This window comes from Sceloporus undulatus, chromosome 8, assembly GCF_019175285.1.
Source record: "Sceloporus undulatus isolate JIND9_A2432 ecotype Alabama chromosome 8, SceUnd_v1.1, whole genome shotgun sequence".
Lineage (NCBI taxonomy): Eukaryota > Metazoa > Chordata > Lepidosauria > Squamata > Phrynosomatidae > Sceloporus > Sceloporus undulatus.
The window spans coordinates 5,190,639-5,261,822 of record NC_056529.1 but is presented as its reverse complement, the minus strand read 5'-3'; the positions used below and the strand labels follow the sequence as shown (position 1 = coordinate 5,261,822).

Sequence of the window (71,184 nt, the reverse complement as noted above, 5' to 3'; positions counted from 1 at the left end):
AGAATTATTATTATTATTATTATTATTATTATTATTATTATTATTATTATTATTATTATATCCCATCTTTTCCCAAGTGAATCAAGGCAGGTTACAGAATAAAATACAATAAACATACAATATAAAATAAGATTCTCATTTTAAAGAGGAATCCCCTCCCACTCCATTCCCACAATCATAAAATAGCAAATAAAAGATACAATGGCCATATAAAATTAAAGTTTACATTAAAATAAGAAGAACATTACAATTAAAGGTGGTTTGAAAGGGAACCTCTATCTTTTAGGGGGATTAATAGCATCAATGACAGCAGCGAGAGGCTACTCTGGGAAGGCCTGTCGGAAGAAATAGTGGCACGTGCTTCGACTCTATATAAAACCCTGCCTTTATTAGTTTGTTTTCATCAGATATTTTCAGTTTGGTGGGTTTATAGGGAAACAAGTGCTCAATAACCTAGGAATAACCTAGTAAGCGACTGGAAAGATGCTTTGAAGAACGATAGATCACCTTGAACAACAGAAGTTATATTTAGGCTGGACTACCTTTGAAGGCTACCTGCTTCCTAAGCCGGTTCCCACATGAAGCTATGAGAGCATCAGTTTTATGGAAGTTTGGTCAATGTGGCTTAAGTCCCTGTCTAATTATGGCAAGCAAGATCACAGCCTGGATTAGCCACCCTCCTCCTTCCGTCTTCTTTGAATCGAGCAAGAAGAGCTGACTGTTCAGGTTTTAGGGCTTTGGAGTAGAAGTCCAGTGGGTCTGAAATGCTCCCATCCCATTCAAGATGAGGATTGAAAAGGCACGGCTTTGGATACATAGTGATGCAAAGAGTGGCAAGGCAAGGCAGCTGCAGATCTGGAGTGCCAGCAAAAGGCAATGAATTGTTAGCCTTTATCATTATATTACCAAAAACGGAGGGAGATCCTGATGGAATAATCTGCTTTCATGTCCCAAAATAATTCAGATCCAAACAAACTCAAATCACACCCTCTCAGCCTCAGAGGAAGAAACCTGCCTATGATAGGTTTGCCTTGGGGCAGTCGCAATACAGTAATAATAATAATAATAATAATAGTAATAAATTTATTTATACCCCGCCTCTCCAATGAGAGAACATTACAATACAATGCCCCATAAACAATTAGTATGCAGAGGGATCTTTGAAACCAATCCAAAGAGACCAGTTGGAAGCATCCTCCGAACATCTTTGCATCCTAACTTTCCAGACTAACACGGTTGTGCCTTTGAATACATTACAATAATAACTGTAGCACAGACAGTAACTAATTCCTAAAATCAATTATGTTATCAATTAGCTCAGAAATTTTCTTCCAGAAGGAGACAACGTAATTAAATTTAAACTTTTTTTTTAAACTAAAACCATCTACATAGTTGGAAATAAGTTGTTCATTATTTACTTGTTGTTGCTATGTTATTAATTAAATGCAAGACAATGATAAAGAGACAACAAATTTATTTATTTATTATGATCAACTGATCAAACATGATGACAAATATTAATTTTCCCAGCTGTTCTCTTTTAATTCTGTTGTTACTTGCCATCAAGTCAGGTTCAGTTTACGGTGATCATCTAAATAAGAGATCTCTAAGAGATCACTATCTTATATCTATAATCCAGACCTTTCTGACAGTCTGAATACCTCTCCAGTCTACAAATTCCAGGATTCCACAGGATGGAGTCATGACTGTTAAACTGGTATCAAACTGCTTTATTTCTGCATTGCGGAAGAGCTGCAAGTCATCAACAGCCCTGCTTAGGTCTTGCAAGCTCAGAGTTGTGGCTTCCTTCATTGAATCCTGGAGAAGAAAAGATTAAGAGGCAATATTTAAAGAACAGGTATGCTGTAATCCAGTATTAGTATTTTATAGATTTCTCTTTGTATTGGTATTATATTATTTTAATGATGTGATCCCGCTTCGATCCTTAGGAGAGGCGGGAAATATAAATTATTATTATTATTATTATTATTTATATGATAGCCCTGTTTAAATATTTGAAGGGGTGTCATATTGGTGATGGAGCAAGCTTATTTTCTGCTGCTCCAGAGACAAGGACATGAAGCAATGGATTCAAACTACAGGTAAAGAGATTGCAGCCCAACATTAAGAAGACCTTCCCAATGGTAAGAGTAAAGTACACTCCCTTGGAGTGTGATGGGATCTCCTTCTTTGGAGGTTTTTAAACAGAGGCTGGATAGATGCACCCCATTTTGTTGGAGAATCCAAAAGATAAGCTTCCTTCGAGTCATACAAGCAACAAAGTCACAAATTGATCCTATCTCTCTCTTAACCTAAAAGGTTCATACAGTGCATTAAGGATGCTCCATTAGCCATCAAATGATTTTTTGTTGTTGCAATGCATGCACCTAAAATACACTTTATTTATGAGGATCAAAAAAACATGAGACGCAAACCTTAAACAGCTAACAAATTGCTGTCTTTCTCCCTCCGGTGTGTGCAGCTCCTGCGGGAGTTTCTGATTCATTTGTAATGGAGGCCTGGGAATATGACAAACACAGGAAACCTGAGTCAAAATAAAAGCAGAGAGATGAGAAAGCAATAGTGACACACACACAGAGGCACAGATATATCTTTATCGGGATTTCACTGCAAAAAGTCAACTGTTGATCATTGATTTAATCGATAACAAGGAATTTATGTATATAATGTTATGAAACTATAAAAAAAATTCCTCTTCTACCTTTATCTTAATCTTATCCCATGTGTATTACTTTAAAGTAGATTTTTATTTAAGTAATCTCCAAAAAAATTATTTTATAGACTTAGTTTAAATTCCAACCTCTTTTCTCTCCAAATACTCTCAGACATTTTCAATCATCTTGGTTGTTATTTACTGATTTATCTCTTACAATTGCTGTAAGAATATCCATATTCATTTTGCCATCTTGACCACACTCTGAAGTTGCTTGGCCACACATATATATGGCCAAGCACATGCATCCATTTGCATGCGCAAATCAATCAGTTACATCTTGACTGCACTTTGCAAGCATTTTGCAAGATATACCTTGGTGCACTAGACAAGAAAGCAGTTTCTTGGCTGTCAAGTCATTCTCTTTATTTAGCTCCTTCTTGCACTGCATTTTCTGACAAATCAGCACAGATGGATGGAGACTTTCCATTGCTGTTGCCTCTATAAATTCCCCTCTGAAATCTAGTTCAGGTACTTCAGTTATTAATTTGTTTCTATCCTCCGTCCTAAGTATTATTGTTGATCTTTAAAGCCCTAAATGACCTAGGAACAGGTCATCCAAAGCAGTAATTCTCTATCTCTGGTCTTCAAGCTGTTGCTGGATTTCAGGTTCCCGAAGCGTGTCCAAGTGCATTATTCCTGCGGCGCAGATGCAACCGACATTTTGAGTACCTTGCGGGTTGATTCTTGCTAAACCCCATAAAAGCGTCCTAACAACACCTGATGGATCATTGCACCTAACTTCTCATTTTAAAAATTGCACTTTCCCATTTCTAATCCATAAACCATAAATATTTGTAGCTCCCCGTTACAATACTTGGCAGGATTTCTTATGACATTCCTCCTGAGGATGCATGAAATGCTGAAATGAAAGCCACATGAATGGTGCACTTTCAGAATGAGAGTTGACTGCGAGGAGTGGATTACTCATCGAAAATTACCTTAAAATATAGGCAAGCCAATGTTTTCTTAGAGCCGTGAACTATAAACTTTTGTTGTTTATGGGAGGGCTGGGGAAAAGGAGGTTGTCTTGCATTGCTGGAACGTAAGATGGATGGATTATGCACAGCAAAACATAGCTGTTTGTTTTGCAAATGCTACAAAGCATTATTATTCGGGTCAAGTATTTGACTAGCATTCAGTAACCCAAGGGTGAGCTACCATAGCAAATGCCAAGGGGCAATTTTCTGGCTTTGGGAAACCTTACTTTCTAAATGTCTAAATGTTGATCCTCTGTCACCCCATTTCTTAAGATGCTTTTAAAATGTCACAGTTGGCCAGCATCCATAGTTATTTTGTGGGTTTTTTGGGCTATGTGTCCATGTTCTAGAAGAGTTTATCCCTGATGTTTTGCTGGCAGGTATGGCTGGCATCTTCAGAGAAGGTTCTCCGAAGATGCCAGTGAAATGTCAGGAATAAACTCTTCTAGAACATGGCCACATAGTCTGAAAAAAACCCACAAAAAATATTGTCAAAACCATATTTGGTTGCCCTTGACTGTGCATCAGTTTCAATATTCAGTACTAGTCTTAGCTTCCTTTCCCATTGTTGTCAAATTTCACCGCATATGCCGCAACTCAAGCCATTCGTTTCATGGCGGAAGGACGTGACTGACGTTTTGCCAGCTAGTTTCACTAGGGCTGCGCTTTTCATAAGGGTTCGTTTTCTCACTACCCAAATTAATAGATGACATTAATGTTAGAGGAGCTGTTAAGCCAAAGGAGATGCAAGCACATCTCACCCAGAAAATGCAATGTAGTCATTATGTGACTTCCTGCGCTGCTATTGAGAATGCTCAGAAACCACAAGAGAAGTCAAAGACCTCCATGTTGACTAAACCAAAGTTGTTTCTGTTTCATCTGTGTATATGTACGTGGCACTGAACATTTTAAAACTGTATATACTTTTAAATGATAAACCATCCCCCATTTGCAACTCTGTTAATATAATATTCCTTTCTGCTTTGTTACTAATCTGCCATCAACACACCACTCTATTATTCCTGTAAGAAAGAAGGAAGGGAGGGAGGGAGGGAGGGAGGGAGGGAGGGAGGGAAGGAAGGAAGGAAGGAAGGACACTTGCGTACCCAGCACTGTATTTTGGGGTCCTCGTATTTTATATCTCATATCTGGAGATACCATGTTTTGGGGATATCAATGACCTTTTAGAAAGACTAGGTCACATTGCTAGAAAAAAAAGGATTGTTCCCATAGTCTTTTCATCAAACCCTACTGCAACTCCTAAAACAGTGATGGCGAACCTATGGCACGCGTGCCAGAGGTGGCACTCAGAACCTTCTCTGTGGGCACATGTGCCATCACCCCAGTACAGAGTTTTTTACTAGAAAGCCAGAGGGACATGGCACTTTGCAATGAATAAGTGGGTTTTGGGTTGCAGTTTGGGCACTCGGCCTCTAAAAGGTTCACCGTCACTGTCCTAAAATGTCACTATCCCCTTTCCATATTTCCATTTTGGTTAGCTCTGTGAATTGTTATCTTGTGTGTGGGATATTGCACCTTGCATATTTTTCCTAAATAAATACAATATTCTTAATTTACTCAAAACTTGGAGTCCTCCCAGTTAGTACTGGTATATATTGGTGCCCATGGTCCAAAGGTTACCCACGCTTCTCACAAAGCTTATTCCCCCAACATTTGATGTATCCCTGTTCTTTGGGTAACAAGAAGGAGGGAAGCCAATATACCAACCAAATGAGAAGAAAGCTTGAGAACATGCAGACCAGAAAGGATGTTTGATTATGCAAGCAATGTTCAACATGGACCAGCACTTTTTGGATAATACTGATACCTGTCTACACTGTGGAAATGTGGTGCCGGAGAAGCATTCTGCAGATACTTGGATCCACTAAAAAGACTAATAAATGGGTCCTAGAGCAAATTAAGCCTGAACTGGAAGCCAAGGTGACTAAACTAAGACTGTCGTAGGTTTGCCATATTATGAGAAGACAGGACTCGCTGGAAAAAACAATAATGCTTGGTAAAGTGATAAAGTGAAGGGCAATGGGAAAATAGGAAGATGGATAGATTCAATCAAGAAAGACATGGCCCTTAGTCTGCAAGACCTGAGCAGGTTTGTTGATCAAAGAGTGACTTGGATGTCTCTTATCCATGGGGTCACCATAAGTCAAGGACCTCTTGACTGCAGTTAACAACAAATAAATATTTTAATAAATAAATAAATAATAAAGGTAGGGGAAGAACTGAGCTATGGGTTCTTACTGCAACCATCCGGAGCATATCGGACTATAGGTCTGATCCTGAATCTGTGTGGAAAGTTAAATACCTTTGGCCAAAGTGATCCCCTCCAGAATAGCCCAGCAGTCTGTACTAGGAGCAAAGAAGGACCCATTTATTGACATGATTCCAGAATTTATAAGCTTGCACAGTGACGTTACAGATGATTAAAGATTCACATGTGCATTACAAGGCTTCTCGTGACTTCATCCAGCATATGGGTCTCCTAAGTGTTAATTTTTAACAATCAACAATCGAGCATTCAATTCACTTCCCCTTAGTCAGCCCATGTTACTCAAATGTTGCAAAAAGAGATATGTTTTATACTGAGAACTGCAGACTTCAGCAGTCTTGAGGCTGCAACTGAATCCTTGCCAACAACACTGTTCAAGGTTGTTTACCATAGGGCTCTGCAAGATGGCTTCTCTTGGGTTCATTAGTGGTTTCAGGTTTGGAAGCAACAAAAAGCAATGTGAAGTCGGAGGCTTTCATGGCCGGCATCCATAGTTTTTTGTGGGTTTTGCGGGCTATGTGGGGCCATAATAATAATAATAATTATTATTATTATTATTATTATTATTATTATTTGTATCCCGCCCCTCTGAGAACAATCGGGGCAACTAACAAAGTTAAAAATACATGTTCTAGAAGAGAATGCCAGCCACAGAAGATGCCAAAGCCACAGATGTTGGCGAAACGTCAGGAATAAACTCTTCTAGAACATGGCCACATAGCCTGCAAAACCCACAAAAAACTAAAGAAAAGCAATTTTGGGATTCTGGAGGAACTGTTCTACCTTCTGCCAAACTCAGAGGTACCAGATCTACCAGGTGCCTGTCTACCTCTTGTCTAATTTCGGGGTACCCAATGTACCCCCCTCGATCTCCACAATGTCCAAGGTGCTGAAGCTAGTTATTCTAGTAGAGAAATGTTTTAATGTTTTCCATTGCTGGTTAGTTTTTATCAATGAAGCCTTCTGGTTTCTGGTTTCAGTTTCATACCATTTTAACTGTCATGGCTATGTCTTGTAGAATGCTAGGTTTGGTAGTTTTTGTTGTTGATAATGTGGAGGAAGAGGCCAAGATTTTTGCCCCCTGGGATTTTGGAAGGCCTTTCCCCTCCATATTTTTGGCTCAGGAGATGCCTTTAAAAAAACAGGAAATGAAGCGGAAACAACTTCTAACTTCCTGTTGCTAAAAAAAAGGCCTCTTCTGAGTCTAAAACAGATGCACATACAACATGTCCAAAACCCCTTTCCTTCGAATGGCCTAAATTCTCTCAATGGAATTTACCTATGTGTTGCTTCAAAAATCAGTTCCATGAGTCTGGTGTCACACTGCAGACATAAAGCCGTTCGTCACCACTTTAACTTCCATGGTTCAATGCTATGGAATCCTGGGATTTGGTATTTGTTGTGGCACCAGAGCTCTCTGGCAGGGGAGGCCAAATATGTCACAAAACTACAAATCCCATAGCGCTGAACCATGGCGCTCTTCTGCGGAAGAATGGAGAGGGTTGTCAGATGAAAACAAAGGAAGAATTAAATCGAAAAGGCATTCCATGTCCCTGGTTTCTGCACCGGCAACTGATGGAAAAACGTAAGAAAGATATCATACTAGAAGGTATAGAGAAGTTAAAACAGAATTAGACTCTTTGCTTCAAGCAGGAAGCATATGGATAATTGGAAAGATTTGCAATAGAATCTAGAAATGGAGTAAGAGACAGTGGAATATAATCTGATCAAGTGAGTGCAAAACTGTAGTTATGCAATATTACTAGAGCAATGGTTCAAAACCTGCAATGAAAACTTAAAATTCACCAAAAGCAAGGGCCCGAAAGAGAATTACTATAAAATGTTCTTTAGATAGTACTTAACACCAGTTAAACTTGCCAAGATCCATGCAAAATGCTCAAAATAAGTGCTGGAAATGCAGTGATGGCAATGGTACCTCTATCCATATGTGATGGCAATGAGCTAAAGTAAAGAAACTTTGGAGAAACGTTCATACAAAAATAACAGAGATGTTGAGGATTAACTTTCCATTAACGCCGGAAATGTACTTATTAAATATGTTAGATGGATTAGGAAGTTGTTATAAATGGCTGAGCAGCTATGCCAGGAATTGGAGGAACAATGATGTGCCGACGTTAATAGTTATAAGATTATTAGATGTATCAGAAATGGATAAGTTCACATCCCTCCTCAGTGATCAAATACTGAAACAACATAGAGATGGATGGGAATGTGTTATGGAAAAGGAAATGGGGGAACCTAGCAGTATCACGTTTTAAAGAATAAAACTGTATAGAGAATATTGTTGCTGTTAGACTTAGCTACAATTAGATTAAGAAGCAAGATGGAAGGAAATAAGGAATACTCAAAAGGGATCCATGGTTATGACAGTTTATCAGACTGAAACAGAAAAGATGGAAAATGGGAATAAGAGGATAGTATAGGAATAGTTTTATAGGGATGAACAGAAGGATGAAGAACATTAAACAACAACATTAAAGGAGAAGGAAGTTACTAATAAATAATAATAAATAATAAAATATTTATTTATATCCCGCCTTTCCGCAGATCAAGGCGGCTTACAGTATTAGGTTAAGTTATTTCTGGTATCTGTATAATGTTATATCTTTTACTGTTTCTTTGTATTGTTTTGATTTCCTTTTTGTGGATTAGTACTGTATTTTAACAACATTCAATTTTTAAAAAACACAAGGCTGACAACTTTAGGTCCCATTTTGGGAAGAAGGTAGGATTGAAATCAATCAATCAATCAATCAAATTAATAAGTGTGCCCCTTGGAATTAGATCACGTGGCCTTCATCCTCATTTTAAAAGCCCTATTTAAACAAAAATGTTCCCACCCGAATCTAAGCCAATGCAGACAACTCTGGTTAGCAACACCTTTCCAAGATGTCAGGTAGAGACACTTTTTGGCTCGGCTTTCTAAGGCTCTGCAAATAGGTATCCAGGGAAGTGAACTTTGAGTCATGCAAGACACATACTTTATCATCGAACTGTCATTCTTTCCTATATTAATTTCACAACTTGGGTTTCTGCTGTTAGCTGTATTGCACATGGTTTTCCATCCCGAAATGACAAAATATGAAATAGGTTCTTCATGACATGCAAAGCCCTGAAATGAATCATGAAAAACTTTTATTTTTTGGCAATGACTATAGATGAAAAATTTGAAGAGAGGCTTCTCGTTGCTGTCTTTACTCATCCTTTGTTCAGAAGAAACAGCCGGGAAGTCACTACTATTGTTGCCCAAGTACACAGTTGCCTCATTCATCCTAATAGTAGGACTATCCTTGTTCTGACAGTATGTTGAAAGGGGCACCAGAAATTTCTACATCTGGATGGATGGATGGATGATATAAGATCACAAGGCAGAAAAGCTGCACATGGGGGACAGAGGTCACATTTTTGCTGTTGACGTGTACATGGTTGAAGAGGAGCTTTGAAACCTTGTGTAGCTGTTAACAAATTTGTGTTCTACCTAAATACCAAATGAAAATATTAGGTTTCCAGAGTCCCATAGCGCTGAGCTGTTATTAAAGTGGTCTCAAACTGGATTATTTCTGCTGTGCAGATGCACCCAGTGTGGCTTCTTCATTAGGCAAAGTTGTGAAAATCATATAGGAGAAAGTAAAAAATAAATGATGATGTTAGAGACAGAGGCCTACATTTTGTCAAGATTTTGTTATTCTTGATCTCTGTTAAGATGATATGGAGAATATCCATGGAGGTAAATGCCACTTCTCTGTTCAAGAAAGTCCAAGTCCAAGAAATAGAACTGAAACTCCATTATTTCGCTCTATGGCCAACACAGCTATCACTGGATGGAGATAGATAGATAGATAGATAGGTAGGTAGGTAGGTAGGTAGGTAGGTAGGTAGGTAGGTAGGTAGGTAGGTAGATAGATAGATGAGAGAGAGAGAGAGAGAGAGAGAGAGATCTCAGCCCCTTGTGTTATGAATTTCAACTGTCCCTTCTTTCTGTGTTGAAAACCTGGCAACACTATTCAGTGGAAAACAGCCTATCAAAATATTAATACAACATATTTACATAGAGAGGGAGAAGCGATCGCTCTGAAGTGGAATCACACAGTCTCCATTTTTGATGAGTTTTATAACAGTCATTGATACAACAGAAGCATGCTCTCCTTTGGGAAGGAAAAGTGGGAATGCCTCTTTTAAGAAAGCACTACCATCTGCTGTTTTATATTAGTATTTTTAGGGCTGGGTGAAAAAATAAATTGGGTTGGTTTATGTATTTATATTTATTCAAACAGTTCAAATGTGCATTTCTTCGTGAATTTGATGAAAGGGGCTTTTCAAAAACCAGATGTAAAAGAAAGCGAAACTGTCAGATTCACCCTTCCAAGCTCAGCTCCTCCTAACAGTGTTGAAAAGTCTTGTGCATTTTTCAGACCTTTTTCTTACACTTTGATATTATTATTATTATTATGCTTTATGTATATAGCGCTGTAGATTTGCACAGCAATGTATATACAAACAATAAAATAGATAAGAATAAACTTGCCCGTGGCGTACGATCTAAGAAATAATAGCATAATACATATAAATAATACATAACAATACAGGAAAGAGTTCAATAAAACAGGCAACAAATTAAAAGAGAAGATTGCTTTGGGACAGGGGAATGCTCAAAGGAAAAGAACATTTTGGAGACATTATTAGGGCTGAAGGATGGGGTATAAATACCATTAATAATAATAATAATAATCATCATCATCATCATCTTGGATTGTAGAGGTGCCCAAGGAATGTATATGAATGAAGATTTTATATGGCCATCTCTCTGACCAAGGACGTAGCCAAGAGGTCCGGACCCCCCCTTCCGATAGAAAAATTAATGGTGCGTGCTGCTGCGCCACCATGCCCAAGCCCCAATATAATGGTGGCACTTAGTCTGGACCCCCCCCCCCCCCCCTTCCTAAAATCCTGGCAACATCCCTGCTCTGACAACCACCAGCTTCCTATACTTCCATTAAAGGCCAAGGAAAGATGTTACTAAGTAAAGTCCCATCAAGTTTTGAGATCAGGAAGCATATGCAACCAAAGAAGTCAAATAGGCCAACAATGATCAGGTCAGAATGCACAGGGATGCCATTGAAATCTATAAACACCTGGACAACTTCAACCGGAAACACAAAACCCTTAAAGTAAACAAAGTTTGGCTACCAGTCCTGAAAAACACCAAAATCAAGACCCAGCAAGTGCAAATGAAAACCAGCCAGGGTCAGTGGATCATGAATTAAATAGATACCCTGAGACCTTGCCATTCAACAACAGAACAACATACAACTTAACATGGAAATCACTTCCATCATTCTATGAGGGAGCATCTTCCACTGTCAAACAGCTCTTACTATCAGGAAGTTCTTCCTATTGCTGAGGCGGAATCTCATTCCCCGCAGTTGGAACCCATTACTCCATGTCTCTGGAGCAGCAGAAAACAAGCTTGCTCCATCCTGTGCTGGGCGCCACGATTCAAAAAGGATGTTGAGAAGCAGAGCATGTCCAGAGGAGGGCGACCAAAATGGTGGAAGGTCTGGAAACCATGAAGCTTTATGAGGAGAGACTTAAGGAGATGGGTATGTTTAGCCTGGAGAAGGGATAGTTAAGAGGTGACATGATAACCCTGTTTAAATCTTTGAACATGTTGAGCTTGTTTTCTGCTGCTCCAGAGAATAGGACCCAGAACAATGGATGCAAGCTACATGAGAAGAGATTCCACCTAAACATTAGGAAGAACTTCATGGCAGTAAGAGCTGTTTGACAGTGGAAGACATTCCCTTTAATGGAGTCTCCTTCTTTGGAGGCCTTGAAACAGAGCCTGGATGGCTATCTGTTGGGGGTGCTTTGATTGTGTATTTCTGCATGGCAGGAGGTTGGACTGGATGGCCCTTGGGGTCTCCGACTCTATCATTCTGTGATTCTGTGAGAGCCCTCTTTAAATATCTGAAGGAATGCCATATCCAATGGAGCAAGCTTGTTTTCTGCTGCTCCAGAGATTAGGCCCCAGAGCAATGGATTCAAGGTGCAGGGAAAGAGATCCCACTACAACCTTAGGAAGAACTTCCTGACACTAAGAGCTGTTTGAGAGTGGAACACATTCTCTTGGAGTCTCCATCTTTGGAGGTCTTTAACCAGAGGCTGGATGGGCATCTGTCAGGGGTGCTTTGATGGTGAGTTCCTGCATGGCAGAATGGGGTTGGCCTGGATGGCCCTTGGGGTCTCTTCCAACTCTATCATTCTATGATTCCATGAGAGCCCTCTTTAAATCTCTGAAGGGACACTATATCAATTGGAGCAAGCTTGTTTTCTGCTGCTCCAGAGAACAGGTCCTGCTGGAGCAATGGATGCAAGGTTCAGGGAAAGAGATTCCACCTCAACTTCAGGAAGAACTTCTTGACATTGAGAGCTTTTCCACAGTGGAACACACTCCCTCATAGTCAGTGAAGTCTCCTTCTTTGGAGGTCTTTAGATGGAGGCTGGGGGGGGGGGTGGGAATCAACCCTGTGCCATGCAGGATGCCCAATGCCGGGGTGTCAGAAGCCTTACACTGGGCATTCTGCATGGCCAGGAATCCTAGAGTTGGAAGAGACCCCAAAAAGGGCCATCCAGTCCAACCCAATCGGCCATACAGGAACTCACCATCAAAGCATCCCTCCAGCCTCTGTTAAAGACTCCAAAGGAGGAGGCCCAATGGGCCTGCATCCATCTTCTGCCATGCAGGAATGCCCAATGGTTGGAGTGCCAAGAGTCCTGGGGTTGGAGTGGGTGGCCCTTGTAGGGGGGGGGGTCCCTCTCTTGCAATCTAGGGTCCTATGGTCCTAGGGATGCCCTCCACCAGTTTGGGTGTCCTTAGTGGACTGGGCTTGCTGGGCTTACTGGGAATGGAGGGGAGGCACCTGCTTTCCTTCCTTCCTCCTTTCCTCCCCCCCCCCCAATATGGTCTGCTTGGGGGCCGGAGGGTGGGAGGGTCCTAAAGCCAGACACACACCCCACAACACACACCCACAAACCAGAGAGAGAGAGAGAGAAGACACACCATCCCTCTGCTCCAGCCCCCTCTCTCTCTCCTCTCTCGGATTCTGCGCACACGCCAGCCCGGAGCCTGCAGATTCTGCCCAGGCACAGCACAGAAGCAGCAGCAGCGCAGCAGCAGAGCAGCCCCTGGGCCCTTCCTCCCTTCCTTCCTTAAGAGAAGAGAGAAGAGGGGAAAGGGGGACCTGGCCCTGAGAGCGGAGGGCGCCCCGAGGGAGCCCCAGCATGCTTCAGGGGACCTCTACGAGGTAAGGAGCCGGGAAGAGAGAGAGAGAGAAGGGCCCCTGGCCGGGCTCCCCGGGTCCTGGGAGAGGAGAGGAAGAAGGGGCTCTCTCATCCCTCCCCTCCGCCTCTCCGTCCTTCCTCTCTTCCACCATCACCACTAATCCTCCTTTCCCCTCCTCTCCTCCTCCCTCCTCCTTCTCCTCCTTTCCCTCCCCTTCCTCCCCTCTTCTTCCTCTTCCTCCTCTTCCTCTTCCACCACCTTCTTTCCTCCCCTTCCCCCTCTTCTTCCCTCCCCACCACCCCCCCCTTTTCCTCTCTCCTTCCTCTTTTCCTCTTGCACTATCCCCTTTCTGCCTCCCTCCTTTTTCCTCCTCCTCCTCCTCTCTCCCCTCCTCCACCTTCCCTTCTCCTCTCTCTTCCCTTCCACTCCCACCTTCCTCTCCTCCTCTCCTTCCCTCCGGGCCTGAGCCCCAGAGGCCTTGGGGGTCAAAAGGGGCAGAAAGAGGAGACTTGGGGGGGTCCCCGGGGCAGAAAAGTCCAGGGAAAGTGGCCTCTGCTTGAGGAGGAGGAGGAGGAGGAGGAGGTGCCTCCAGCCCTCCTCTTCCTTCCCTGCTCCTCTTTTCCTTCTTCTTCCTCCTCCTCCTCTTCCTCTCTCCAGGGCTTTCTAGTCTTCCACCTGAGAAGGGGCTCTTGGGGGGACTTTAGAAGGGAAGGAGGGGTTTTGGGGGGGGGGGTCTACAGGTGCATGCTGGGGGATTTCTGGTGGTGGGAGGAGTTTTGGTGCCCCCAGGTGCATCCTGGGAAATTGGTAGTGGGGGAGTTTTGGTGCCCCCAGGTGCATCCTGGGAAATTTGTGGTGGTGGGAGGAGTTTTGGTGCCCCCAGGTGCATCCTGAGAAATTGGTAGTGGGGGAGTTTTGGTACCCCCCAGGTGCATCCTGGGAAATTTGTGGTGGTGGAAGGAGCTTTGGTGGCCCCAGGTGCATCCTGGGAAACTGGTAGTGGTGGGGGAGCTTTGATACCCTCCCCAAATGCATGCTGGGGAATTTGTGGTGATGGGAAGAGCTTTGGTTGCCCCTGATGCATGCTGGGGGGTTCCTTGTCCTCCTTGGGGGGGTTTCCTCTAATGGAAGGAGCTTAGATGGCAATAGATGAAAGGGGAAATTGTGGTGGCAGGAGGAGCTTTGGTGACCCCCCCAGATGCATCCTGGGGGTTTGTTGTGATGGGAGGAGCTTTGATGGCAGGGGATGCTGGGGGAGAGTTTGTTGTGGGGGGAGCCGTTTTGGTGAGCCCCAGAGTGATGCTCTCATGGGAGAGAAGGGATGGTTGTTCAAGGATGGTTCTCCTGGATTGGACTAGTTCACTGGAGCTCAAAACACTAAAGAGATGTATAGCTTCGTTAAATGTGGAGCTATGCCATTGAAAGCATGGTTGTGCATGGGTTTGTTCACATGTTGCTTGCAGTGGCAGAAAAGTTGACCATCTTGCGCACCACTGAGTTGTTGTTGTTTGTTGTGTGCCTTCAAGTCGTTTCCAAATTATGGTGGCCCTAAAGCGAACCTATCATGGGGTTTTCTTGGCCAGATGACTTCATTTTTTATCTGCAAGGACTGTACTTCCAGTGTTGATCCAATAGTATGAACGCTGCAGAATTAAAGCAGTTTGACACCACTTCAACTGGTGTCTTTGGATTTTTAGTATGGCGGGGCACCAGGCAGACCAGGCGCAATACCTCACCAACCTACAATCCCAGGGTTCCACAGGATGGAGCCGTGGCCGTTAAAGTGGGATCAAACTGCTTTAACTCTTCAGTGCGCATATCCCTTAGGTCTGCTTTTTTACCTGTAACTCACCTCTGAGAGTCAATATAGGAATCAGCATAGGCATTTTGTAAGAGCTGTGTGTTGCCAAATGTACCAGCATTTTATGAGGATGGCAACATTTTGCAACCAAGCCTTGCCTTCTCCACCAATTTAGTTTACTCAGTCCAGAGCCCATTGGGTTTACACATGTCTAAAGCATGGATTGATGAAGAGCACATCAGTGGTATCTTGATAAGATAACTTGAGTCTCTTGTTCTGGGCTTGGTATTACCAATTTCTTGGGGCAAGGAGAAGAGAGCCAATGGACTTTATAACACGGGGAAAATTGGAAGGTTAAGTGAACGTCAATCTGGGGTCATCCATGGCGTTTCATGTAATTTCACAAGAGGATATCAAACAGCATCGCAGGCAATCCAAAGGCAATCCGAATGCAATCACAAGTCATCCCAGGAATAGCTGCATTCGGAAAAACATCGAATTTATGAATCCTTTTCCACTGCAAATTTGCAGTCAATTCGCATTTGTGTTAATATAAAATGCATCTCTGTATGTTAGTATGAAATGCATGTGGTGCTGGAGCGTTGGACTAGAACACTAAGAGACCAGGATTCGAATCCAGCGCTCAGCACGGAAACCTACTAGGTGTAAATTACAACCTCTCAGCCTCAGAAGAAGGCAAAGGCAAATGCCCTCTGAACAAACATGGCCTAGAAATCCCCATGATAGGTTTTGGCCTTGGGTTGCCATAAATCAGAAATGACTTGGGGGGAAATATTGGAATGAAATTCACCTAATAATGAGAAAGGATATTTAAAAATAAGGTTAAACAAAGATGCAAAAAGATATTTATTAAGTATAAATCAAGAGGATTTTATAGAAAACAAGTATGGTAGATTAATATTTTATATGACCATTGCTGCTAGAATGTCATATGCAACCAAATGGAAAGAAAAAGCAATACAGGATATAAATGTTTGGTTATGGAAAGGACATGATTTAATGGGAATTGATAAATTAACTCAAGATCTTAAAGAAAAGACCCCTCGAAAATTTCAGGAAGGTTTGGAAACCTTTGATTGGTTATCTAGAAAACAAACAGGGACAAAGTTGGATTATAGGTCTGGATTGAACCATATTGGATTTTTAGCATGTAGTAAATAGTGCAATAACACCAAAATACTTATTATGGGGAGACTGGTAAATCTTTGTTCAATTGAAATTATGTGGTATAAGATAATAATATCTTACTGCTTTTGGGGAGCTAAGTTTATTTTATTAACAAATATCAGATGGAAATGAAAAGAATGGAAGATCAGTGTGTCATGTTTAATGTATTTTATGTGTTTAATGCGCTTATATTTGTCCATGTATAAGTCTGTTGTCAATGTGTATTTCTTAATTCAATAACAATGAATAGAAATGACTTGTAGGAACCCAACAACAATCTTTAGTAAAGCCTTGGCAATATAAAGCCAATATTTTCTAGTCTTGCAAGAGATGGACTAAGATTCAGAGTGCTCCAGATGTTGGATTCACACATGGAGAGCCACAGGCCTTGCGTTTGAGGGCATTTTCGGAGATTACAAAGAAGTAGCAACAGATGCTCCATAATACAATGCCTTTCTAAATGTTGATTAGCAGAGAATCACCTAGAAAATTTCCTCTCTTCCGCAGTCGTGTTCGCCATCCACATAATGATTTTTTTTCAGTCAGTTTACAGGCTTGTTTGTAGCTAATTAATTGATTAATTAACAGGTTTGAGTTACTATCGAAGCCTTAATGGCATTTAATCCTAGCTGGAAGTTTGGGGCCCATTTTTGTAGAGAATACAAACAGCATTATTCATCTGTTTATGACAATATGCATCAATGTTATAGGAGTGTGCATGATGTTTTCAAGGTATTTCATCATAGGAGCAATACCTACTAAACAAATGATAGTCTCTTGGAATAATAATTACTTACAAAATAGCTAGTAATAGACAAGATGCGACAAATTCCATCTATTTTGATGGGTCTACTCTAGTTGGCAATACAACTGGATGTAGCCCTTTTTGTACATCTTTATAGTGTTAATATTTATTGATGTATCCTTGGAGAGCAAATAATGTTTTGAACACTTCTTGGTGCTATTCTTGGTTTCCCCAGAACCTCTCAAAGTGACATCAGTTGCTTTGATGTTTCTTCTGATCTGTAGCGATGCGCCTTCAGCTTCACTTGAAACTTGTGGTTTTAACTGGCTTGTGTAGGGTTGTGTTTGTAGTTCGTCGCAGAATTCGCTGCGTCAAACTTGTCTCTTCTGCAACAACACTATTGCAACAACTTTCTGCTTAGGAATTGCTTTGGCCTGCAATAGTTCACTAGTTGGTTGGTTAGTTGCTTGCTTGGTTGATTTGTTCATAAAATGTGTCATGTGCAAATATTAATAATGATGTTTATTGACATGCGTTTTTGTGAACTGCATTGAAAGAGTTTTGGGTCTGAAAAGATTGCCTGAATGAATGAATGAATGAATGGATGTTGGGAATGTCCACATTATTTCACTATCTAAAGACATTCCAATTGTGTTTTTAATTGCTTTAACTTTGCCTCTTGTTTAATTGTGTTGGAATATTTGAACTTGTTTTCTTTTAATGGCATTTTTTTGCTCAGTTTTACGGAGAGCCATCTTGGCGATGTTTGGATATAAATTAAGTGATAGTCTGTAATAGAACTAGAAAAGAGTGGCACTGTTACTTCCCTCGATTTGGATACTATTTTCCTATGAATGTAGCCTAGAATCACTTTGGCTTGTTGAGCTGCCACAGCGCACTGTTGGTTCATGTTCAGCTTATGGCCTGCTAAGACTCTTACATTCCTTTCAACTGTCATCCATCCTATCTCTGTGCATTTCAGTTTTTCAGCCTAAATATAGTACCTTACGTTTACCCCTGTTGAAATTTATTTTGTTAGTTTTGGCCCAACTCTTCAATCTGTTCAGGTCATTTTGGATCCTAATCCCGTCCCATGGCTACTTCTCCTAATGTGGTGTCATTGGCAAATTTGATAAGCGTGCCCTTTATTCCATCATCCAAGTCATTGATAAAGATGTTGAATAACACTGAGCCCAGGACAGAACCCCACTGGACACCCCACTGGTCACTTCTCTCCTGGACCAAGAAGAGCCATTGGTTAGCATTCCTTGAGTTCAGTTGGTCAACCAATTACAAATCCATCTAACAGTAGCATTGTCTAGACTGCCTTTTATGGCTTGTTTGCAAGAATATCATGGAGGACCTAGTCAAAGGCCTTACTGAAATCAAGATATGTTACATCCACAGCATTCCCTTCATCCACCAAGCTTGTAACTCTGTCAAAGAGAGAGAGACAGATAAGATTAGTCTGGCATGACTTGCTTTTTGCATCATTGTGTATCATTGCACAAAGCAGGTATTCTCAGGATGTCTTGCTAATAGAAGTTTTTGCCAACAGCCACATTTTGGCAAAATGCAGGCTTGTGACACATCATAATTATTTTTCTCCTGTATGATTTTTTGACATCTTTACCTGGTGAAGAAGCCAGTGGAGCTTCGAAAACATGCAACATGTATTCTTGGCATTTTGATTGGCCCAATAAAGGTAGCGCTTATTTGTGGATTTTGGATGTTACTATCCTTTGCCATTGTAAAGTTACACCTCATAGCCTCTGATACTGGCCGGTGTCTAGAGTAAAGCATCCATCCTTCATGGAGCTTTCTAACATTAACAATCCAAAGTTATTAGGCTTTGATATGATTTACATCTTTCAATAAAATACCAATATTTTTACTGTCTATTATTCCTATTAAATTAAATTAAATCTGAAGATATGTAGACTATATATAATCAAATATTACCTACAGTATATTACATCCATGAACCTATATTAATTGGGGGTTGAACCTATATTAATTGTTTCTGGATGGTATTTCTTACACTGTGCAATAAAGTGATTAAAAAGAAGCAACTGACACTGGATACTAATATAACAATGAACCAACGGTTAATAAACTGTTAAAAGATTAAATGTTTTAATTCAAGCAGTCATTGTTGTCCCAGTAAGAGGATTGGAAAATACTAATAGCTAGACTATTTAAACTATATATAGTGTATAAGAATAATTAATTTTTAAAAAACAGAAGTGCTTTTTGAAGTCCTTTGGTTTAAGCCAAGGTTTAACCTGGTTTACCAACCCGGTTTAAACCAACCAACCCTGCATTTTCCCTTTAATGGGTGTTCTTACTTTTAAGTAGGGAGAGGCGGGCTAAAAATTATTATTATTATTATTATTATTATTATTATTATTATTATCATTGTCATCATTAAGTAATATGAAGAGTGGAACACATTTGCATTCATTGGCTTGAGGTGGATGAAAACAGCTCTCTTTGACTTGTTGGCAAGCATAACTGAAGTATACAGTGCAATAATAATAGTAATAATAATAATATACCTTCTGGACTGTTGTGTAACATCTGGCCATCACCTGTAGGTTGCGTGTGAGAGTAAGTATTTATCCACAGGTTCAGGTTACTAAACCATAGACTATACATAGTAAAGAGAAAGAACCTTTGACATTGAGAGTCAAAAGAGTTTTTGTAAACTGTGCCAATGTTCAATTTTGATTCAAAGGCAAGCAGATGACCATATATATATATATATATATATATATATATATATATTTGCATTTGCATTGTGAAACATTTATATGCACACAAACAACTTGGCTTTTGCAGAAAACGTGACATTTTTGCACAGAAACCGTCGCATTCGATGTATAATGCAATTTCCTGTGCTAAGATGTTTTTGCTTAAAGACAAATTGTTGTTGTTGTTTTCCAATGACCTTTTTCTCCAGACAAAAAAAAATCTCCAATTTTGGGGGGGAATGAAAAATACCAAAAGGCAGAGAGAGAAGAAAATCTCTAAGCATTGGGAAAGTATTCTCATTCTTGCGTGGAAGATTGAAAAGTGACGTTTTTCATTCCCAAACGAATGCGTGGCAAGATGACATCTATGATAATGGCTTAAAATAACGGTGGAGCAATAACATTTACCTTCCCCGTCACTAAAAAATGGAAATTGGGAAGCAATAATGTCTAACCTTCCATTCAGTAGAAATGGCAAACGTTGAGTGACTTTAATTTTCAACACATGCAAATACCATCTTGGTGGATGATCTAGCCAAAATCATTCGCATTCATTTCATTAGTGGAAACAAATTAAACATATGTTTATCTTTCCCAATGAAGTCAGTAGGAGTTAGTAGTAATGTTGTTGACTGGATTGTGCCTTATATTTTTCTACCTCTGTAGAATAAGTTGTAAGATGTTTGTCATTTAGCCTACAAAATAACCTACTTGGAGAACTGGGAATTTAGTCTATGTTTTCATCTGTTAGTAATCCAGTCATAAACCATTTAAAACATTTTTTTTAATTAGTATAAAATCTAAATAAGAAAAAGGATTGGACTGGATGGCCCTTGAGATCTCTATGATTCTGTGGTTCAAAAATTGGAGCAAGGAACATCAGTGATCTTAGATTTGTGGATGATAGCATACTAATTCATTGAAGAAAATGCAAAGGCAGATTTACAGTGAAACCTCAATAAAACAAAAAAGTAATGACCACAGATGATCTATATAATTTTAAAGAAGACAACGAAGCCTCTGAAACAGTTTAAAGAGTTTCCATATCTTGGCTCAGCCATTAAACAGAGTAGGGACTACAGTCAAGATATCAGAAGAAGACTTGGACTTGGAAGGGAAGCTATGAAGAAACTAGACTAGTTCTACAAATATCGCGAACTGCTAAAAAAGACCAACAAATGGGTCCTAGAGCAAATCAGGTCTGAATGCTTCCTAGAAGCCAAGATGACTAAACTGAGGTTGTCTTACTTTGGTCAGATTATGAGAAGACATGAGTCCCTAGAAAAGACAGTGCTTGGTAAGATAGAAGGCCTTAGGAAAAGAGGAAGACTTCATCGCAGATCAATAGACTCCATCAAGGAAGCCACAACCCTGAGTTTGCAAGACCTTCATGCATTGCTAAAGCAGCAAGATCTTTTGACCATTGACTAATGGATGGTGAATGTTCATCTTTCCAGACTTGGAGTATAAGTCTTTGGGCAACAATGAAAGTATGCAGGATCCAACCACATAGATCCTTGGTAAAAGTTTCACATCCCGGGAATGTAATTTGAAAGAATATGTACATCTCAAAATACCAAATTAATAAATTGGAACATAATCAACCAAAATGGAATGAGTTATCTGCATTACTCCTCTAACATTTTGTTGAAGTAGGCTAGATTCTTTCTCAAAAGATGTGACAGTGTCCATTACACTCCAGATATAAAGCAAGATGATGGCAGCGCTATATAAATAAAGCATAATAATAATAATAAATGGCAGCAGGATCATCTTCTATCATTTGATGTATTCAGATATGTAACTAAAATTATCAGCTCTTCGCCTATGACAAATAAAGCCTACCAGGGCTGGATTAATTAATGTTGTTATTACATTTTGAAGCCTATTAATTGCTACTGCAGACAGCATTTTAATATCAGCACTTAATAAGAGCTTGGTCTATTATTTGCACACCTAGCGTCATCTTTTCCTGGCTTAGAAATAACAGAAATAAAGGCTTCGTGAAACTATATTGGAAGAGGAACTGATCTTTCCGCTAGTCATGCATACATGTAAAATGCATGTGGAAAAGATGATCAAAAGGCGGTATATTATCTTTGATCAGGAATACATGGTGCTCATGCTCATGATTAGTATGTTTAATATCTTCTGATAGTTTGGACGGTAGCTTATGTTCCTCTGCTCTGGGGTGAAATGAGATGAATAACTGTGTTGTGAACCACAGGAAAGATACCAAGCCAGTAAATTCCCACCCAGAATATTTTCCTTTTACTATAAATTTCAATCAGAAAGCTCCCTATTTTTGGTATTTGCTTTTCATGGAATCATAGAGTTGGAAGAAACCCTAAGTCCAACTCCCTATCATTCAGGAATATACAACCAAGGCACTCCTGACAGATGTCCATCCAGCCTCTGCTTAAAAACCTCTGAAGAAGGAGACTCCACCAGACTCCAAGGCAGCATCTTCCACTGTTGAACAGCTCTTATAACCAGCAAAAAGTTCTTCCAAAAGTTGAGGTGGAACTTCTTTTCCTGTAGTTTGAATCCATCGCTCCATGTTGTAGTGGAGAACCATAGTGGAGAACCATGTCGTAAACCACAGGACGATGAAAGACCTCAAGCCAGTTAAAGATATCAAGCCATGTGTATTGAGCATTTTCAGTCTGTGGACCTTAGGACTGGAGCATGGCTTTGGTGCAGCTCACGTCCTCTTAGGACGCATGCATCATTTAAACAGCATACCTCCAAAGCAGCTTTATTTTGGCCTGTCCGTTCAGGCCCAATATGTTTGACTTCAGAATACACATATGGAACATGTTGCACAAAGGCTCTTTTTATGTCCTTTTTGTAGTTTTATAGTATCTTGGGGGGGGGGCAGTATGTCCATCATTGACTTGTTAAACTCCACCATGGCACTATCTATCTGTGTTGGTGGATTTGCATGGTCCTTTGAGACAAAAGACTATGGTAATAGTAGTAGTGCTGCTGGTAGGATCTCACATGTCTGACAGCCAGGCTTCTCCAAAGGAGCCAAATTAAATGTGCCAAACAACTACTGGGCAGCAGCAGTAGTGAGAAATGACATTGGTGCAGGATCTGAGACAATGGCAGTAGCACCATAGCTAACGTTTGTGAGTACTGCACAGAAGGAGGCTATGCCACTCTGGCTCTCACATTTTCAGACCACAACTCCATAAGCTGACTGAAACTTCTGGGAGTTACAATCCCTCAAAAGTAATTTTACTAAATGGTGGTTTTAACTACCATCCTACTAGAGTGAACAGCCCCCTGGACTAGGGATGTTATAAACATTTTCTGAAGCTAATTAGTTGTGGGTCTGATTAATGCCCCGTTGAGTGACTTGAATACTGTGAGCCCATGTACGCAACGCAAAGCGCAAAGCATCCTAAAAGGCAGAACAAGTCGTAAGTGTAGTAAATAAATGAATGGTGTGAGGGCTGTCCGTATCTCTAAAGGGGGCTAACCTGCTTAGGTCCGTTTCACTTTACAGTCCTGGTAACTGTTAAGTATGTTGTCACAGAGTCCTTCCTGATTTTAATGACAAACAGAATGAGTAATGTGTGCATCAGTAGTACATTTCAGCACTGTTTATTGACACTCATTAGAGCGCTGGCTGTTGACTTGGGATATCTTTGTTGCCTTCCCCTTATTGTTCTGCCTTAGCATGTTAAGTATAATGAACAGCTCAACCTTAAAAGCTCTTCATCAACAAAAGCCCTATTAAAGTTAAATGGGGCCTCTGTGAATAGAGGAGTGTGAGGATCTAACTGTCAGGCGTAAAAAGGAAATCAGGTTTTCACGGAGACATCTTGCTGGGAAATCAAAGTTAGGGCCAGGGGCTCGGGTTGAATGCGTAACCTTTCATCCCGACGCACGCAAAGCCAGCGGGAGGAGCTTAGTTTTGCAGTCCCAGTTTCTAGTCCTAAAAAAGGATGTTCCATGTTTTGAATGGGAGAATGGGTTTGTATTTACTCACAGTTTGGAAGGTTCTGGTGAGGCATCAATGTATTCTGTACATTATCAATTCCCCCATTTAAGGCCCAGAAAATGTTGGACGCATCTGTTTTGCTTGCTGCCATTCTACTTCGTGTGCAGTCAGCCCTCCATCTCCACTGATTCTTTATCCATGGATTCAACCATCTACGGCTTGGAGGTGTTTAAAAAATATATTAATTCCAAAAATCAAACCTTGATTTTGCTATTTTATATAAGATACACCATTTCAATATGCCATCGTATTTAATGGGACTTGAGCATCCACAGATTTTGGTATCCACAGGGGAAGGGAGACACATCTTTATATCCAAAACAGCAGTTCTAGTACTTGACATTGCTGTTATTAAATATGAAGAAGCTAGACACAACATCTCTCTGTTGTGACAATGTTTATGATCTCCCAGCTGATTGGAAGTCTAGGTCCATTTATTTCATTCTTAATTTCTCCCTTCCCTCCAATAAACCCATGGTTGCTTAGGTTATTTTTCTTTTCCACATTTTCACGTAACAGCGACCCTGTGTGAAACAGGTTGTGTTGACAGAGCAATTGGCCTAAAGTTGGAACAAGTAATTAAATGTGGTTGTTTCCGGTGCTAATCTACAATTGTCTTGGACAGCAGAAATGAGGAGGAATATAATCAATCAAGAAATACCTGAAGATATGCAGTTGTTTGCAGAATGTCAGTTTTTGGCAAAAGGGTAGCGTCGCACAACCCCCAAGTCACTAGTAGTGTCATATGCTACACAAGCATGATGTAACAAGTTAGCCATATTCAGTTTCTCTCTTCCTGATTAATTTTATTGGTATCTCTAATGGTGTTGGTACTTCTGTTTGGAAACCACATTCTGCACCCATTCATAGTTATTATGATGTGCGTAAAGTCATAAATACCAAATGATGACTTCAGTATAGTTTGTGGTGTGCTATGAATATATAATGAGTTGGCGCTCAGCTATGCCCTGTTTCAAACCATTGTAAAATTCAAATGTAATCGAAATCAGCCTTTTCTTTCTCTTTTTCTTTTAGTCAAAGGAATGATTGTGATAACAAACTGCAGTGGGGGGCTGGAAACACACTTTTGTCAATTCATTTGCCTTTTAACAATGCAGCTCTATTCTTGGCTCCATGTAGTTCCCTCTCTTCTTGCCCAATGTATTGGGAGATGAAAATATTCCCTATCTCTTTTAGGATCTCAGAACCTTATTAGTGTCAACCTTTCTAAAAATGAATTGAAGTGCACTGAAAGCATCAGAACTTACAGTAATATGTTGCCATGTCAATACATAAAAAGTGTTTATGGAACAATGAAAATGTAAGTTGTTCATATCTACATTGGTTTTGCATGAATTAAATAAGATCCTGCTTAACCTTCCCAGAAGAAGAAAGAGGTGAATTTGGAACAGAATTGTGATAAGTGGTTATTATTTTAATTATTATTATTTATTGAGTTTTTCTTATTTATTGGATCCCAGGAAGCCAAAGGAAGCTTACAGAAATTGAGAACAATATTAAATTAAAATCTTGTTTTACAAAAGTTAGCTAAGAATTGAATGGTGATATTATTTAAAACATGGCTAAGACACATATAAAACATAATTACTAATAAGAGATTGATGCTTTAAATGCTTACTAGTAAGAGATTTTTAAAAATAAAATATAGAACAGCATTTTACACACATTACTGCTATTGCAACGTCATTTAAAACTCAAAGGCCGTGGCTTGTATTATACAAGCCTTGCCCGGTACGTTGGTGTGGTTTCCTCTTTTGCTGTTCTCCTTAGTGTCCTGGGATGGGGACATGTTACAGAATGTACTGCTATAGTATAATGTTCAGGCAGCTCAGTTCATTGTGTCCAAGAGTGGAAAGGGATTGCAAGCGCTGGCTAGTCCAGTCCTCTGCCATGCAGGAAGAACATCTAAAGCTGTCCCAAGAGATAGTCATCCAAGTGATGTTTAAATACCTCCAGAACTTGGGGGCTCCACAGACAGGCCGCCCATCTTTGCCCTGCGCCTGTGCTGCAGCATCCGCATGCTGCAGCACAGACGCACCACCAAAAAGAAGCTGCTTAGAGCGGCTTCTTTTTTGCAGTGTCGCAAACAGGAAGGGGGCACCGCCATGATGCCACTTCCTATTTGCGGCATCTGGACACTGCGTGGCAGCAGCGTCAACATAGCACCTCTCATGTGGACCAAAGACAGTCATGATGGCGGCGTCCATATAGACTAGGGTTCCGGAGCATGTGTTTGCTGCGCACTCCAGAACCCTAGAATCGGCGCCGCCACACCACTTCCCACCCATCAATATCAGGCCTTGGAGACCTATATTAGATCCATTCCCCTCTTTCTTGTCTTTCCATTCCCCACCCAAAGGATCAACCAGTACTCCAGGTGACCTCGGGTCCTAACTGAGCTGCTTCTGTGTGTCGCCACCTCACGCCCAAATCTTTTCCTCCCCCAAAAATACTACATACTACAAATCTTGATTTTATTGCTTACTTATGCAGGAGTGGTTCAGTTTGGGCTACATAAGATCTAGTACAACAACTGAGCAATATATAAATAATGGCCAGCATTGTATACCGTCAACTAGATTTACTCTGTTGAGGAGACCCTTCTCTCTGTCCTATCACTCTCATAAGTCTAGAAATTTAGGTCAAAAAATTGACCCAAAAAACCTGAGTCGACTTATCCTTGGGCCAACATAAATACTGTACTTTAACTCTTATTTGAAAGAATGAACCATCCCCTGGTGAAAAGCAAGAGTATAATCTGTCCTGGAAGCACTGACTTCCTCTATTCTCTCATCCATCCAGACTTAAAAAGTGAACACAAAGAGTTATGTCTGATGGATTGTTGTAAGTTCTTTGACATTGTTTTGCTTTACTTCATCCTTTAGATCCTTTGCTACATGCCCTTAAATTTTACCCTCGACTTATCCGTGAGTCATAGCAAAATCCATCATTCTTGCTCTCAATTTATATATGAGGTCGACTTATAGTCAAGTATGTTAAAATGTTTATTTTATTTCTTGTTAGCTGCCTTAAATCCCAAACTAGATAAAAGGCAGGATATAATAATAATTAATAATAATAATAATAATAATAATAATAATAAGGTAGAGTTTGGGCACATACATTAGGCTGCAACTGCTAGAATAAGAAATGGTTTCCAGTTTGTATGCATAAGCAGTTTTAATGGTTCTCTTTCGTGGCATGACTTTACTTCTTTCTGTTCTGTATTCACCCCCCAGCCCTGTGCCACTTTCTTTTTGCTGAAAAATGGCTTGCTGATATGGGATCGTAAATTCCCTGCATAATTGCAGCGTCATCTAATCGCAGAGCATTCTTTGTCCCTGCGAAGGGGAACTTGTATTTCACTTCTGACCTTGCAGCAATGGCTTTACGTTCTGGATCCCATGAGCATTTAAATTTGCAAAACTCTGTGACCTTGTGTTTTGTCTCATTGCGTTGTTCAGGAACCCAAGAGTAAATATAAGGGGACGTTGGATAATAATATTGTGGAGCAGATTACTCATTTAGGCACGTGGGTATTAAATTCCATGTGTTATCGTCTTGGGTGGGTCATCAGAACATGGCTCTAAATTTGACAACTTCTTAGTGTTGCTGGTAGTGATTGTAGAGGAACAGTTCTTTGGGAGTTGAGTCTTTTGGAAATCAGGCTTCGTTTCATTTGGTCTCTTTGGTGTACAGCAGTGCTTCTCAAAGCAGTGGTCCCTGGGCCAGTACCAGTTCATAGGCCACTGGCTATAATGCTCCATGGCAGGTTTTCAGGAAAGAAACAATTTTACCCAGCAAACACAAATATATTGCTGGCACTGGACACACTGGAAAACAATACAGTCATCCCTCCTAACTCACGGATCTGAGATCCACGACTTTGGTTATGCGCGGAGGGGCGACCTCCGTTACTTCTAATGATGCGTGCGCCTGGACCACGCGCCCAGGGGCATGCCCTATTCAAGCCTATGAGGTTTGAATACACGCAAGCCACCATTTTTGCAGAGGGGGTCCAGAATGGTAGAGGGAAGCAGAAAGAGAGGAAAACAACACACCAGATGGATAGAGTCAATCATAGAGGTCACAGGCATGGATTTGCAGGAACTAAGCAGAGCAGTGGGAAATATTTCCCCCTCTTAACTCAGTTTCTGTGTTGGTGAGCACATAGATTTGGATCCTTTTAAAGACTGGGGTGATGCAAGTCATTTGTGGCCCCACCGGCTGCCAAATTGTTTACCTATGTTCCCAGGTTCCAAGTGATTCCCCTGGAAGAGGCGAGAAGAAAGAAATCAAGTACATATCAGTGATACCTTAAATAAAATCTTAACCTTCTAAACCTTAGTGGCTTCCTTTCAACAAGGACTCAAAAAACGCTTTGCGAGCTTAAGCCTCATTAATAAATTAAGTCTCTGCATTCCCACAAGGTGAGCACAGAGTAAATAAGGAAGAATTTCAGAATATTAATTGTCCCAAAATTGTTCAGTATGTGCGCTTTCTTTTAAATGAATATTCATAGTGGAAGACAGGTGTGTCGCCTTTTCAGTAGGGATGCTCAAAGAATGTAGTGGGTCCAAACAAGAAAGCAGACCCATGATACATATCTCCTGAAGAAAATGTGGAACCATTAAGTGCAACTCTATGAGCTGATTCCACACTGCAGAAATAATCTAGTTTGACACCACTTTACCTATCATGGCTCAGTGCTATGGAATTCTGGGAACTGTAGTTTGTTGTGGCACCAAAGCTCTCTTACAGAGAAGGCTAAATGTCTCACAAAACAATTCTCAGAATTCATAGCACTGAACAAGGGCCATTAAAGTGGTGTCAAACTGGATTAATTCTGCACTGCAAATGCAGTCATGGTCAACATCCACCAGAAGGTGTCCACAGAATTGTTCTGGAAGACTTACAAATGCCTAGAGAAGTTTTCTGTCTAGAAATCTCTAAGTCCTCCAATGCAACATCTGTCAAAGGTTGGCCATATAAGTGGTGTGAAAATGCATTATTTCTACAATGTAGATGCAGCCTGAAAAGGGCTTTGGATGTTTTTTCTGATCACAAGTAGGCTATAAAAGGGTAGCGGGACAGAACTCAGATACTAAATCATAGTTCCTTCATTCCTCCAAATTCACTGCACTGAGCAGGGAAATCTGAAAGGTTGCTGAATCCATGTTTGCTTGAGGTGTGAGTTGGACGCTCCACATGGTTGCATTTGATGAAGTTGGCTGCAGTCCACATAAGCGTATGTCAGATAAAACCTAGTGGCCTTTAAAGTGTCCAGAAAACACTTTGTTGTTGACAACTGAATGGGGAACTTGCATTCTACTTACATTCAGGTCAGCACATGCTGTTCAACATGATAACGTTGGGACTGAGGTGCCAGGTTACAGGGACATGTGCGTTTGTTTGTTAGATTTATATCTTACTTTCTCCTGGAGCTGATACAAGGCACCTTCCAACCATTTTTTTAGTAACCCAACTACTCAAAATACAATAAATCATACAAATTAAGCAGGTCATCCTATTAAAACTCAAATTGAATTAAAATAATGTTTACAGACAGGCCAAAATAAAGCTGCTTTGGGTCACTTTGGAGGTATACTGCTTAAATGCCACATGCATCTTAAGAGGCCAGAAGCTGTGCCAAAGCTGCACTCCAGTACTTAGGACTGGAGCGTGGCTTTGGCGCAGCTTTCAGCATCTTTTGACGCATGTATCATTTAAACAACATACCTCCAAAGTGACCCGAAGCAGCTTTATTTTGGCCTGTCTGTTCAGGCCCATAGAGTTGGAAGAGACTTCAAGGGTCATCCAATCCAGCTCTGTGCCTTCAGAGGGAGCAATCCATGCCAGCGACTGTAGCACCAGGTGACACAACAGGATGTTGCCCAGTGATGCGCCAAAGCACTCCAGATTTTCCTGGATGGTCTAGGGCAAAAGGTTAGTTATTCTAAACTGGTTTAAGGTGGGGGGGGGTTGGCCCAAATTCAATGCGGAAGTGGGCTTCTCTTGTGAAGACAGTTCGCACAAGAATTGGGGTACCAGAATCAGGGCAGGATCATGTCTGTTCAGGATCATCTCACAACCAATTAATTGAATGTGTGAAGAGATTTAACTGACTTTCCCTAGTGACTGAACGTTATCTGTATGGTCAAGAACCAACATGGTCAAGTATATTGTAAGAGTTCCACATGTGAACTATGGCTCCCTTGTAACCATCCCCAAGACTCGCTGTAGCTCACACCAGATGCAACACACATCCATCCCATTGTTGGCGGAGGGGTCTCAGACAAATATCTGTTCCTTTGTGTAGAGCAAAGCCAAAATTCCAGAAGAAGAAGTGGTCATGTTACCCCAACCAAGCACTTTTCGCACTTTTCCTCTGTGTGACGTATATCTGATCTCTAAGGACTTTTTCCATGTAGAAAAGATACTTGTGCTAGTTTCTTAAGAATCAACATATATGTCCATTAGCCTTGGAGGCAGGAATAATGGCATACAATGATACCATCCTACAGTGTAAGAAAGTATGCTTTAAAAGTATTTGCCAGTTCAATGAAGTGAATTTTTGCAACAACAACAAAAACTGTTCTTTGGAATCTTATATCTAATGCTACTTTCCCTTCTTCTTTTTTCTTTCCTCCTCCTGAGCATGTGTGTACAACAGATATAGTCAGCACATAATACAGTCTTTGAGGCAGAGGAAGAATGTTTTCCATTAAAAATGGCTTTCTTTCAGATACTTGGTTGTTTAGTAGAGATGGCCGCTAGGATGAATGACAATGTACTCTTATTTTAGACATTTGCTCTGAATACTGTAGGGTTTCTGCAGTACCTCTTTGCCATGTATTGCCTAGAGAGATTCCACTGCAGACTTTCTAAGATTAGATTCTATCATACTCTGACAGTGGAATCAGATGTTCTACTAAAAAATAAGAAATTAAAAATAGGGCATCTGTAATAAGAATTGTAATCAACATACAATAATGGTCTGACTATTGTCTGTACATGAGACTCACTCCGGTGCCATCTATTCAGATGACAACATTCTTAGTGGATGATGGCAATATCCTCTGCGTTGGCACCATGTGGTGTTATCATTTTTAGCCTATAAATCCTAAAGTTCACCCTTTTGTCCAAGATGTCCATGAAGGAGATGGCACCCAACATGAGGGAGAGTATCTTCTCAGTGGTGGCATCTCATTTGTGTTGTCCCCAGGGAGGCCTTCCAACGCCAATGACTTTTCTGTTTTCTTCCATCTTTGCTGATGGTATTTACATCAGCTTTAAAGAAGAGAGGGTAAGTGTGGTTTCTTTGATATATAACTAATTCTTTGATGCGTAACTAATAAGTGTGAGATTTTCTTGGGAAAGAATGCTCTTCCTCTGAATTTGTAGACAAGTAAAAGTGAGAAAACGTCTGGTTACATTGTCTTACTGTGCCACTCTGCTAATTTAAGTCGGGTTTTCCTTAGCGGAGGAATGGCACACTGTTGAAAAGGTTAGCAGTTGTTAACAGTTCATCTACAATCCTCAGAGTCTGGTGTTAGTTTGTCAGCCACTGTCTGGCTTAGATTTCAAGCTGTTGTTGTCATAACATTATCAATATACGATGTTTTGGCATGATAGCACAGGTGGAAAACTCATGCCATGTTTTTGCAGGTTGGGATAAGCCATGCTAGCAGACAGTTTGTTAGTGACATACGCAGGCGTGCGTCCAACATGAGTATGTCTTTCGATGTTGTTGTTGCATTGTTGTTTTCTTCCTCCCAACAACCAAAGCATGACACATGCAGCCTGATTCACTGTTTAGTCATTGCAGCCTTCCCCAGAACCATTCTGTGACTGGTAACATCATCCTTTGCGATCTTCAGAGGACGCTGGCAGATTGAAGCGAATAATGTCATAGGTCTGTTTCTGGCTATAGGGCACAACCAGACATTAAAAACCATACAGTCATACTTCCAATTCCATAGTGTTGGGGGGGGGGGCTATGTGGTCATGTTCTGAAAGAGTTTCCAGAACATGGCCACATAGCCCGAAAAACCCATAAAAAACTATGGATGCCAGCTATGAAAGCCTTTGACTTCACATTCTCCAATTCCCTTCTTGCTCTCCACTAGCAACTGAATGCCTGAGTTGGTGAGTTGAACTGAGAGATGTGGCATACTTCCCTCTGCAGAACCTTTACACTACAGTCAGCCCTCCGTATCCACAGATTCAAGCATCCACAGCGTGCAAGTACAGTCGCCCCTCCGTTTTCATGGGGAAACCGTTCCAGACCCACTCACCCCCGTGAAAATGGGAAATCACCAATATTCAAGTTCCATTGGCTTGAACGGCGGTGCGCACCCCATTTTGTCCCCCTCCATTTGCTGCTGGCAAACAGGCATGGGACACGGACTCCAAGTCCACGAAAATGGAGGCGACTGTATTTTAAAAATATATAAATTCCAAAAAGCAAACCATGATTTTGCCATAGTTTAACTATGTTAGGGTACATTTTAATTTATTATGTTGATAGTGTGGGTTTTGTTCTTTGCATTTTTCTATATATATTTATATATATTTTTCCCTTGCTTTAGACATTAGGTTTATGTTTTGTATTCTGGGTTATGTTTACTGTATGATTATTTTTTGTAACTAATGTTCTTGTTGTAATCCACTTTGATTCCATGGGAAAAGGCAGAAATAAAGAATTATTATTATTATTATTATTATTATTATTATTATTATTATTATTATTATATAACAGATACCATCCTGGAACCAAACTACAGCAGATATTGTATACTTTGCCATACAGATCTCTGACACTGTCTGGTTGGCATAGAAGAGTGGTCAAGCCATGTTTTTTTACTGAAATGTGCACTTTGAATTAAAAGCATGAACACTGTTATAGGTGTGCAGTGACGAAACCTATCATTCATCATGATAGGGATTCCTTTGGGGACGACTCCCATCTATTCCTGCTTTGAAATGAACAAGCTTTTTTCTAATTATTCTTTCTCAACAAATATTCTCCAAATCAATGTTCCCAGCGATGCTTTTAAAGCCCCGGTAGAATTAGATGGCACATTTACTTTGAGCGTGTGTAAGCAAGAAGCAGCATGAACGTTCACAAAGTAACATGAAAATCAGTAACGTCTTTTAAAATAAATGGAAGTGTGAGTGATTTGGGAGAAAACGGTGTTAAATAATGCAAGGCTGTGCCTCCGAAAAATCATTTTCAAATATTACAGTGCCTTGCAGAAGCATTCATCTCCCTTTTGATTTTTTCCACATTTTTGGTGTGTTACAAGCTGGGATTGAAATGGGTTGAACTGGCTTTCTTACTGCTTGATATACACAAGATTCTCAACATGATGAAGATGCAAAATAAAAAAATAAGGGTTATTTTCCTTCTTGGGAATATTGGGTTGAATCCAGAGTTAGTAAGTTGAATGTAGGCCATGGAAACCCACTGGGTGAGCTTGGGTAAGTCACACGCATTGAGCCTCAGAAGAAGGCAAAGGTAATCCCTCTGTGAACAAGTCTTGCCAAGAAAACACCATTTGACCATTAGTCAGAAATGTCTTGAAGGCACACAACAATAGCAAAAACAAGGTCTTATTAATTTCAGTAGAAAATAGGTCTGGATTCATCCCATGGTGTTTTTGCATGTGCAAATTAATGCAATTTAATAAATCAGTTTATCCATTGAAAGGCATATAAGTGTCTTAAGTTTCTTTAACTGAACTGTGCGTTCCTGTTACTGAGAGTGCAAAGCTATCCCCATTTACTCAGAATTAAATATAATTGAATTCAGTAGAACTAACTCCTAGGGAAGTGTGCCTAGGATTACAACCTAAATTATTGTTACTTGTAGCAGCTAATGGTTTATTTGGTTTCTCCCTTTAGGTTGAAAGAATCGTAGACAAAAGGAAGAACAAAAAAGGTAAATGGGAATATCTTATACGGTGGAAAGGTTATGGAAGCAATGAAGACACGTGGGAACCGGAGCATCACCTATTGCACTGTGAAGAGTTTATCGATGAATTCAATGGACTGCACGTCACAAGAGAAAAACGGGCGAAGCATGGGAAACAAGCCGGCACTCCAAAATTTTTACGAGAAAACCGGGGATCCTCCCTGGATAAAATATCGCACAGACCCTCCGACTCTGGGAAAAGCAAGGGGTTGTCCCATAAAAGGAAGCGCATGGCCCCAACATTTCAAAAGCCAAAAAAGGGCTATGCGGCCAAACCAGCATCTTCAGGCGACAGAGCGGCTAAAACGGTATCTTACCGGACTACTCCCAGTGGTTTACAGATTATGCCGTTGAAAAAGCCACACAACGGCCTGCAGAATGGAGACACCAATTTTGAGAAGGATACTAGTCATTTTGGAAATGGCTCCCAGAAGCCAAATGTGGATTTAAATGAACATGAAGGGGAACCTGATTTGCCTGGAGTATTGGATGTTAACAATGAGCCGCCCATCATGAATGGGATTGGTATGTCATTTTTATTTGCTTGCTTGCTTCTTTGTTTTAAAGTTGGACAAAATGGAGGGGGGATGTTTCAACCATATAATTCTGTTATAATATTCATTTACTGTCTCCAATGTTGGCAGGAAATTGCATATGTTAATACAGTACATCACTTCAGCACATTCCTCTACTTGACTACTTTGAAGTATGTCCTTCTGATTTCAATTCATCCTATTCCCTGGGAGGATTGTACACCTAAATATTCCAGGATCGTATCACATCACTCCAGTCATATGGACCATATGGATCTCTTTCCTGTATCAAATGAGAATATTTCTACACTGTTATGTGCCACTTTACCACAAAGCTCATAATCACGGATAGGCAATTTGATGTCCTCCAGATGTTTTGGGCTGCGGCTCCTACAAGCACAGCCAACATAGCTACTGGTTGAACATTATTATGAGAGTTGCAGTCCAAGACATCTGGAGAATATCACAGTTAACACTCCAAGAGATTGCACCAAGCTGTTTTTCCCCAGTCCTCTAAATGGTTTTGCTTTGTTTTAAAAAATCATTTATCCATAACTATGCTCAAAGGAGTAAACAAGATAGTAGTATGATATAATAGGACGCATTGATGCACCATTGCTTGTGGCATCTTCATGTCCACCTTCTCTACCATCACCAAGGCTTATATCTAGCCATGCCCAAAAGCTTGATTGAGCATTGTACTCAACGCTTGGTGTTCGTTCATGATAAAATCCATTTTGTTGTGGAAGGGCAAGTATACGAAGATGTCATTTTTATACCAATGCTGTATGTTGCAATTACGTTTTCAAGTTCTATTGATATCCTTCAGCTTTCTACTGGATGTACAGGTGACAAGGAGTATTCATAGCTCCACAATCCCATTGATCCCCTCCCTAGGCCAAGCAATCCCACTATCTTCATGGTCTCCTTATATGGAAGTCTGTTCCAGCTTCCAAATATTTTTGCTGATCTTTTCTCGATCCTTTCTCTTTCCATTATATCCTTGCAGAGATTACGGGCTCAAGACTGAGCACACTGTTCCAGGAGAGGATGCCGTAGTAATATCTTTACTTCAGCTGTAAGGTCTTTCACATCCTATTACACACTAGTCTTTTTTTAACTCTTGTAGCACTCACTCAGAAGTAGTTTTGAAACGTTCACACAAACTCTCACCCTCCTCCTGTTACAGTTTTATTTCAAATTATGATGTTTTTTCCATTTATGCATCACAGCTGCCTTGTCTGAATCCTTTTTAAGACTCTGAGAAGCCCAGGGGCTGTATATGGTTGGCTTTACACAGCTTTCATGCTCACTAGACTATTTCTCACCTTGGTTGGAACATACTTCTTGTCAAGCTGGGTTTTATTTTATTTTTAATGGTTCATAGTTTTAATTGGTTTTAATTTTTTGGTACCTTAATCTTTTGGATTTTGTGGATTTTAACTACAGTATGTGCTTTTTTATCCGTTTTAAGATGCCTTAATTCCCATTGAGACGATTATTCTAGATTATGATGATGGTGGTGGTGGTGGTGGTGGTGGTGGTGGTGATGATGATGATGATGATGATGATGATGATGATGATGATGATGATGATATCTGCCATACCTAATAGAATATAGTAACAAAAATAGTGTAGGAATGAAGTGGAAGTGGAGAAGATGCTGCCAGCTTCCATGTCAGGGAGGTGATGAAACCAAATTTCATAGTGAACTCTGAAACATCTATCAAAGGGGCTGAACCCTATCTCCAAAAAATTGCTTGTCACCTTTGATGGTCACTTTACAACCTGGAGCAACAATCTTTTTTTCCCCAGCAACACCAATATGATAGCATACCCCAACATCCCGCATTAACGCACACATGTCCAAGCATGTCAGTGAAGCATGGCAGGAGCAGGACCATTCCTGGTCCAGATGGACATGTGTGCGTTAATGCGGGATGTGAAAAGATTGTGTATCAGTCGCAGCCTTGGATAATGAGCAGATTGTGTATTAGTTGTTGTGACCTGGGAAGTATGAGCTCCAAATTACCAAGGTCATTTTTGTGCAAAGCTGTAACTTGGTACGAGGGGAAAATAGGAGAGAGAGGACCTGGGAAGACGTATGTTTTGAATTGCTGACAAATGGGATGGATGCTTGGGTTATGGGTGAATTCTTTAAACTCTAAATATACTGAGTAACTGGGGGGGGGGACGGGACTCTTCACTCCTGACAATAACTATGTACTGTGATCAACAGTGCTTACTAAATAAAGCTTTCTTGAATCTGCTGAAGGCTTGTGTTCCTGGAGTAGAGTTAGCCTGTATGTTACAAAAGCTTATACTATAATAGTAATGATTGCCAACGTTTAGCATCAAAAGGATCCTTGGAGAGGGCTGGAACTACACCCAGTTCCAAAACAAGACAAATGCAGATAGCAGCTCTGCTTTCCTGTTCCATGGAACTGCACTGTGTTTTGCAACTCAGGATGCTGTTGTACTGTGAAGACAGGCATAGAATTGAGCTGTGCATTTATATGTCCACAAACGATTACACTGAGGGAACTTGATAAGATTTACATCTTTACTTTGGCTCCGCTCCAAGACCTTTGGCTCCGCTTCTTCAAGGGTGGCCTTAAGATCCTTCCCAAAATTGAAATTCTGCCTATGGGCAGAAAAAGGTTATCCACTTGTGCAAACAGTACTAGCCAACTAATCTATACAGACTAGAGCTAGAAACGCTAATTCATATTGCAACCTACTTCTCCCAGTATTTTGTTATCAGCCTGCAAGTGTGAGAGGTTTTCTGGGTGTCTCCCAGCTCATGTTGGTCAAAATACTTGATAACGTCCAAAACATCTGTTGAGGTTTCTTCAACTTGCAACAGCATTCGTTCTGCATCCATTAGTGTTTGCTGTCCTCTGATACCCCATCTTCGTCTGATCCTTTCCTAATACTGCAATTAAAGATATAAAGATGTATCTTTAATTGCAGTATAGAAGTCCATACTTCTAGATGCCTTCAGAAACACTGGAAATACGAACATATTTGCATTCTCTCCTACAATTTTTTGAAGCATATTATTTTTCAAGAGACCTGTAGAAGCATGAATCTCCCAGATCTGTCTCAGTCCTTATTGCTAGAGAAAATTAAGGATACGTAGCATTCAATGATGGTACTGTAGGATAGATAGAGATAGCTCCCTGATTCAGGTCTTCCTCCTCGAATGAATGGCAGGCTGCAGCGAAAACAATGAGGTTCCCCAGCTTGGTGCTTTCTAGTTATTTTGGACTACCTCTCCCAAAATTCCTTGTAGTCGGCTATGATGATGATGATGGTGGTGGTGGTGGTGGTAATAATAATTTCTTTATATTCCGCCTTTTCCCTGGGGAATCAAAGCGGATTACATGATGGCTAGGATTTTGATAGGTCTTGCCATCTATGGCCAGGAAAGGCTATTAGTAACTCAGTAACTCCGCTGCAGATGATCAGACATCAGGGTGGGTTATATTTTGCTACTTTTTGGGATTTAGGAAAATACTTTTATCAGGATTTATGATATATGAACTTTACTTATTCTGTTCCGTGAAGACATATAAAGAAGTGCTGACTAGGAAATCGAACCCTGTTCCTCAGAGTTGTAGTCCACTGTTGAAACCACTGTGCCACAGTTGCTCTTTCTATACTTATCATACATTGGAGTAAATATCCAAATTAAACACATTAGTTATATATTTTTCACCATCCTTGTTTTCAGTTTTGTTGAGTATAGTGAGAGGTGAGCTGGGGGCTTCCTTTTTGGCGCCACAAGTGAGTCATTTTTTCCCCTTCTTAATGTTTTTAACCATTTTATGTCTTTATGTTTAACGTTCATGTTTGGTCAGGGCTGCTTCTGCCAAGCTGTTGCAACTCAGCAGGAGTCAAAGGTGACAACAAGCCTATTGCAATATGTTCTCAGCTTGCTCCAAATTACTTTCTCTGCACCTGAGATAGGCGCTGTCCAAATCCAACCCTGTGTAACCCGATCAGCCTCATCATATCACTGCTGTTGGTCATTTTGTGAACTTCATACAGTGTCTGCTGCTGTTAGGCTACAGAGATTACACTTTTGGTGCGCGAAACAGTAAAGCGCATGCTGCATACTTTCCCATTATGCACAGTGGCATCTTTATCTTCTCCTTTTTCGCTCCTCGTAAATGCAGCAATGGCTGTGGAAAAGCTATTGGTGGATTGCCACCCTCCTGTAATGCCTGCTTTGCTTACTTGGCTCAGAGGGCTGCTGTGAGGTTAACACACTCTTTTGTCACCTCTTCAACTCGCTCGCTAGGTGCGCGCTTTGAACAAATGAGGAAACAACAAATAATGATGATAACTTGATTGATGAGTGTGGTTCTGTTGTGTTAGATTTCCCTGAAGGATTAATCCCCTGCCCTCTTTCCTTACCATCTGTACCTTCAACAGCTGTTGCTTATTTCTCAATATCATGTATTTTTCTCAGTATTTTGCCTTTATCCGTTACTTTTATTCACTGGTACGTGGCATATTTATTTGTTTTCAGAATCCTCCTGATTCCACTGTAGTTGAGACAAACTGAACTTCCTTAAACCTAATTCCTTACTTAGGAAAGGTGCAAAAGAGTAGAGAAGCAGCATCCATTGTAATTCCAAATGATACTTATTAGAGCTGCCCATCACTTGCTTAAAGGTGTCTTTGGGTTCATCAACACCGTATAAATAATGCAGTCTGACACTACTTTCACTGCCATGGCTCCATGCTACAAAATCCTAAAATTCATCCATTTGTGAGACGCCAGTACTCTTTGGCAGAGAAGGCTGAAGACCTTGTAAGCCTTCATATCCCAGGATTCCATAGGATGGAGCTACAACATTTAAAGTGATGTCAAACTGCATTATTTTTACAGTCCAGGTACACCCAAAGATACAGTGTATGACACAGACAACACATCTATACAACACGTTCAAAGCAGTACAATATCACTTTCCTGTGATGGCTCCATCCTACAGTATTCTCTAACAACAACTATAGAACTCTCTAGCAAGAAACTACAAATCCCAGGAATCCATAGGATGGAGCCATGACTATTAAAGAGTGATGTTAAGCTACCGTAATTGTGTAGTGTAAGTGTAAGTCAAATAAATGGTTCTATCAAATTTATTAACCAAGTAAATTGCCAAATGAAGGAGGGAATTTAAAATTTGAGATAATAAATGTTTTTCATGATTGCATTACAAAGCCAGACCAGCGTAAACAAGGCAATCCCTGCTCTCTCTCAAATAAGAAGCGATTGCCTCCTTGGCTATTTTTCTTCCAACCGTGGGCTTCCCCCAGGAGTGTCGATATCTTGCTGTTATTGCTTCACAGCTCCATTTTGCGTATAATTGTGTTGCACTCACCACCTGAGTTCACAATTAAAGGTAAAAAATTAACCAAAGGTTTATCCAGTGTATTCTGAGAACGCAAAGAATACTCCCAGAAGGAATTCTTTTAACTGGCACACTGGAATTAAAAGACCCTTTGCCCCCTGAGGAAACCGCTCTCAACACACACATTCGAACACTTTTCAAACAATAATAAATGGCTGCTGGACTGAGATTTTGCTTCTCAGTGTTTTTGGCTGCCAGGTGGTCCCCTCTTCTTCATGCACTCTTTATATCTGCTGAGATGATGGCTTCCATCGCAGCTTGCACTTCACAATTGTGACCGTTTATACATGGAATCCTCCACGTTTTTGCAAAATCCTCATGTGAAAAGGCAGGTCTATCCCTGTTTCCTCCATGCACAAGTAGACCTGTGCATACTTACACTTGCATGTGCAACTGTGCATGCACCTGCAAGGACTCTTCTCATGAATTTACTCCTTGAGTAAATAAAGGCAAGAAGGTTAAAGCATTTGTTGCCTCTGCCGCTTAATCCACTTGAACTCTTTGCATTCATCACTCTTTTAGTGAAGAGAAGGCAGTTATTAGCTCCCAAATGCCTCTGACACATGTTTTGTTTGTCCACTGCAAGAGAAAACACTACTTACTAGGTAAGACCTGCACAAGTTGGAGTTGCGAAGGTTATTTTCCTTACACAACTGCCATGCGGGGAGTTGGGAAAAGTAACAAAAATAACTTAATAAAATAGGACGATAAATAAAATAAAATAAAAATTATAAGTAAATAAAACTAAATAAGGCAATAAAACTAAATCTGTTTGCAGATGATCCAGTAATTAGTATGCCAACTCAGTCGAGAACCTGGAGGCAATCTTTAAGATCTTTAATTCATTTCTTTAAAACAAGCCTCTGGTCTAGAAATTAACAAAGCAAAGTCTAATCTATTCTGCTTCAATATATCAGACAAGCATCAAAATCATATCACAAAATTTGTTTTCAATACAATCTAAACATAAAACACTTATATGTTTATGTGGATGGGAAGAGGATAATGAAATCTCATTAAGAATGTAAGATGTGCTTTTATAAACTGAAGAACCAATTTAAGAAGGTTTGGAGTAAGATTGACAATCGCCGTCCACAACCATTACTTCGCAAACCCTCTTTAGTAGACCACATTAAATTTGTTGTATATTTGACTGATGAAAAAAATAATTCAAGCAATATAAATAAATAAAATGATCCTCTTTTATTAGATATCAAATATCTATAATGTGAATGGATAGTTAAAATAACATATTAATCCACGGTCATAATAGAAAAGGTGGTAGGTAGAATAAATATGAATGATTTGGATCATATACATACCAAATGTGGGTTCACTGAAATCAATGAAATTTAGCCATGAATGACTGAAGTCCTATTGATTTCAGAAGGTATGGCCAACTCTGGAACCAACCATTATGTGCAGACTATAATGTCTATAGAGACTTTAATGTGCAATAGGAGTTGCTTTCCAATCTCATATTATATTGAAATTGTCCTTCCAAGAACCTCAAAAGCAAATAATCCAGATTTTCACTGATGTTAACTAAAAGACTTCTGTTCCCTTTGGTTACTCCCAGGGAGACTAATTTACCTTAAATTCTCATGGCAGCCCACCAGCATTTTAACTAAGCAAAGATGAATCCAATTTACAAAATTCAAATCCAGGTCCCAGTTGTACCTCTTTTGATTCCAGTTGAAAGTATGCTAGGAAATCTGGACCTGAGAAGCAACATCACTCATAGCAATTCAGATATTTAAGCAGCAACGCTGAAGTTCGGATTTATTTAGCGTCACTGCAGAAAGTACACTTGGGATGAAAGGTCTGACAAAGCAGAAAGTGCTTTCTGATCATGGAGGCTGGTCAACGCTGAGTAGTAAAGCACTTGCTTTATACACTGACATTCCCAAGTTCAGTCTTTGTCAAGGTGAAGGAAATAATTGCATAAGGAAAGATATTTAAAACTGTAGAGCTGCTGCAGATGAGCATGGACTGGGGTGCGCAACAATCTGCCCAAAGCCACATGTGCACCCTTGTACTATATGTTTTAAAAAGAATTGTACATTTCAAATGTACAACTTTGAAATTTGTACATTTCAAATTTAAAACAAATGTGTACATTGGGGGGGATGCTTTTCTTGATGGAAAATTGCATGCATTCAAGACAGGTTCTTCTAATATATATTTTTAAAGCACTAGAAAATGCACATCGATTTCCAAACTAGATGGGAAGGTCACCCAATGGGTTTCCTAAAGTGGGGAATTGAACCTTGAACTCTAAAAATCCTAGTCCAACACTTACATCACTAGCATCCTGGCTCCTTTTTAATGTGTAAAGAAGCTACTCTTTTTGTTTTGGGGGGTTGATGTTGGGGGCTTTGTGGGATCAGTGGAGGTTCAAGGACCACACTGTATCCTACCCCTCAAGACCCGATTCCCAGCCCAGTGTCAATAAATACAGCAGTGACCGAAGAGATGTCAATAACACCGGCAAGTTTAAGGAGGGTTCCTTCAAGTGAGACTAGTGAGGCAATAAGCCTGCCATTATTTTTCAACTCTGCAATGTTGGAGGGGATGTTGGCTGGTATTCACAGCTTGGTTTCTTCAGCATAATTGCATGTTAAAAGCATAACTGATTGTGGTTTTAGTTCTATTTTCTGTTTTCGTCATGTCGTGAGCAGCCTTGGGTGCTAGTATTGAGAGGGAGATGTGATTAAAAAGTGGAATGAATGGATAAATAAAAAGCAAACAGGTAATGCTAGCGATCTCAAGTGGCTTTTTAAAAAAATAAATGAAATACAAATAGGGAAAATGAGATTAAAGGAAGGAGGGGAGTACAGTCCAAATGAAGCAGATGAAGAGGAAACTCCTGTATATGCCTCCTTAGAAGTCTATCTCATTGAGTTCAGTGACCCTTTCTCCCAAGTAAGTAGGTATAGCACTACAAACTGATTGCAAAAGGGATTTTGTAACAGACTAATACAGCTATGCCTCTGAATAAAATGCTACTGGTTTCATTGTGAGTTTTTTCAGAAAATCGTTATCTCCAAGACTAAAATCAGAAGGATACAGCAAAAGGCACCCACAATTTTTGGGTGCACCTATTGGGAAGGCTGTTTCTCTTGTTTCCATCAAAGCTTATAATGGGCCCTTGGTATCTCCTGGCATTTGGTTCCAGGACCCAGTGTAGGTATCAAAATATATGGATGCTCAAATGTCATTAAACACAATGGCATAATAAAATGATATCCATTTTGATAAAATCAAGGTCTGCCTTTTGGAATATATATATATATATATATATATATATATATATATATATATTCAAGCCACATATGATTGAATCCATGAATAAGGAATCTGTGGATACAGAGGGCAGACTGTTTTTGTTTATTACACTGATGGCCCATTTCTCATCCAATAAACTCAAGAAATCAAACCCTGTGATTCCCAAACTTTGATCCTCCAGGTATTTTGGACTGCAGTTCCCAAAAGCCCCAGCCAAAACATCTTTAAGACCAAGGTCTGGGTACCACTTCAACCACTACCCACTTATAATGGTTCTCGTTTCATGAAAGACACTGGTGTTTATATTTTCTTCCTCACATGTTTAGAGATAATGATATCTGTTCCTTTCCCAAGGTTCCTCCCTGTCAAATGGAAGCCTGAATCTTCATCACACTGTGAAAAGGAAGCTGGAAGGGGAAAAGGATTACGTTTTTGATAAGAGACTCAGGTACAGCGTGCGTCAAAATGAGAGCAACTGTCGGTTCAGAGACATTGTTGTACGCAAAGAAGATGGATTCACGCACATCCTCCTCTCCAGTCAGACCTCAGATAACAATGCACTGACTCCAGAGGTATGCAGGTGAACATCAAACCAAAGAGGGGAAAGTCTGAGAAATAGGAGAAGAATGATAGCCAGAAGGTTAAAGTCAGTCGTAAACCGTGTTTCCCACTCCACCAGTGAAAGTATTCCATTGAAATGGCATCTCTAAATGTACAAAGGGATCTTGTAGTGTTTTTTGAGACTAAATGAGAAAAAAAGTTTGCAGTAAAATCTTTCATAGGCTCTGTTTTACTTCATCAGTGTTAATGTTTATAGCAATTTTTAATGGAACACTAGAATCAAAGTTGGGAATTAGTTGGTGTTTCCAAAGGCTAGGCTTGCAGTTGCACTGTGGAATTAATGCCGTTTGATACTATTTTAACTGCTATGGCTCAATGCTATGTAACTCTGGGATAAGAAAAACCTACAAAATGCACAGGGTCGCCATAAGTCGACAGGCCACTTGAAGGCACATGTACACACACATATTTGAAAGTGGGCAGTTTTAAGTAGAAGATCAAGGATGCAGAGGGCCAAAGCTTTTGAACAGGGGTACAGAAATTATTTCAGTTAAATTGTTGTCACTGAAAACCATGTGGCTATCCTTTGGTCATTTTTATAGGCTGCCAAGCGACTTGGTTATCCATGCCCACGAAGTGCCTTGTTTTTCCTTGTCCGTAGATCATGAAGGAGGTCCGGAGAGCACTCTGCAACGCATCTGCCGATGACAGTAAACTTCTGCTTCTCAGTGCAGTGGGCAGCGTCTTCTGCAGTGGCTTAGATTACTCCTATTTAATCGGCAGGTTATCCAGCGACAGACGAAAGGAGAGCGCAAGGATTGCAGAAGCTATAAGGTGGTGACTTAATCACTTGAGAATGTGCAGAGGGCAGTTATTGGGTTTATATAATTTTAGGGCGGTTGTTTTCAGGGGAGGTTGGTTGGGATATATATCAACATGGATCTGAAGGGGAATGAGCCTTGTATAATGTGCTGGATTTTCTCCGTTTTCCTGTTGGTTGGTTTTTCTTTTTGATGGTTTACCAGCAACATGTATTCAATTACTTTTAATTAAAAGTTTAATTATTTTTTATACTTTGTTTAATGTTGGTCTTATCTCAGCAGGAGGGAAAAGAGAAGGGGCAGAGTGTGGCCCATCACAACAGGCTCATTTGGCATCTTCCTTTTTCCAGGCTTTTCTAAACGCAGTACATACATTCAGGATTTCTCTACTTAGATTAGTAGTTTGCGAGTTCTTCTTCATTAATAATTTTTGCCCTCCTGGGCAACTGGGACATTGTCTATACCATGATCACAACCTGCTGAAGACCCATCAGAGCCAGGTCAACCCCTTGTCTACTTTTGTTACCATATGCCAAGTTATTCCCTATGGTACAATAACTCAACTTTTCAAAGTTGGGCATGTCAGTAGCAGAAGTGGGTTTGAGCCACGAGGCCAGTAAGAAGCCAGTTTTGCTAATTTTGTCTCAATTATCTGATGTTTTAAACTATGTTTGATTTAAATGTTGTAAGCTGCTTTGAATTCCAAACTGGAAGATAAGAAAACATATAAATCAATATCATCATCATCTCGTTCCATAGACAGTTGTACTGGAGACAAGCATGGATTGCTGCAATGTCCAGGACATAGTCAGGGGCAGCAGTTGCTATATCAGGAAGAGCAGCTGCAGAGTCCACTGCCTTTTTTGAGTGGACACTGGGTATTGTAGTGTTGGCGGCGAGCATGGAAGGTTGCAATAGTTTTCATGCACGCAGTTGCAGTATGGAATCATTCAGTGGGTGAAGAGCGGTGCAACAGAGAACAGTGTGCTCCCAAAATGGACGCAGAAAGTTTCAGTATTCTCTGGGAGTGTGAATGGGTGCAATGTTCAGCATTCTTTCTGGGATAGCAATTGCTCAGTGAGTGGATGTTGGGAGGAGCAGTCACACGCACAGTTCAGAGCCTCCTGATTGTATGCCCAGTGTACAATCAGTTGCTCAATCAGTGGATAATTGGAGTGGGGTTTGAAAGGGCTCTTCAAGAGGGCATTTTGATGCTGCAACAGAGCTGGAGTGAAAATAATGAGTTGGGCGAGCTAATGAGATACTGCAAAGTAAAATAAAGAAGAAGAAAAATAAAGGAAAGGGGAGCTGAAAATGAAAGGAACATGGAGGACCAGAAAATGTGGCTGAACGTGGGCAACTATTGATGGATAGAAGGAGGGCAGAGAAGACTATGGGGGAAAAGACACACGTCATTTGAGTGGGCAGGCATAAATAGAAGTGTTGCAGGAAAACACACCGCACAAAGGAAGTGAAAGCAACTAGATATGGAAAGCTTCTTAAAGTAATTGCAAAAGTTGCTGTTTGTGGAATTGTTACTAGTTGTTGATTGAGTTGTGTGAATAGAAATGTAAAATTATCAGTTGACCAGCACATAATTTTGGACAAATGCTGCAACGTTTGAGCCAGCATTAAGCATTGGACTATGACACTCGGAGACCAGGGTTCAAATCCCTACTTGGCCATGGAAACCCACCTTAGGCAAGTCATACTCTCTCAGCCTCAGAAGAAGACAAAAGGCAAAACATCCTCTGAACAAATCTTGCCAAGACAACCCTGTAATAAAGTAGGAAATTACTTGAAGGTACACAACAACAATTTTTAGCATGTTTACATTAATCCACTCACTAGCATCTCTTCTCCAGGAGTTCAGGTAGTTTTTCCAGCCCTACCTGAAGATGGAGGGCCAGCGTAGTATAGTGGTTTGAGCATTGGACTTCAATTCTGATGACCAGGGTTCAATTCCCCACTCAACCATGGAAACCCACTGGTGACCTTCGGCAAGTCACACACTCTTAGCCGAGAAAACCCTGTGGTAGGTTTGCTGTAAGTCAGAAATGACTTGAAGACACAGAACAACAACAACAACCTGAAGATGCTGGGTATTAAAACTCAGACTTTCTATGGAAGATATCGCATGCCAAATCTGCATCAGGATAGATGCGGGTTGTAACTGTCACCAGTGGATCTTATGACATTGCCCTGTGCTTGGGCAGTAGGCAACCTGTATGCGATCCGGGCTTCTCCCACAGCTTTCCATGAATGGGATTTTCCTATTCTTGAAAAACTGCCAGAGAAGCCCAGGTTGGATATGGACTTGGCTGGGCATGGGGCAGTGCAATATGATCCATCGGTGACGGTTACAAGTCGCGTCTATTCCGGCATAGATTTGGCATGAGATAATCTCATATGTGCAAAGCAAGTGCGCTGAGCTTTGGGCTCCCCCCAAACAAATGTAAGATAAACCTTTCCATTTCTAATAGGATCTTTGGTATTTTAGAATGTGATTTGTAACTGTCTTCTCTTCTGTTTTAGGGATTTTGTAAAAGCATTTATTCAGTTTAAGAAGCCAATTGTGGTTGCAATCAATGGTCCTGCCCTAGGCTTGGGAGCTTCTATATTACCGCTCTGCGATATTGTTTGGGCAAGTGAAAAGGCCTGGTTTCAGACCCCTTATGCAACGATTCGGCTTACTCCAGCTGGCTGTTCATCTTACACCTTTCCACAGATACTGGGTGTCGCTTTGGTAAGACAGCTTCCTGCATGTTTGCTTTTGCCCTGATCCAGATAAATAAGTTGAATCCAAAGGTGTCCTTCTTACATTGACAAGAGCTAGTTCTGCTCCAAAAGCACTGTTTCTGTCTTATTAGAAGAGCATCACACCACAAAAGGAAAATGAAATCCAGATATGTTGTTGTCTTTATGCTCAGCCATTTGTGCAAAGCTCTTCATGTTTGTGGTTTAAACCAAGGGGCAGGGCAACTTTTAAAGGCCCAGGGGTCACCTAAATTCCCTGCTAGACGTGGGGGGCATTCCCTCATAACACGTTTCTAACAGTTAACAGGCAGATCAGTTTTAGAAACCTTGTAAGCATCAGGGGCAATTGTTAACAACTGCGCTGTACAGACAGAGTCTGTACCTGCAAATATTATGCAAAGTGATGTCCTCTTTTACTATCTGCTTTAAGCATCCATTTAATTAAAAGATATTTGATCCTTGCAGGCAAATGAAATGCTGTTTTGTGGAAGGAAGCTCACCGCACAAGAAGCCTGCAGCAGAGGACTCGTCTCTCAAGTTTTTTGGCCCACGACATTTGGGCAAGAAGTGATGCTGAGGGTAAAAGAAATGGCATCCTGTAGTGCAGTGGTAAGAAATGTGGAAAGGGCCGTGTAGAGAAGAGGTAGAAATTGTGCAGAACCCATGTGGGCTGTGAAGGATTCTTGGGCTACCCCATCTTTTTAAAAAATGGATGAGAAAATGGACAATCATGCCAGTGGCATAGCAGTGCCAAGGCTAACAGAGGCAAAACCTTGGGTCCTTTTAACTAGAAGAATCAGTAGCTGCCCCCTGCCCTCCTGTGATGGTGAGATCAGAGATGATGTGCTACTAATAAGCTAATAATCTAAACATGGGGTTGGGATCATAAAATCATAGAGTTGGAAGAGACCACAAGGACCATACAGTCCAACCCCCTGCCATGCAGGAACTCACAACCAAAGCACTCCCAACATATGGCTATCCAGCCTCTGTTTAAAGACCTTCAAAGAAGGACTTTGAGGGAGTGTGGTCTACTGCCCAACAGGGATTCTTCCTAATATTGAGGTGTCACTACACAGCCATGATAAGAACAAGGTAGGTTCCCTAGGCAGGAGGTCATTGCCCAAGGGAAATAGTGAAAACCTGCTTCCTAAATGACCACTAAAGGACATACACAGAAGAAAATTGACATTATGCCTGTACATGTCACTAACAGGACTCCAGCTTGACTAACTGAATAAGTCTGCAGTTCTGAAATAATAGTTCCTGCAAGCGTGAGCTGAGTTTCCACACTGACCATCTAAGATGCTCTTTCCGCCTATTGTATTAAAGACCGTCGCTCTGCTACACCTCTCTGGGAAAGAGAGAGCAGCCTTCTCCTTTCACTGCAAAAGCTCCAGACACAGCAAGGCACCAAGGAGTTTTAATTAAATGAATTGCAGATTATATCTCTTCCAAGACACTTGGGCATGAGACACACAAAAGAAATGCTCACTGAAAAGGCATTGTAACTCCCTCGGATTGTGCTGATAAGCATGTATATTGATCTGACAGTGCTCCAGGCCTGATCCTGCATTCCTCAATCCCTATCATTATCTCCCAGATTCTCATTTCATCCTCTGTTTTTATAAGATGCTACAGTGTGGCTGTGTAAGTCAGAAAGCCTTTAAAATGAAAAGGGTGATTAGGGGGATATTTTTAAGTGAAGCTAAGAATACTCCCCCGTGGTGTTTTTTTAAAGCATTATATCCTGTTTTTTGAATGCAGTAATAATTGCAAATGACTCCCAGTGGTTTAAAAACATCAAAGAAAATAAAACATGATATTTTTTTAAAACAAGATATCAATAAAAATATTGCTTTGGGACATGTTTGGATTGAAGTTCCCATACTCCCCAGCCAGCATGGTCAGTAGTCTCTCTGACATTACTATTCCATTAGTATGAAATACTAAAATACCATAGCACAGAGGAAGGCAAGGTGGTCTCCTGCAGATGTCTTTCGACTGCAGCCCAAATAATCCCTGACCATTAGCCAAGCTTCCTGGAGCAGATGGGATTTGTAGTCAAGAACATAGATAGAGTGCCAGGTTGCCTTCCCCTGAATTAACTTGCTGTGGATGTGAGGACCTTATTTTTTTAATACTGAACCCTACAGCTTTGTGGAGAGAAGCATTTTCAGGTTGTATATCAACAATAGGCAGGGTTGGAGGTACCCGCAAATCCACTCGTTTTCTTTCTTTCTCCTCCCTCTTCCATTTTAGCCAGCAGAAAGGTCATTCTTGCCATTGATCTGACCTATCCCTTGCAGAGGGCTTCTGAAATTAAACCAGATTTCCCATTTCAGAACTAATGTTTGTTGGAACGGTTTGGGGTCACACTGCTCTTTTCTTCTATCACTGTGTATATGTTGCAGTGACAACACGGGTTTATCATTTCCTCGTTTTCCTTTAGGTGCTCGAAGAATCTAAATGCCTAGTTCGGAGTTTCCTAAAATCCGGCCTTGAAGACGTGAACGAGAAAGAATGTCAGATGTTAAAACAGCTCTGGAGTTCTTCGAAAGGATTGGATTCGTTATTCAGCTATCTGCAAGACAAAATTTACGAAGTCTGACATTGTGGTTTCGCAACTTGAAAGAGAAACGGAATTATTATTATTATTTTTCAGAGGGAAAAAAAGATTTCAGGCTTCGGAGAAGCCTTGAAAAAAATGATAATATGAAAGTCCAACCTATATCCAAGGACTCCTTCCGAGGAATTTGTGACGGCGCGTCTAACATACCTATGGTTGTGTCAGTTTCCTTGTGAGTTAAACAGAGAGACATTCAGTGGCTTTTCCCAGCAAGACTGGTTCTTGTTCAATGGAGAAAGCAATGGATATGTTATCCACAGCCTTTGCTGGGAGCACCATTTCAACACAATGATGGCTCAAGAAAACCTTACATTCCACATGCTGGAAAAGCACTAACGTTGCCCCTTGCAACTACAAATCTCAGTTTCTTTGTAACCTGTTTTATTTTTAATGAAGTGATTTTCTTTTGGCAAACTATAAGCAACTCGTCTTTGCATCGACCCAAACGGCTCAGTTTCAAAACCGACCTACTTTTGTTTCGTTCAAAACATGAATGAATGAATGAATGAATGAATGGGCGGGGTGGAATCTAATTTATACGTATGATGTATAATAATAATGATGATGACAATAATAATAATTTTGCAACAACAAAAAAATCTTACTCAGAATTTTTGTTGGTCCCCCCCCTTTCCAGTTGAATTTATTTAATTAATTTATTTGCGTGTGCATGTTTACGTCTCCGTGTGTTTTACGTGTGTGTGTGTCACACCAACACATACATTCAACTCTTGGTATCATTGAGATACTATTATACTTGTTATTATTAACATAATTATTGTAATATTTCCCAGGATGAGACATGTGTTGCATAAGTGTACAAGCTCTTTGGTTGACTTTAAACGAATGGGTGAGAAAAGGATGATAATGGAGGAAACGGATGAACTGCTGTGGGGCGTTAAGAAGCGGCAGCTACATCCAAACCTGTACCCAAAGGTACTGAACATAGACACCTTTGCTTAATGTTCCTTCAGGAGAATCCATGGGATGCCATAGCTCTGAGCATTGCACAAGTCATCTTCCTCCTCCTGACAACTTGAGGCCTATGAGTACGATGTGCCAATCCCTTTCTTTGTTTTAAAGTGGGGGAAAGCAAATTTACTTACAGTTTTTCTTACTAGTTGGACATTAATAACAGGGTGAAAGGTGCCTAAATCGGGGTACCGACAAAGGTTTAACCATTCCTTTGTGCTGCGAAGCTTAGAGCCAAACCTTCGTGAGGGTCCCAAGTCTTTGTTGGTGGTATATAACTTTCTATATAGAAGTCAATAAGAAGTTGCCAAACCATAACATAGACAAGGAATGGCTTTCATGCTTTTCTCATTCTCCAGCACAAACTGGCCTCTTCAGCAGAAAGTTGTGGCAAGACCTAGCTTTCCCTTAGAACAAACTAATGTTTGTTTGCTCTTAGAATGTGGACCTAATGTTTCTTGGAAACGTTGAATTGATTTTTTCCCCTCCTCCATGCTGCATTGCTTTAATGCCTTACTGTGTGGATGAAGCCCCCAGGAAAATAATAGAAGGATAGTCTTCTTCAAATTAAGAACTTGACATTCAAGGTGCATTGAAACAGGAGGTTTTGCATGCATGGGGTGTTCCAAGTGGTTTGTTTAGTGGATCACCATTTTACTGACTACTGCAGTTAAACACTAGTTTGTTTCAAATGGCAAAAGGAAAGTGATTCTTGACAAAATACTGGGAACAAAGGACGAACATTATCTCCTGCTTAAATCAGTTTCATGGACTAGAGAGAGAGTGACTTCCATAAGTGTCCTAAACATTCTCCTCTTCTTTTTGTTGCTGTCCTTTCATTGTCTATTTCATGTTAAGTAGAAAACCGTTTCCATTGAAATCCATCTTTTTTCACATTTCAGAGCTTCCAAAGGTGACTGTTGCATTTTTGCATTTTGTTCTACTTCTTGCTTTATATTTGGCGGAGCTCCGCTGTCTATTAGAATGTGTCTCTGTGCAAATGAATGCACAATCCGGCATCTAGTTAAGATTTGCTTAAACCATTTTGGCAAGCGATATGCAAAGTGGATTGCAGAGAGACTCCTATCTCTGTGTCATTCTGCAAGTTCTTCAATCATGATGAAAAAGGCCTGATGCCTCTCTTAGTCTCTGCTAAAAATACATATATGGTGCATTAGAGCACCACAGTCATGCGCCGTTCACTACTGTAGGCCAGTTCAACCTCTTTAGATTCAGCGTGTGAAACTGAAGTCGCATTCATCAATATACATTGATAGGAAAATGCATCTAACATATGGCATTAAGGAAGAGTGATGCAAAACATATGGTAGATCATCTTTTAAATTAGTCGTTCGTTTCTCGGAACAAATGATACAGCACCAAATAATGTATCAGGTGCATGAATAAAGTGGCAGAATGAATTATCTTGACAGATATTCTTGTAATTAGAACAAAGGATTTCTATAATACACTTGATTTTCCCCCCCACCATTAATAGTTTCTTCAACAGTGTTTTCTAAATACTCCGATTGTCACATTTTCCTGGCAAATGAATGGCTAAAACACATGGAATATTCTTTCTTCACTTTAAAAAAATGAACTCTAAACCTTTAAAATGTTTTTTTTAATAACCATATAGTTAATCTAATTTCAGTTTCATTTTGTAAAAGGACTGTAATTATCTTTTTTAAAAATGCTTCTCATCTAGGTTTATCTTTCTGTCATCACCGGGTATTCAGCTCTATAGATGTATTGTATATACTAAATCAAATATCTTTATTGAATATTCACAGTATTTAATAATAATAATAATAATAATAATAATAATAAATACAGATTTGTTGTTAAGTACGTTATATGATTTCATGTAAATGGTTTTGTACAAATCTTTAAAGACGACTGCGGGTTTCTTTGCATTTGTAGATATGGAAAAGTCAGCAATTCATTTCTGTGCGTTGGTCTTGCATGTATATTTTTGCTGTACATAAAAAGCGTGGCTTAGCTGGGTACCCTTCTGTTTCAACGGATAAGCTTTCAGACTTTAATACAGTATATATTTTCAAAAATATAAACTTTTTATATCTCCGTGGTAGATTAGGGTAAGCGTTTTAGGCAATCTTTTCCCCCCCAAAAATGGCTAACCATTTCTTTTAAGCTCTATCACTCAGAGGCTGGTGCCAGTTGTTTTCCACTTAGAAGCCTATTCTCTCTCTTACCCTTAATAGATATACGCAGGCAGGTTTTTTTTTGTTTTGTATAGTTTGGATGGCTTTTCAGTCCAGCCTTGAGAAAAAAGAGAGTTAAAGCTATAAATCTGTATAAATTTACTACATTTGTGAATAAGCCTTACCACTAGGTTGAATCAAAACATTGTCAACTGCATCATAGCAATGGGTCTAACTAGATGTGATGGCAGCGGATCATGTTTTTGAATAGGAAGGAAACCAGTTGTGGGTCTTATCTGTCCCATAAAGGCTTCCACCTGAAGGGCTGGAACCCAAAACTTCAAGCAGGAACTTCATGGCATAAAAGAGTATGGGCATACCTCCAAACATCATGCAACTCACAAAAATGTGTACAGAGGTATATGGCCACTCATCCCATTCTAGTTCCCCATTCTTTGATTTAGAACATGTGTCCGAATTGTGTGGCCAACGGGTCACCTGCAGCTTTTCAGTGTGCCCTCGGACCCTCCGCAATTTTATCCCCCCTTCCAAAAAAATACCCCTCTGATCCCCCAAAATGGAGATCTCCATAGGGCATCCTTTTCCATTGTAAGATTACTTGGAGAGACGGCCTATTTTTCAGACCCAAATAAGCTCCCTTTTCCTCCCCGAATCATGACTTTTCAGTCACTTTCAGTCTTGAAACGAAAGGCATGTACAATCAGGCTGCGTCCACAGAAATAATTCTGGTTGGCACCACTATAATAATAATAATAATAGTAATAGTAATTACTATTATTATTATTATTATTATTATTATTATTATTATTATTAATTTGTATCCCGCCTCTCCCTTTTTGAGGATGGAGGTGGGTAACAGCAAAGTTCAAGTATAAATTATATAACCAGTCATAAAAACATTCCCTTCATCTCCTCAACCCTCCTATCCTCCCACCTTCACACATAAATCATAACAATAAAACCATACGATAAAAAATAACATTATTTAGAACAATTAAAACTGGAGTGGCATTGGGGGTGGCTGGTTTGGACAGACAAATAGTTCTGTTTTGTTAGGAGTTCAGTCTGGAAAAGAGATCCGTCTTTATCATCTTTTTATAGGCGTCGAGAGATGTAATAAGGTGGATCTCTTTTGGCAACTGCAATGGCTCAATGCTATGGTGCCACAACAAACGACAATTCCCATAATGCCATAACATTGAACCATGGATATTAAAAGTGGTGCCAAACTGGATTATTTCTCCAGTGTAGATGCAGCCAGTGTGGGGATCCAAGTGGGTTTTAAATGATGGGTGGCCATTCTATGGATATCAACCGCAGTGGGACCAACCTCACACTGAACCCATTCCTCACTGATGTTTTTCTGCACTATGCCAAGCTGCTTTTGCCGTCACCAAAACTAGATATTAAATCAAGATGAAGAAATGGTATTCAAGGGATATAAAGCATTTGGCACAACCCTGTATTCTAAGAAACCGGTTGGGTTGCCATCACTTCTCATTAGACTCTAAGAAACCACTCACCCGCCCTTGCACCCATCCCCTGGTAGCTGCGTTCAAACAGTTGGCACGTTTCGAATGCAAGGCCTTAATTTTGTTTCCTTGTGAAATGGATAATACGGGTTGTTTCTTCCAAACAACATAGGTAGGTTTGTTGGTATGGTACAAAACCATACGTAGCGTCCACCCGGTCATGCGAATCTATCTCAGGCTGTTTTGCGGGTGGTTGTATCTATCAAAGTCCAATCTGGCTGTCGCCAACTCTTTAAGAGACACTAAAGAAGTTTACATAAGAGACTTAGCAGACAATCTTAATCGTAGTGCATTTAAGTACTCTGTATCCTGGATGTGTTATCTCTGTCTACCCAATTAACTGTATGTTTTTAAGCCATACTGAATCTCTTTAACTAATACATGGGAAAGTCATCCACTAACTCATTGAGCCGGTCAACAAGATTTTGGCTTTGAAGGATATATATATATATATATATATATATATGGGATGTATCTTCCATTAAAAGCAGAATAAGGACCAAAGAGTACCATTTTCCCAACCCAGCATCGGTTGGAAAATGAACCAGTTTCATCTGTACAGCAAAAAACAGATGTTGACTCCTTTTCAGCATTCATTTTGCATCGCATCTTATTCATTTCAGGGAAAGAGAAAACAAGAGAGCAAGATAGCCAGATATAGGGTCTATCTGCTAACAATGTTGGGAAATGAAAGAGAGGAAACGTTAGAATGTCTATTGGTAAGGCTTATTACCAAACCTTAAGAGATAAAGCGAAGAACCAAAAGGTGGGGGGGGGGTCAGCAAAAGTGAACGAAATTGCAAAATTTGTCCACAAAGACTTATTTGATTTCTAATTCGAATCTTGCACAGATGAGTTAAAATGTAGACATTTTCCAATTAGGCCCGTTAATTATTTTGTTGTCTGGATGTCATAGAATAAGATGAAAACAGTTTTCCAATATTTGTGATGATGGTGAGTGCACAGTATAATGAATACGAAGGTATGGGGTACCCCAATAACCCCAATAACCAGTGTTGTAAATAATACTTTGAGGATTAGTTGCGTGCCGAGGGACATGTATCTCCTGATATATCGAATATTTGACTGTCTAGATCAAATTGTACACAATATATTTGTCGATGGTCCTGTAAACTAGTGTATGAACACATTTTTCTGGGTGCCTTAGAAGTTGTATTTTTCATGTGTGTTAATATGCAGTATTTATACATTGTGAGAGGCTGCTTTGAATAAAAACATTGGAACTACGTCTGGCAGCTTTTATATGTTACGCTAAAAAAGAGCCATGGCAAATTTTCGTCACGGAGTGGCAAAGTATAATTTTAGGAAAGCGAACAGCATTAGGAGATCAATAAGGATATAGATATAACAAATGTTTAAAAGATATAGGCTGGCATCCTATTAAACAATCATGATATTCTCAGCTTGGCTAGGACCCTGTAAGTGTTTGGTACTCATTTATGATTGTGATACCACCCAGTCATGAAAATGCCCCCAAAATCCACCTTAAAATCCAGGGAACTGTATCAAGGGACAAAAAGCACAAGAAAATGCAAAATTCAATTATACACAGGTTGAATATATATGTGTGTGTGTGTGTGTGCGCGCGCGCGCGCATGCCAAGGGTTTTATAGACTTTTGAAAGGTAGATGTTCCAATGTTAGACAGTGGGCCCTTGGTATACACTGGGGTTTGGTGCCAGGAACTACCATGGATACTAAAATCTGTGGATGCTCAAGTCCCATTATATGCAATGCAATAGTAAAGTAGTGCCCCTCAAATTATGTGTGTGTGTGTGTGTGTGTATTTCAACCTGTGCATGGTTGAATCCGCGGATGCAGAATCTGTGGATATGGAGAGCCGACTGTATTATACCTCATAATGTTTACTTGACCAAGAGGCTATGGTCAGATTTCAGCATCTAAAAATACAGAGCCCGCTGCATTTTAGGATTCTGCACATCTGAGTGAATCTACCACATCTGGCCTAGTCTTTCTTGACATTCTTAAGTCCTTTCACATCATCGAAGAAGTCGGGTGCCAAACTATCCACCATTTTAAGTATCTGCTTCCAGTAATTTCACGGAAACTGTTGGAACTCTATGGTGTTCTTCTAGGATCCAGGTTCTCTCTGGAAAAGTGCTGTTAGGTAGCTTTGCTCATCTAATATGGGAAAGCTATGGAATATATTTTTAGATTTTTAAATAGTACTATTTCTATAAAGAACGGGGGATCGTAATCTATATCTGAGCTGTCATGTATGTAAGCTGTGGAGAAACAAGTGAGTGTAGATCTCACCAAACGCAAATGGATTTCCAAGGAAATCCACGTAGCACCAGGCAATGAAATGAGAAACAAGCGATGAAATGGAAAATGAGCAACAACAGTTTGTTCTTTCTTCTGGCAGCCGGGAAAGTCAAGCAATCCCATCTGTGAAAGACTAAATATGAATTTAAAAATTCTTCATTTCTTCTGTCCTCCTCAATTTAACAAATTTCCACCAAAGGAAAAAATGACTAACGAAAACCAATTATGGAATTTAAAGGTTGGAAAAGAACTTAGGGCAAGTGTTGCATATTTCCTGCAATTATTATATATTTTACATCAACATGCTGATTTAGTAATATTGTACCTGTATGTGTTGCTTACTTGTAGACTTACTTGTTCTAAAGGAAAGATTGTGGAAAGCTGTCCAAATTGACTTTGGTATGATAGATGGTGTTATTCTCCTGTTACCCTCCATCCCAAAAGGGTCAAAAATATTTTACATCGTTGCTTCCTTTGCATTCATTTGTCATTCAACAGCAGGGTCTAAAATTTAAAATGAAAATGCCGTTAAACATTTATGTGCTATCATAAGGAAGTGTTTCATTTTACCGCCATGCAGTCCAGCTGCGGGGGAAAAGATGAGAAAGTAATAATGTGAGACACATTCTGTGCTGGGATAAGTGCGATAAGAATGAAATAACTCAATCTGACCAGTTTCATTCCCGCTGCATCACTCCATGCAATACTTACTAACACCATTTGCAGACACCTATGGCTTCAAAAAAAAAAAATAGCCCCCAAACTTGTTTGGAAAGCATTTTTTAAATAAATAAAATGTATTTTTATTTTTAAATAAATAAAATTTAATTCAACACCTGTGCAAACTATCTTGGGCCATCCCTGAGCTTAGACTACCAACAAAGGTCTTCAGTAAACCCAGATAGAGGCTATATCAGATAGAGACCCAGATCGAGACTAGATCCACCAATGTTCTTGTTATCTCCCAGTCCATTTTATTTCGCCTCATTTTCTTCATAAACTGCTGGGATCCGTGTCTTACTCTGATATGAAAGCATTTAGCAAATGCATTTTATCCACCGCCACCAAGATTCATTTAACCAGGAGAGAAAGATCGCTTTAGAAGTGTGCCTGCTGGGCTTCAGGTCAGATAACATCAGTGGATTAACGGGTTAGTTTTACTTCCTCTAATTCGTCTTGAACGAAGATTGTGGTCTCTTGGCCCATGGAGCGAGCGACGGTTTCATCCCCAGCCCTTCTTCCCAGTTTAATATTAACAACTGTATTCTCTGTTTTGCAGGCTAACATAATATGCTGAGAAGGAGATAAGAGGCAAACTCCAGGAAATTGGGAAAGAAATGCAACCTAAGATAAGCTGCAGAAATGTAGGGAATGAAAGGTTATTGTTAATAGCATTAATTGATATTTGGCAAATTCTGCCCTGCTCCCCTCCTCCCGCCATTGAAAATACATCTTAAATATATGGCACTCAAGGATATTTGAAATATTTAATCTGGACATGGAAGAGTTTAATCTCCATTAAATATACATTCTATCTGAAATGAGCAAGAAAATCTAAAGGGATTGCTGACCCTTACTAGTTCTAGGCCTCATAGGATATTAAGAGTGTTGTGATAGATATTATAAAGCAACTGAAATATTTTAATGCTTTAAAAGCACTTGGAAAAGTGTGACTACAGAGGGTTAAGTGAGACTGTCCTCACCAAATCAGAAGAGTTTGAGAAATACATAATGAAATGAGAGTAGGTCTCTAACAACCAAAACCAAAAGGGATCAAGTTCTTCCATATCGCTTGCATAAATGTCTAAGGAGCATGCCATGAAAAAACCAATCTGTCCCCTGATTAATATAATCAAGATATAAGAACAAACCACCTGAGTTTTTGTCCTCCCCAATCCAGTTGTCAATTTGCAATTGTGCAAATAAAATAATCGATCTGTTGTGTTTTCCAGATGTGATGGATTGCAAACTTCATCAGCCACAGAAAACAAGGGTTTTCGGTAACTAAAGCCAAAGCATCTGGACTGATGCTCAGTTTTAATCTAATATTGTATAGCGTTTTACACTTTGTCTCTTCGTGAACTTGCTTCAAGTGGTATAACCTGGCCTCATTTATCCAAAGCATATTTAGAGTCAACCTCTATTTGCAATCGCAACTGAACACAGCAGGGCACTGATAGCACATCAATGACGCAAAACGGAGATTTGAAAATGGGACACCCAATGTCTTTAGTGCCTTTCCTAGGGAGTGAATTAACATGATGATCAAAAGTTATGCAAACCCTTCCCAGACACCGCTGGAATTAAAACACAAATAGAGCAAATATTTAGCCATCTGTCCATGTTTAATTCTTCCTTCCTGGGTCCTCAGCTAGGAGTATAACTACACTACGCATAGCAGTTTGATGCCACTATAACTGTCATGGCCCCATCCTATGAAATCTGTGGATTTGTAGTTTAGTAATCAGAATTCTCTACAAAACAACAACTCCCAGGATACCATAGGATAGAGATGTGACACCTAAAGTACTGCCAAACTGCTGTACAAATTCTAGCTGTCAAATTTCTACATGCCTATATATATTGCTATATATAGTGCCACAAGCTGGACTGATCAGGGGAATGCTGTGGATATAATATGTCTTGATTTCATGGTGTCTTTTGATAGGTTCCCCATTCTGTTTTTGCAAACAAGCTTGTAAAACATGGACTAGAAGTGCGGCTGTTACATGGATTTGTAACTGACCAAATGACCAAACTCAGAACATGCACACCAATGGTCCCTCCTCATACTGAACAGAAGTTATTAGAAGGATGCCATCCTGAGCCTTGTGTTCTTCAACATCTTCACAAAATGGATGATGGAAGACAGAGCATGCAGATGACACCAAATTAGGAGGGTTTGCTAAGATCCCAGAGGAGAGGATCGGAATTCAGAAGGACTTTAGCAGATTGGAAAGGTAACACAAAGGTAACCAGTTGACTTTCAACAGGGAGAAATAGACAGACTGGTTTAGGCTGCGAAAAAGGCATGTATCGATATAGGATGGGTGATACCTGGCTTGAAACCATTGTGTGTGAAAAGGATCTAGAGGTCTTAGTAAAACACAAGCTAAACATAAACCAACAGTGTGATCTGATGTCCAAAAAAGCCAATGCAATTCTAGGTTGCATCAATATCGGCATGGTGCCCAAACTGAGAGAAGCCATATTACCAATCTATTCTGCTTTGGCCCGTTTGTTTGTTGCTAGCTGTGCGCCATTGGCATCTGGCCGGCTGCTGCCCGAAACTAAAACCTGGGCAAGAGAATTGAAAGATATAGCCATATTAGTCTGTAGAATCAGTACTTAGAGAAATCTTATAGCATGTTTGAGACTAATTGAAAGAAAGACATTGGCAGCATGATCTTTCGTAGACTTCAATCTCAGCCGGATTGCACTCTCCAATGGAACGTCCCATCCATTTCCCATCAGTAGCAGTTTGCACATTTGGAGGCAAGAAACAGAAACAACTCCAGAGCTGCCAATTATTATTATTATTATTATTATTATTTTCCCGTATCCTTGGAGAATTGAGTCCCAGTGTACAGTTTCAGGGAACAATAGTCTCAAAGCAATGCTCTAATTGAGGACAGATTGGGTTTTCTCTAGGGTACGGTCTCTTGCGAGTGTCTTTGCTGTTTATCTGTAGTCAGCTCAACAAAAAGACATGCTCTCCTCCTCCCCATTTTGAGCTTTATTTGGCGCTGGAGCCCAGGAGACAACAAGTCTATTCCCAATATGGGGTTTTCCCCTTCTTGCCCTGAAATCACATGGTTTTAAAAGAGAATGGGGGAGAGATTGAAAAACAGATGTTCATTAGTGAAGCGAATGCTATTACCTTATTAGGTTTATATCATACCTTTCCTCCATGGAGCTGGAGAGGGGCTTTGTGGTTTTTCTGCACACCGTCCATTTTATGACGACAAAAACCCTGTAAGAGACAGTCCTGTCAACATAGAGGGATAGGTCTTTGCATAGGTACAGGGCGCATGATACGTTATTGGAATTATTGCTGATTATAAGACAAAGACCCAGCACTGTCATGCCACAGCGAAGAAGGCAAACACTATTTTTGCTGGCATTAATAGAATCATTGCTTCCAAGGGACGTAACAGTCCCACTACATTCTGCACTAGTCAGGACTACAAACTACAAATTCCAGGATCGCATAGAATGGAGCCATGACCATTAAAGCATTAATTCTGCAATGTGGCAGCAGCCCAACTGGACAAATGTTCATTGCATCAAAAGAAGGCTGCACTTTGCTAGCCTTACCACCATAACACCATCTTTCTTCTTCACATCCAGCTTCCCCAAACTAAAGGACAGGTCAGAACCCCATCTCCAAATGTACGCTCTTCCCTGTACCGTTCGGTTTATAGAGTTTGCTGTGGCTTGGCATCCCACACATACACGCACATTTGTTTCTACAAAAGGAACTGTATTTTTGTGCTTTCAGTTTCTGATAAATAAGACCCACTTTTCTGTCTGGGGCGGAAAGGGAGTCCCTGGAAGTAGCTTTCAAAAGACACAAACGCCAAGAAGAGTAACTAACCACTGAAACACATTAGCAAGAACAGGAGTAAACACAAAAAGATCAAAGCTAAAAGTCAACAAGTGCAACATCTCTTAAGCCAAATGTTTGTATAAAGAAAAATTAATTGCATTTTAAAAGGACCATCAGGAAGAGTAACTGTAATCTCCCTTGTAACTGTGTCTTTCTCTTCCCTCCCTTGAGTTAAACACAACACATCCTTATCTATCTGGTTAAAGCAGAGCATTGTTCACCATTAGCTCTGCTGGCTAATAGGGCTGATGGGAGTTGCAGTCCGACAATACTGGGAAGGCCACTTTTTGCCACATCCTTGATATACAGAGATGATTTTGGTTTGATGAAGATCCTGTATGCATCCTTTGCATACTTTAGGGCTGATGGTACAGTGTTGAGCTGCAGATCCTCTTATCCCAGTCCAACATTACAGAGACGAAAACTGGAACACATGTGCCCAAGCAACATCAGAGTGTGGTCAAGACGGCAACATTTGTTAATGAAGAAGAACACACAATCTAAGCAGTTTGCTTTTGCTTAAGCTTGCTGGGAAGAGCAAGATCCTGCCTTCCCTTTTTTTCCTTGTTGAGTTAATTCAATGCAAACTGCTTTTGCACTTTGAACTTTGTTTGCAGCAACTTAAGGAAGCTGAGAGCAAAAGGGGAAAGGAGGAGGAGGAGAAGGAGAGAGAAACAGGGATGTGACATCAAGGGCTTTGTAAATTGTAAAGTGTTTTTAACACATAAAGTACACATAAAGATGGTTTGTTGTTGTTGTTTTTAAATCTGGTTTGATTTAAATTGGATGGGGAAAATAGTCTTTCCTGGCCCTATTTGGAAAAGCCAGGGGTTGAACCAGAAAGCATGTGCTCTGCCACCAAACTACAGATCCTCCCAAGCTCTCCAATATATTTTGAATCAAAGTACATTGGACATCTTGGGAGGCTCTTTAGTTTTATGGCTGTTCGTGTTTAGACAAGAAATGCATTTAGATTCCATAGGGAGAACCATAGGAAAGCGAGACTGAACGAATATTTGCAGTGCACCGCTTCATCCCATCGCTCAACTGGACAAGGCTACGCCAAGCTGAATCCTACACATGTAGCTCACATAAAAAGAGTATTATGTAGCAGGCCTATAAATACTCATTTTATTTTTAATTCATAACTCTGCCAGCTACTGGCGGTGGGCCCAGAAATGGCAAACTCAACGTCGGGCCTCTTCACAACAATGCGAAACGCACCAAGCCAGCCCCGTTGCTTCTGTGTAAACAGATATTACATGCAAAAGAAAACAAACTCTTCTGTGCTTTGATAAATTTGCCTCCAAAGGCTAATTGAAAATAGCCAGGCGGGAATCAATAGGTTATAGTCTTCTCAACTGCACTACTCAAATGGTTTGTCCATTCATTTCTGGAAGTAGTAGCTGCTAACAGAGCCAGCATGATGTAGTGGTTTGAGTGTTGGACTAGTAGGACTCTAGGAAAGAAGGGTTCAAATCCTCAGCCATGGAAACGCACCGGGTGACCTCTACGGTCCTCTTAGACTTAGAGGATGGTGATGGCAAATCTCTGAATAAATCTGGCCAAGAAACCCCCAGGATATGGTTGCCAGTGCAATATACTGATTTGGACTAGGACACTGGAAGACCAGAGTTCAAATCCCTGCTCAGCAGTGGAAACCCACTGGATAATGTTAAGTCAAAGGCTTTCACGGCCAGCATCCATAGTTTTTTTGTGGGTTTTTCGGGCTATGAAGCCGTTCTAGAAGAGTTTATTCCTGACGTTTCACCAGCATCTGTGGCTGGCATCCTCTCATTAGGCAGAGCTTGGTAGACACCTACCTCTGATATTGGTGCAGGTACAGATGGCAAACAGAGTCTCTGGCTATTCATTTCCATAAAATAACTGGGATGTGCCCTTGGCTTGTCTTGCATCACCATAAAATGTAGTCTACCACCCTGCAATGTAGATATTATTCTGTGCCCAGGGTTTAAAAATTAGGATTAGTTGGTGTTCCAGGTGATTCTTATGCATGTAATGGGAGACAAGGCACCATCTTGACTTCACCTCAAGGTCTCAAAGTATCTTGAGTTGGCTCTGGTCTCAAGCCATTTAGTGCTGCTGGCTTCATGAGCAGCCAAACCTCAGCTTTATAGATTGTTGCACTAATCCAATACAGCTGGTCTTACGTGCCATATATAACTATCTGCCTCTTACAGTGCTCCATTACAAGATGTTTCATTTTATTGTTGTGCATTTCCATCGCAGATACAGCCGTAAGCTGCAGCATCTCCCAATCGTAGCCTCACATGGCAGTATAGCACGCCATAAATGTCAATGGCTTGATTTAACATGATTATCCGGGGAGTGTGATATTACATTCACCATAATGTAGCATAGTTCATGTATACAGCATCTTTACGATGGAGGTTTTACTAGCAGTGATGTTAGAATCAGGAGTGAGAATTGGAAAGGCGGTAAAATAGTTACTTAAGCTTAACTCCAAAAAGGAATGGGAAATGCAAGTAGTGACCCAAAACATGAAGTGTGAGAAACTCGAGATTAAATGATAGCCAATAAATGAAATTCAAAAATTAGGTTTCTTTGGAAGAAAGAACATAGGAGGTTTAAATGGTGCTTTGTAAGACTTAATTCATAAACAGAAAGAGATGAATCAGAAGGGAAGCATGCAGGAGCGATGGGAAGGCAATGTTAGATGGGAACTAACAATTAAACATCATTTTAGGGTAGGATTTTTAGAACTCTAAGACAGATAGATCTAGTGCCTCCCCAAACTACAAACCTCAGGACTCCACAGTATGCTTTCCACAAATACTATGGAGAAGGCCCTTGTGGTGCATTGCTTCCATTGATGGGACACAGAGGAGGGCACCTCCAGCAGATCACAGTCCTCAGACAGGCCTACATTTTCACATATGAGCCTATGTTTTCAGATGTTCTGGGGAGCTCCTTCCCTCTGTTCCCACCATGTACATGTAGTAGGAATATGGGAAAGGGCCTTCTCCCAGGCTCTGCAACACCTCTTCTCTAGAGGTTGGATTGGCCACTCCATGCTGTCTCCCACAGGCAGCAGGAGGACTGGGCCGTGCATAATGTGCTGGATTTTCTATCTGCTGTTTTCTTTTTTAATGGATATGTTTTAACTGTTTTTAATTTTATTGGTACTTTAATTATAGCCGGCATTCTGCTCAGCATTTATGAAGTCATAAACTGGGCTTATGAGGTTGTAAACATTGGAATTCATGTTAGTGGTCGTTGGCACCATTGCAACAACCAACAGTGCCCCCAATAGCCCCCTTTACAAGTCAGGTAACACCACCAACATAGGGGTTTCTGAGGTGCTGGAAAGCAGGTGGTGAGTGAACCACATCTGTCTCTCTCCTGGTAGTGAAGAGGTTTAAGAGAAGCAGTTGCGACAGGACTCCTGTGGCTGCCTATCTCAAAACATCTCACTATTTGGAGAGGGGTGGACACCTCTTTGCTCTCCCATTGCTGCTCCCCAGGCTTCAGAAATCCTTATGTTGAAGGCATGGCTTCTAAGGGATGCTTTTAAGGGCCACATTAACAGCTACAACAGAGCATCATCATAGCTACTTCTCCTAATGCAGGATCTCAGCCTGCATTTTAAACTTTGGTATGAAGTATACTATTCAGCTATTTTTTAAAAACTTCTGTAAACTGCTATGAGTCGAAGACTAGGAACAGGGCAGGTTATAAATAAAAACAACAACATAAGAAAAAGAACTCCTTCAAAAATAGAACTCCTCCTGGCCTTTGGTTTTATACAACACAACTCTTATGTTCTCAGTGCCACAACAGTGGCGATCTTCTGATGGAAGGTCAGAGGCTAATTTTCTGCCCCAAGGACCACACAAATTGGACAAAACAAAAACAAAAAAAAAACCCCAAACAGCGGCTATAAAGTTCTGGTTTTGAAAAATGTATTTTTAAATTACGTTTAAAATGCTGAACAGTGTAGTAAGCCTATTGACTTCCCGTCCACACATGTCTTTCGTTGCAAATGCTTTGGCTCCCATCATTTTCTTTATTAACCTGTCCAGAGGCAGCCGCATACTTCTTTAGCTTTCCTGCATGAGGTACAATCAGTCCAGTCAACTGCTCTTCTACAGTTCTGGACTATTCTGTAGTTTCTCTCTCAACTTTTCTGCATGCACTCGGCTCTTGGCTCTGTTTTCTTGATACTGGAAGGAAAACAATGTGATAAATTAATAACAGATAAGTCTTGTTGATATATCTCAAAATTCAGCATGGGCATATTACTGATGAAGGGAATAGACAGAGCCTTTTAAGTACACATGAAATAATGGGCTATTTCAAAAGCATCATTTCCTTTCCTAAGACTCTGAGTAAATACCATCTCTACATTTTTAAATCATGCGGACTAGCCAACCATTTAACTAGAAAAAAGCCCATGGTGGAAAAGCGACATGGCCACTTATATGTGCACTCAAACAGAGTGAAAGAGGATTATTAAAACACACAAAGTAATAATAAACATATAGACAGAGAAGGTGGAATCCATGCCAAGAGATGAGTGTATGACACTGCATGGTCACACAACCTTATCCTTTAAACCACGGCTAATGGATTTCAGTTTATCCCTGCATAAACCGAAAGTGACGTCAGAACAAGGAGTACAATTATGTATTCCTTGGCATAACGTTTGTCTCCATCATTGTTTGGCTTTTACAGTTTCACAAGCATAAATAAAACATTTCAGTCCTGGACGCAATACAGTCTTCAGGACAAGAATGGGGAGATTTTATCTATTTCCAATGAAATCTGAGACCAGCCTTCACTGATCCAGAGTGCTATAGATGTGCAACACTCATTATGACTAGCTGGGTGAGGATGATGAGATTTGTTGTCCAATACATGGGAGGTTGGCAAATTGAGGAAAGCTGATCTAGAATCAGGGACAGAAATATATTTGGACACAAGACTTGTGAATGCTTCGGCTGCCTCACCTGATAGTCAGCTGCTTACCTCTTTCTTTAAGCAGTGTCTCATTTCTCTGTCGAGGTCATTGCAACGGCCAAAAAATCTCAAGACGGTGTGCTGGAAGGAAGAAATATGGCTTCTGATAAGATTAAAATTGCAGGTGATATTACAGAAGAAAATCAGTTTTGATCCAGATTTTTATTTTTGCTAGATGGCCTATTTAATTCTAAAAGGAGTGTCAAGAAAGAAATTGGCAGACTTTGGTGGCATATGATAATGGCAGCAAGAATTCTTTCGGCTAAACATTGGAGAACTTCTAAAAGGAATGGACAGAAAAAACAGACTAGCAGAAATGGATAAGGTGACTTACATATTTGAGGAGGAAAGTAATAGTAAATTTATTAGGGACTGCAAAAGATTTCAGGTGTATTTGCAACCAAGATTTGATAATTTAACAGCTTCTGAACTTGTAGATTAATTGTTTGTTATTATCTGTTCATGGATGGGAAAAGAATAAATGGAAAATGCGTTTTCTAAAACGCTGCCTTGAGTCCCTATATCACTGCTTTGAGTCCCTATATTGGGAGAAAGGCAGGATATAAGAAAACAACAACAACAACAACAACAATAATAATAATAAAGAAGAAAAAGAAAAATGGTTAAACTTAATTATAAAATTTATTCTCTTTTTATGTTTCATTCTAAGAAAGTTTTATCAAAATATGATACTTTCAATTGACACCTGAACATTTGGAAAGCATCCAGGAACCTGATGTATTTTTGTATATTTGTAGGTGGAACATGTATTGCTTTGTTTTTTCTTATATATTATGTGTAAAATAACTAATAAAAATTTTGATTAAAAAAGGAATAAATAACTAAAACTAGTTCCATACCTATTTTAAAAAATCTTTTGAAAACTGGGGGGGGGGGGGACACACACCACATAACCCCAACCTCCAAAAAGTCTGCTTTCCGGTGCTTCTTTACTCATTCTCTTATAGCAAAAAGATTTCCCGTAGCCTTTCCTTTTCTTAATATATAGCAAGCAAAGAAGACTGAAATCATTACAAAATGAGCTGCCAGCATTAAATCATCACAAAGCTACAGAACATACTCTTATTGATTACATAATGTTGACAGCGTATCTGTGTGCACATAAATAGAGCTTTTGTTTCCAGCAATCAATAACAGATAATAAACTTTTAGCGTTCTTTCCTCTGCCTTTTCATCTTACTCTCTCATCTATTTTTGACAGCTTGCCTATCCACCACATCGAGTTTAGCGATCACTCCTTGGCTGGTGAGACTTTTGAGCAATACCAATTTGTTCCCATTATTTTTGCATTGTTCAACCCATCCACCGTCAAGACACGACAACTGCCAGTTAGAGTTTCCAAGTCAGGCCCATCATAAGGTAGTTCCTGATAATATTATTAAGCATCACATAGTAAGTATCAGTCACAGTTACTCAGAATATGCCATTCAAATGATGAAACAAACAAGAACATACACACTTTTCAATGCTCTCACCCTGAGATTCTCCTCACTTGTCCTGAGGATCTAGTCCCTGAGATCTGGGAACCTTAGGAGACGATTGGGGGCAAAGACAATAATTTGGATATCTCAAGCACTCAACACTGTGGTAGGAAAAATGGTATAGTAGCCATCATGAATTGTTCTTAATTTCCTTTACCACTTTCTCTCCAAATATCTGGTGGAGAGGAGATCCACAGCTATTGAAATCATACCACTTTTAGATTGAAATTAATTCCAGTAGCAAAATCTGGCTCCCTTTTCTTCAAAGTCATCTGCCGAACTTGGAACAGATTTCAAGCTGTGTCCCAAAATCTACTAAAAGAGAAGCCAAGGGAAGACATTTGATCCAGGACAAACCAACCATTTGGTTGGCAACATATGAATAGCAAGCAGTATTCATTTGAGAGGAAGTCCAGTAGCTTTTTAGTCACATAAGAAGCTGAGTCAGTTTTGCCAGGTACAGATAAGCAGCACACAAAAAATAGCACTTGGGACCTGCAAGCAGGAGGAGGAAATGGAAGCTTATTCACTACCAGACAAGTTGTTCTAGAGAATTCCTTGATGGAGGTATCTACAGCACCATAGTGCTCAGAACAGCACACTTAGCCCAGGAATCAGAACCAGACAAATACTCTGCAAGCCCAGCGGGAAATCTGGTTTCTTCAACACTACCGCATGCTGATCTAGCTGCAGTAAGAGGGTGTTTCAATGCAGTGAGGTTGCAATAAATATTGCATTGCTTTTTAAATGATTCCACAAGACACATGCGGGCCTTTGAGAGTGTGTAATGCAGAAATGGGCAACTTAAAGTTGTTGGAGGGGAACATCGGCACACACACTTTAATCCAGCTGAGTCAAACCCCCTACTGCTGATGATGATTTTGTAACATTGGCCACAAAGAAACCAAATGTATGCTTTGTGTGCCCCCAGCATTTTTTGTTTTAAAGGAAAAACAATGTGTTCCTTCTGCAATATTGCTGCTACAGACAGTGTGGCAATAGGGAGTAAAACCAGGGAAAAGAGGAGCACACAGGTTGCATATTGCCTACCCCAGTCTAAAGGACAGCCCTAAATCTCCATCTTGGTTAAGGCAAAAATTAATTACTGAGTTCAGGCAATGTTCCTGTTGTTCATACTTCCTAAGAGAAGCCATGAAGAGCTAGAAGATTCTTTGCCACCACCTCCAACACTGGAGTCTCTTATCTAATGTCAGATGGGCTTCTCTAAGGGTTCGATTAGTAGGGCTCATGTTGATCTGCACCAATACAGTTGGCCCTCCATATCCACAGATTCTGCATCCACAGATTCAACCATCCATGGCTTGAAAATCTCCTCCATCCAAAAAAGTCTAAAAAGCAAACTTTGATTTTGCCAGTTTATATAAGGGACACCATTTTATCATACGATTGAATATAATGAGACTTGAGCATCCATGGGTTTTGGTATCCATGGGGAGCCCTGGAATCAAATTCCAGCAAATGCCAAGGGCCTACTGTATATTTTCCATCACTTACTATCACCAAAATGCCTCTACACCTTGAATTCTCAATAACGTGGTCAGGATTCAATGGTGTACTTTGGTATCCAGCGGAGTGGAATTACAACCATGCTCCGTGTCCGCTGCTCCAGTTCTTTGTGCTCCCCAAAACCTTCTTCCAGTGGGTTTTCCATTTCTCTGGAGCAAGTTTTTATGGTGGCACAGGGAGAAGGATGGAGAGGTGGTCATCAATCATCAATTTCAGCAAAAGTAGTGGGCCCTTGTGAAAGTACATCATGATTCTTTTCAATACAGAATTCTATTCTGAACAGAATTCTGTTCTATTCCAAACAGTAATCCATTGCAGATAGAAGGTGTTTACTGTTCTTCAGTCAAGGATATAAAATATATGAATGATAGACAGACATTGATATATGGGTTAGAAGAGAAAATGGGACAACTTGAATTTGAAATACTGTATTTCACAAAAGTCTTCTCTTCTCCTCTTCCCTCTGATTTTTTCACTCAGCCCATCTCTCACCACAGACAAGCAGTTTAATATTTACTGCAGTAAATCAGAAAAGCCTTCAGGGGCCTAGACATACAGTTCAGCATAAGATGAACAACGGGTCAAATTCTTAGTTAATAGCATCAAATTTATATGCTTGTTCCTGCCACATTTCTAGCCTTGTCTTGCCATAATTCCAATACTTTTTAAAAAAGTTTCTGAAGATCTAACGCAAAATCGTCAAGCAATCGTGAACGTTTTCTAAGGCTGCACCTCCACTGTAGAAATAATGCAGTTCGACACCACTTTAACTGCCATTGCTCAATGCTACAAAATTCTGGTGTTTGTTGTTTTGCGAGCTATTTAGCCTCCCCTGTCAGAGAGCTCTGGTGCCACAACAAACTACAAAACCCAGAATACCATAGGACTGAGCCATGGCAGTTAAACTGGTGCCAACCTGGATTATTTTTGCAGTGCAGATGCATCCTAAGTCACAAAAGAAAGTTTGCTTGTAAACTGTGGTTAGAAAGGAAAGCAATTTATTCTAGGGGTCTAGACTATAAACAGAAACATCCTTTCCTTCTACCAAAACCCCTTTCGAAATAATTGACTCTTGCTTGGAAACGATTCTACACCTGTAAGTGGTAATTTTAATACATCAGATACATCATTATACCAAGAATAAGGCTTTTCCCCCCATTTCCTTTCTTTCAACAAAGGCTGTGCTTCCATTTCTTGTTCTTATGGCAATCAAATATGCTTTTCAAGTAGGACTGATGCTTGCTAATATGCCACATCTTGCTATTATATAATTAGGGGTAATGTTTCTCCTACCCTCCTGAAAGATGAAAGGACTGTAGCTCTTCATGAATATTAATTCAGAGAAGGTCTCCCTTGCAGCCAGGAACAAGAAGACAGAACGGCTACTACTGCAGATGAATTCCACCACGCAAAAGACGGCAGCTCTTAATTAACCAATAAGTATAAATAGGTGGCAGGAACAGGCTTCTCGTTGCTCAAAGGAAACAACGGCAACCAATAAGGCATACAATCCCAGACAACGCCATTGCTATAAGATACGCAAGCTCAGTGGACTGAAGAACTGTGATCATAGCAAGACAGGAACCTGGGCTTGGACAGGCAGAAATACTAGTCCCTCCCACATCACTTTGGCACCTAGTGATAAGATCATGAGAGCCAAGACAAGTATTTTATGTAATTTTGTAAACCACCTTGATCTTTTGGAAAGGCGGCATATAAATAATAATAATAATAATA

The 71,184-nt window shown here is 40.2% G+C and overlaps 1 protein-coding gene and 1 long non-coding RNA gene across 2 annotated transcripts; one reads left to right on the top strand and one right to left on the bottom strand.

Annotated features, from left to right (window-relative positions):
* Positions 1 to 11,032: 11,032 nt before the first annotated feature.
* Positions 11,033 to 53,737, top strand: CDYL2 (chromodomain Y like 2). Its single transcript, XM_042437766.1, has 8 exons — positions 11,033 to 11,115; positions 13,242 to 13,326; positions 33,731 to 34,325; positions 43,399 to 43,616; positions 44,267 to 44,439; positions 46,962 to 47,172; positions 47,649 to 47,792; positions 49,636 to 53,737. The coding sequence occupies exons 1-8, from the start codon at positions 11,033 to 11,035 to the stop codon at positions 49,792 to 49,794; spliced, it is 1,668 nt and encodes a 555-aa protein (XP_042293700.1). The 3' UTR covers positions 49,795 to 53,737.
* An 11,604-nt stretch (positions 53,738 to 65,341) lies between these two features.
* On the bottom strand, positions 65,342 to 70,948 carry LOC121914597. The gene is made up of 3 exons (XR_006100546.1): positions 70,741 to 70,948; positions 66,428 to 66,499; positions 65,342 to 65,622 (listed from the first exon to the last, which is right to left on the bottom strand). It is a non-coding gene; the product is annotated as an uncharacterized LOC121914597 (long non-coding RNA).
* Positions 70,949 to 71,184: the final 236 nt, after the last annotated feature.

What these genes read in the sequence shown, in the direction of transcription:
- CDYL2 (XM_042437766.1), top strand. Translation starts at nt 11,033, where the DNA reads ATGTTACTAAGTAAAGTCCCATCAAGTTTTGAGATCAGGAAGCATATG. An exon ending in GCCCATCATGAATGGGATTG is followed by an intron (nt 34,326 to 43,398) that starts GTATGTCATTTT and finishes TCCTTTCCCAAG; the next exon opens with GTTCCTCCCTGTCAAATGGA. An exon ending in ACAATGCACTGACTCCAGAG is followed by an intron (nt 43,617 to 44,266) that starts GTATGCAGGTGA and finishes CCTTGTCCGTAG; the next exon opens with ATCATGAAGGAGGTCCGGAG.